Source organism: Pelobates fuscus, chromosome 6, assembly GCF_036172605.1.
Source record: "Pelobates fuscus isolate aPelFus1 chromosome 6, aPelFus1.pri, whole genome shotgun sequence".
NCBI lineage: Eukaryota > Metazoa > Chordata > Amphibia > Anura > Pelobatidae > Pelobates > Pelobates fuscus.
In genome coordinates this window covers 278,195,260-278,267,348 of record NC_086322.1, presented here as the reverse complement: position 1 = coordinate 278,267,348, position 72,089 = coordinate 278,195,260, and the positions used below count along the sequence as shown (strand labels likewise).

The following is a 72,089-nucleotide window of genomic DNA, read 5'->3' as shown; positions in this document are numbered from 1 at the left end:
CTTCGACGACTTCGACAACTTCGGTAACTTCGGTAACTTCAACAGCTTCGACAGCTTCGACAGCTTCGACAGCTTCGACTGTGTCCGAAGTGCCATATACAAAAGTACCAATCTGTCCCCAAAGTATTTAAAGGGCTAGGGACAGTATTATACAATCCCCATGCCCAAAAGTAGTTCCCAAAGGGTCAGTACATTATGGCAGCAGTCCATAAGCCCCAATTCAGTCCCTTAAAGGGCAATACCTCCCAGGGACCATAATCACTGGGCAGGAGGCTAGCAACCAGGCTTCTCCAGTTCTCAGTGGCAAGGTTGGTTCCACCACATTTCTCCCCTTTACCAACTAGACTAACAGGGTATCTGACCTCCTGCCGGTCAGTGCCCTGGTTAGTCCAGCAACCCACCCACAAAACAGGAACAGCAGTACAGCTCACCCACAATAACTGGTTACTACACCTGAGTAGAGGAGAACGTTGTCCATGCCCAGGTGCCTCACCACGGCTGTGCTGGGGGCTGGTAGACTGCCTTGGTGGGTTGCTGAGTGGCCAGAGACCAGCGGTACTCTGCCCGGATGCCAGCACTACCACGGGAGTAGTCGGGTTGAAGCCTGGTTGTTGGAGACCGACTGTCTCCCCTTTAAATACACCGCTCTGCTGCTGGAGACCGACTGTCTTCCCTTTAGTTACACAGCTCTGCTGCTGGAGACAGACTGTCTCCCCTTTGGTTAAACAGCCCTGTCGTGGGGGGGCAGGACCGACCGTCCCTACCCCCTGTGCTGGAAGTGCAGAGACCACTGTCTCATCTGCACAGGTGTGGGGCTTACAGTCTCCCCCTGGTACATTAAGCTGCCGCTGGGGAGAGGTGGTAACCAGCTCCTCTCCCATTAGAACACTCTGCCGCTGGGGAATGGAGACTGGGCTCTCTATTCCCTGTACATTAATGATCCGCTGCTGGGGAGAGGTGGTAACAATCTCCTCTCCCATACATACTTCCCATCTCTGCGGAGGGAGACCGACTGTCTCTCCTCCCAGCACAGAGTCCTGCTGTGGGGAAAAGGGGGCTGGGCTCTCCATTCCCTGCTGGATACTCTGCCGCTGGGAAATGGAGACTGGGCTCCCAATTCCCAACAAATCACACTGCCGCTGGGGAGGGAGGACGGCCCCTTCAGCTCCCTGTAACTTGGGCGCAGAGACCACGGTCCCATCTGCGCTGGTGTGGGGCTTACTGTCTCCCCTTGGTGTGCTAAGCTGCCGCTGGGGAGAGCGGGTAACAAACTCCTCTCCCTTACACACTTTCAGCCGCTGGGGAGCAGGGCTGACCCTCTGTACTCCCTGTAGGCAGGGCGCAGAGACCACGGTCCCATCTGCGCTGGTGAGGGGCTTACTGTCTCCCCTTGGTGAGCTGTGCTGCCGCTGGGGAGAGGGAATAACAAACTCCTCTCCCTTACACACCTTCAGCTGCTGGGGAGAGGGGATAACAGGCTTCTCTCCCTGCACCGTAGACTGCCGCTGGGGAGCAAGAACGGCACCTTCAGCTCCCTGTAACGCACACTGCCGCTGGGGATCTGGGCCGACTGCCCAGCATCCCTGTAGGGCCGGTAGAGAGACCGCAGTCCCATCTCCACCTGCCATCTGTGGGTCTTCCCAGGACCAATCCGTGAGGCCCCTCAACATTTGTGAGTAAGGGCCACCTGCTTCCCCACCTGGCAACTCTGGCTGCTGCTGGGGATCTGGGCCGGCTGCCCAGCATCCCGGTGGGCCCGGTGGAGAGACCTTGGTCCCATCTCTACCTGCCTGTTGTGGTTCCTCACAGGACCAGTCTATGAGGACCCCCACTTCGGGTTCCTCCCACCACCTCAGGGAAAGACGGCTAACCTCCTCGGATGCAGCCTCTACTCGGCTGCTGTAACGCTCCTGCTGCGGAGCATACTTCCTCTCTTTCGCCAGCCGGAATTCTCGGTCCAGCCTTGTGTTTCGCTCGGCCATGACCTGGTTCCAGATCACCCGGCGTGTCTCCATGGGTATATCATCCCCATACTCGGCCACTCGCTTCCTCACCTCGGCCAGCCAAGCATCTCCAGAGCCAGAACCTTCCATACTTGTCTGCTCCCAGGGGCGCTGCACGACTGCTAGCGTTGCCCTCAATTTGTAAATCCAAACAGTGTCTCTGAGCTGCTTTACCTCGCACTAGGACGCCATCCCACCGCTGCCACCAATGTAACGGATCACCTGGCACCCCGACTTGGTACCTCCGTTAATGGATGCTCCTAGCGCTTCCTGAGGACTCCAAGCACTCTGGCAGACACCACAATCACCGAATCCGAGAAACCTTTTAAATTCTCCCAAGCGTATGAATGCTGTAGACCATTGAATAGGAACCATATGAATAGGCTTGTACTCCTAGCAGTCAACTGGAACAGCATGCAATAAATCCTTCCCCCCAATAATGAGACGACACATCACTTTGAGGGTAAAACAGGAACTCTGGACTGGCTCATCCAGCCTGGCTTTTATTTCCATCTCACACATACAGGCCACACCCAGGGGGAGGCATAAAATAACCAATCCGAGATATGGTACAACCCACACATCCCCTCCCCTTAGCCTGAGAGATAATCCACTTAATATACAGTTTAAAACATAACTTTTACACAATATCGGTAACTTCAAAACCATACATCACATTCACATACAAATCACAGACTCAGCATACTTTAAACATAAACACTTCCAAAATTCAGGCAAATCCCTCCAGTGGATCAAAAGTTACACGGAAGTCCTTTTATGACCGACCGCAAGCACATTTTCTTGCCCAAAACAATTCCATAGATTTGGGCTGTGCGGTCGGTCAATTCCTGGCATAAAAACGGCTAAGTCCCATTCGAAGTGTGCCTGTACTTCGACTTTAGCAGTCAGTGTCCTTAAAGCGGTTGTCAGACCTTCAGCGTGTACTCTGCCAACCTCTGCCAGTCCACTTTGCCACTCATATCAGGTGTGACAATATCGTGCTTTTAAAAAGAAAAAAAGTTTTTCCACTGTAATAGATTGAATAGCAGTTAGTTGTCTGCCAGCTTCTGTGTCAGGCTCACAGTGGATACTGTGCCCACTTGCCCAGTGCCACCACTCATATCTGGTGTCACAATAGCTTAAGCTTGCATTTAAAAACAAAAAATTTTTTTCACTGTAATAGATTGAATAGCAGTTAGTTGTCTGCAAGCGTCTGGGTGTCAGGCCTTCAGCGTGTACTCTGCCAACCTCTGCCAGTCCACTTTGCCACTCATATCAGGTGTGACAATAGCGTGCTTTTAAAAAGAAAAAAGTTTTTTCACTGTAATAGATTGAATAGCAGTTAGTTGTCTGCCAGCTTCTGTGTCAGGCTCACAGTGGATACTGTGCCCACTTGCCCAGTGCCACCACTCATATCTGGTGTCACAATAGCTTAAGCTTGCATTTAAAAACAAACATTTTTTTTCACTGTAATAGATTGAATAGCAGTTAGTTGTCTGCAAGCGTCTGGGTGTCAGGCCTTCAGCGTGTACTCTGCCAACCTCTGCCAGTCCACTTTGCCACTCATATCAGGTGTGACAATAGCGTGCTTTTAAAAAGAAAAAAGTTTTTTCACTGTAATAGATTGAATAGCAGTTAGTTGTCTGCCAGCTTCTGTGTCAGGCTCACAGTGGATACTGTGCCCACTTGCCCAGTGCCACCACTCATATCTGGTGTCACAATAGCTTAAGCTTGACATTTAAAAACAAAAACATTTTTTCACTGTAATAGATTGAATAGCAGTTAGTTGTCTGCCAGCTTCTGTGTCAGGCTCACAGTGGATACTGTGCCCACTTGCCCAGTGCCACCACTCATATCTGGTGTCACAATAGCTTAAGCTTGCATTTAAAAACAAAAAAAAATGTTTTCACTGTAATAGATTGAATAGCAGTTAGTTGTCTGCAAGCGTCTGGGTGTCAGGCCTTCAGCGTGTTCTCTGCCAACCTCTGCCAGTCCACTTTGCCATTCATATCTGGTGTGACAATAGCGTGCCTTTAAAAAGAAAAAAAGTTTTTCACTGTAAGCTAATAGCAGTCAGTGTCCTTAAAGCGGGTGTGTCAGGCCTTCAGCGTGTACTCTGCCAACCTCTGCCAGTCCACTTTGCCACTCATATCTGGTGTGACAATAGCGTGCATTTAAAAACAAAAAACTTTTTTCACTGTTATAGATTGAATAGCAGTTACTTGTCTTCAAGCGGGTGTGTCAGGCCAACATCGTGTACTCTTCCAAACTCTGCCAGTACACATTGCCACTCATATTTGGTGTCACAATAGCGTGCATTTAAAACCAAAAAACTTTTTTCACTGTTATATATTGAATAGCAGTTAGTTGACTTCAAGCGGGTGTGTCAGGCCTACAGCATGTACTCTGCCAACCTCTGCCACTGCACAGTGCCACTCATATCTGGTCTCACAGTAGCTTGCACGCATAGTACCACTAATCCCAAAAAAAAATGACAGGCAGAGGCAGGCCACCCCGCAGGGGCCATCGTGGTCGTGGTGCTGTGATTCCCTTTGGCCCTAGAATAATGCCCAGTTTTCAGAGGCCACGTACCCTGAACTTGAAAAGTTCTGAGGACATAGTTGACTGGCTAACACAGGACACCCAATCTTCTACAGCTTCCGCTCGGAACCTTGACGCACCATACTCCTCCAGCTTAGCTTCGGGCACCTCTCAAGATACCACTCACCCGCCTGCCGCCACCACCAACACTAGCACCACAGCCGCTTCACTTGGTATGTCAGAGGAGTTATTCACACATCCGTTTGAAGAAATGAGTGATGCGCAACCATTATTGCCAGAGGATGTAGATAACAGGGATATGTCTCAGGCAGGCAGCATTACACACATGGACGTACGGAGTGATGATGATGATGTTGTACCCACTGCTGCTTCCTTTGCTGAGTTGTCAGATACAAGTGAAGCGGTTGATGATGATTTTAAAGGCACGCTATAGTCACACCAGATATGAGTGGCAAAGTGAACTTGCAGAGGTTGGCAGAGTACACGCTGAAGGCCTGACACCCAGACGCTTGCAGACAACTAACTGCTATTCAATCTATTACAGTGAAAAAAATGTTTTGTTTTTAAATGCAAGCTTAAGCTATTGTGACACCAGATATGAGTGGTGGCACTGGGCAAGTGGGCACAGTATCCACTGTGAGCCTGACACAGAAGCTGGCAGACAACTAACTGCTATTCAATCTATTACAGTGGAAAAACTTTTTTTTCCTTTTAAAGGCACGCTATTGTCACACCAGATATTAGTGGCAAGGTGCACTTGCAGAGGTTGGCAGAGTACACGCTGAAGGCCTGACACCCAGACGCTTGCAGACAACTAACTGCTATTCAATCTATTACAGTGAAAAACATTTTTTTATTTTTAAATGCAAGCTTAAGCTATTGTGACACCAGATATGAGTGGTGGCACTGGGCAAGTGGGCACAGTATCCACTGTGAGCCTGACACAGAAGCTGGCAGACAACTGACTGCTATTCAATCTATTACAGTGAAAACATTTTTTTTGTTTTTAAATGTCAAGCTTAAGCTATTGTGACACCAGATATGAGTGGTGGCACTGGGAAAGTGGGCACAGTATCCACTGTGAGCCTGACACAGAAGCTGGCAGACAACTGACTGCTATTCAATCTATTACAGTGAAAACATTTTTTTTGTTTTTAAATGTCAAGCTTAAGCTATTGTGACACCAGATATGAGTGGTGGCACTGGGCAAGTGGGCACAGTATCCACTGTGAGCCTGACACAGAAGCTGGCAGACAACTGACTGCTATTCAATCTATTACAGTGAAAACATTTTTTTTGTTTTTAAATGTCAAGCTTAAGCTATTGTGACACCAGATATGAGTGGTGGCACTGGGCAAGTGGGCACAGTATCCACTGTGAGCCTGACACAGAAGCTGGCAGACAACTAACTGCTATTCAATCTATTACAGTAAAAAACATTTTTTTGTTTTTAAATGTCAAGCTTAAGCTATTGTGACACCAGATATGAGTGGTGGCACTGGGCAAGTGGGCACAGTATCCACTGTGAGCCTGACACAGAAGCTGGCAGGCAGACAACTGCAATTAGATTACACAGGAAAAAAGCAGACTGATGTTCTAGCCCTAAAAAGGGCTTTTTGGGGTGCTGTTCTTACAGCAGAGATCAGATGAGTCCTTCAGGACTGTAGTGGAAACTGAATACCCTAGCCTCGCTATCAATTTCCCTATCTAATGAGCAGCAGCTACACTTTCCCTCCTCTATCTAAGAATGCAGCTTCAGAATGAATCTAAAATGGATGCTGTACAGGAGGTGGGAGTGTCTGGAAGGGAGGGTCTGCTGCTAATTTTCTGGAATGTGTCTGCTGACCGTGAGGCACAGGGTCAAAGTTTCCTCAATGATGACGAATAGGGGGCGGATCGAACCGTGCATGTGTTCGCCCGCCGTGGCGAACGCGAACACGCTATGTTCGCCGGGAACTACTAATTCTAAATGCAAAACATTGGTATATAGGGGAATATTCACTAAATGCCAAACATTGGTATATAGGGGAATATTCACTAAATGCCAAACATTGTTATATAGGGGAATATTCACTAAATGCTAAACATTGATATTTGGTGGAATGTTCACTAAATGCCAAACATTGTTACATAGGGGAATATTCACTAAATGCCAAACATTGTTATATAGGGGAATATTCACGAAATGCCAAACAAGTAGGTCCCCCCCTCATTATCTTTATGGCCCCCACCCGCCGCCCAGGGGTGGGGGCCGGGGGGGAGGACAGTAGGTCCCCCCCTTATTATCATTATGGCCCCCACCCGCCGCCCAGGGGTGGGGGCCAGAGAGGGGGAGGACAGTAGTTCCCCCCCTCATTATCTTTATGGCCCCCACCCGCCGCCCAAGGGTGGGGGCCGGAGAGGGGGAGGACAGTAGGTCCCCCCTCATTATCATTATGGCCCCCACCCGCCGCACAGGGGTGGGGGCCAGAGAGGGGGAGGACAGTAGTTCCCCCCCTCATTATCTTTATGGCCCCCACCCGCTGCCCAAGGGTGGGGGCCGGAGAGGGGGAGGACAGTAGGTCCCCCCTCATTATCATTATGGCCCCCACCCGCCGCACAGGGGTGGGGGACTGGGGGGAGGACAGTAGGTCCCCCCCCTCATTATCTTTATGGCCCCCACCCGCCGCACAGGGGTGGGGGCCGGGGGTGGGGGAAGGAGAGTAGGTCCCCCCCCCTTCAATCACTATTGTGGCCAGAAAGAGTCCCTTTGGGTTTTAAAATTCGCCTGCCTATTGAAGTCTATGGCTGTTCGCCCGGTTCGCGAACATTTGCGGAAATAGTGATGTCGCGAAAATTTTATGTTCGCGACATCACTAGATAGGACTGAAGCAAGGTCAGTATAGGATGAAAGAACCACTTTAAGGAACAGTCTGGGCACTATATTATCTCAATCGAGGAGTTTTGAAAATTAAAGTTATAAAAATGATTAATTTATAAATGGTTTTATATAAACCCCTGCCCCTGCCTGTGACTGAAGACCTCCCCATATTAGCCACCCCGATGTCAGCTGCATTCATGATTTGGAATCAAAGCCTCCACTGATCAATGCCAATTGCAGACAAGCTTGATAGCATTGATTATATGAGAAAGGGGGTTAGCCCAGTACACTCATCCAATCAGTGTTATTTAGGTTAGAAGAAATGATCACTGTCAACATGATTAAGCCATTGCAAAACAGTTTAGCCCCTGTAAGGTAAGATGAAGGCCAATGAGCTGTAATTGCCTCATCTCATTAAAGTGGTTATATAGTCTGGCATCCTCTTGCATGGTCCTTCCATTCAATATTGAAAGGATTAACACGAAACACAAACCACAGCAGCCCATCGTATCTGTGCTGCTATTGCTAAAATGGAAGCATTAGCCTGATCCACAATGGATAGCTGTGATTGGTTGTGAGTGTCAGGTGACCGCTTTCAGCCAGTCACATCGTCCATTGCTGGTATAAATTGGTATGACTGGTAGGGAACTGTGCAGTCTCTGCTTTAGGCACACCTCCAGTGGTGGTCAGACAGTGGAGTACCAAGGACCCTCTTTCAGAGTTACACTGCTCATAAATGGTTTAACATTTAATGGAAGGACAATGCCAAGGAACCTCATGCACTATAAACAATTCAATGAGATGAAATGGTGTTGGTTATAGCGCCTATAATGTCCTGTTCAGCAAGTCTGTATCTAATCTGTCCAAGTCTAACTTTAGTGGACAGGCCACTATTATATTGTCTTTCTTTAATATTTTATTTTTCTTTATATTTCGAATACAAATTACAAACATAGTTTAATAACACGCAGCCTCACAAGTGAATATGTTCATCTCACAGATTTTATGATTTGAAGAATTCGCACACCATTTATCTTTCTATTTTTCTGCTTTGTTTTGGTTTTACAGCGATATTCAATGGGAAGTCACAATATGATTTAATGCTATTTTTCCCACCCTGTATATATTTCATATATAAATTTATGGGACGTTATATAAATCTTCTTTTTTATAAAGTATTTTGCACAATAAGATATGTTATTTGAAACTCTATTCTTACATGTATTTTCGGAAAACTGTATTTTTATGAAAACCTTCGGGCTACTATCAGAGGGATTTTCACATGTCAAGTCTGGTTCCACCATGAAACGAGCACGCTTACATTGGTGACCTGTGGAATTTCTTATACTTAATAACGCAGTGGCAAACTCTAACACGTAGCACACTGCATTTAATATGGATTCCTTCCCTGTGGCTGCACACCTTTGACAACAAAACTAAACCAATCTGTAAAAGCCTTCGGGTCATGAACAAACACACGCAAACCTGATATGAAAAATGTCATAACCGAAGGCAAAATATGCATTCTTTGTTGTGCTTGAAAGACTGATTGCCAGGTCTTTTAGAGGAACTCTCTAAGTACAATAACCAATACAGCCCGGTATAGTTGTTATGGTGCCAGGAGAGTCCTGGATGGGTATAATAAGCATTGCCAATCCTGGACAGTGTCCGTTGGTTGAGAGTGCTCGGCTGACTCTCTCAATGAGTGTAGGTATTTCTTGATACTCTTCTGCAGCAAGATCCTGGCTGGGTACGTTATTTGGCTGTAGCAGTCCGGCGGGAACCAGGTAAATTGTCAAATTAAAATTCTAAAGACACCAGAAAACATTCTGATCAAGCTAGCCCATGGCAAAATTTTGCAGCAATTGGCAATTAAGTAACTTTAATAACACATCTCATGGAAACTCTGTATTGTCAAGACTCAACACCTATTCTTAACATTAGTCCATGTATTCAATAAAGAGTTCAACTATATTAACTCATTAAGAAAATAACTAACTGGGAATGCCACATATTATTAATTTAGTAATTATCAGGAATAAAGTAATGTCTCAAAGTGTGCCCATTTATTCTGCAGGTATTACCCACACAGATGCTAGTTACGTTGTTAAAAAAAGCATTTGGTATTTCAAAGGCCCGTCCTTTGCTTGATATGAAAATGATAAAAGGTATTGATTCCCAAAATGTCGGTATTGGTTGAATTACGTATGCGCATTCCTATATTGACCACTCCACACTCATAAAGCACTTCAGCTTGCCAAAAATGTTTATATGTATGGAGTATCCTATTTTAATCGCATATCATAGAAGTGCCTGCCTTTATGAAAAACTGGCACTTTTATAAGTCAATTAATAAACATCTCACCGGCGCGCACTCATCCACAGAGCTCATTGTACGTGGGGTCCAATGCAATCTGGCTGTCCTTTAAAAGCTATTTTAAATGATACTCACTGCTGCAATCTGACTTTAGGTTAAGGCCCCAGGGAGAGTGCGCAGCTTAGCGGACAGGGCACATGTATGAGTGTGGGATGGATAATGCATGATTGGCTATATGCTACATGTGGGAGTGTGAGATGTGAGGAAGTGGGTGGTGACAGATCAGACTGACCTCAGTGCCACTTAGGAGCCGGGCCAGAAAAAAGTTTCCCGCCCACCCTCCCTTTGCTGCTTTGGGCCCAGGGGGTTGTCACAGTGAGGCGGGGTTGTGTCCTTGCCAAATAAGGGATGGTTTGGTAGATTAAGTAAGTCGACCAGTGGGGAGCATTATGGTTGGGCCCCACCGAGTTGGTGTGGAGCCCTGAAAAGGAAGATGTTTTTATTATGCCGAGGGGGGAAGGTGAGAGCTTTGGGGAACTTAGATTGGCAAGGACGGTTTCTTTGGTTACTGTATGACTATATGCAAATTTTTTATGTTAATTTATGATATTTATTATTTCGTTATATGTTAAACGAGTTATACAGTATTTGGTTGTGTTAATAAATGCAGTGGCCTGTTTTCTCCAAGAAGTTGTCTGTCGTTATTTGAAGGGGTAAGTTATGGTTTTATGGGGGATGAAGGGAATGCTATCCAATGCCCACTACGTACATACAAGGCCCCAGGGAGAGTGCGCAGCTTAGCGGACGGGGCACATGTATGAGTGTGGGATGGACAATGCATGATTGGCTATATGCTACATGTGGGAGTGTGAGATGTGAGGAAGTGGGTGGTGACAGATCAGACTGACCTCAGTGCCACTTAGGAGCCGGGCCAGCAACAAGTTTCCCGCCCACCCTCCTTTTGCTGCTTTGGGCCCGGGGGGTTGTCACAGTGAGGCGGGGGTGTGTCCTTGCCAAATAAGGGATGGTTTGGTAGATTAGATAAAAAAGGGGGATAATGGCCGGGTCTCATCCTCCCCCTGTCTCTTATGGAGAACCTGGAGGAGGTACCAGGTTGGACGTGTCCCCACTGGGTTGTAAGTGGACCAGTGGAGAGCATTATGGTTGGGCCCCACTGAGTTGGTGGGGAGCCCTGAAAAGGAAGATGTTTTTATTATGCCGAGGGGGGGAGGTGAGAGCCTTGGGGAAGTTAGATTGGCAAGGACGGTTTCTTTGGTTACTGTATGACTATATGCAAATTGTTTATGTTAATTTATGATATTCATTATTTTGTTATATGTTAAAGGAGTTATACAGTATTTGGTTGTGTTAATAAATGCTGTGGCCTGTTTTCTCCAAGAAGTTGTCTGTCGTTATTTGAAGGGGTAAGTTATGGTTTTATGGGGGATGAAGGGAATGCTATCCAATGCCCAATACGTACATATATGTTTTCGTCAAGACAAAACATGCTCCTTTCTAAGTCTTAACTCCTACCAAGTGTTCATTAATTTCTAATTTTTATCTTACTGTCCCCCCTGAATGGAGAAAGAAGGAAAAATATAATTCCATGTCAGTAGAGGCGGCTCTAGACTTTATGAAGCCTTAGGCGAAACTCAAATATGAGGCCCCACTAACAAAAAAGTGAAAAAAATAGTTGCAATACATGCACACTGTCACATATACACATTGATGCACAGGTTACCTGTGTATGTGCCTGAGAGTGTGTCTGACAGAGAGTATCCTTGTGTGTGTGAATGTATGTCTCTGTGAGCATGTTTGCGTTTTGTCTGGGACCGTATGTGTATGGGGTAGCTGCTTGAAGTGTGTTGTGTGTATGGGGGTCTACCAAAGCTATGTTTCCTGACTGTGTGTATGATAATTGTCTTTAGCTGGTGACTGTGACAAGGTGAGTAAAGGGGTACCAGTGGCAGGGAGAGTGTGACAGGACGAAGGGGGTATATGGGACAGGGTGAGGGGGGGGGGATTGTGAGAGAGAATGAGGGACAGGGAGTATGACATGGTTTGATGAGGGAGTGTGACAGGGCGAGTGGAGGTAAGTGTGTCAGGGCAATTGTGGCATGGTAGGAGGGACGAGTGTGAATGGATTAAGGGGGTTAATGTGACATGTGAGTGTGGCAGAGTGAGGGCAGGTGAGTTTGGAGGGGGTAAGATTAACAGAATGAGGAGTGGTTAATGTGAGTGTGGATTCATGAAGAGGCTGACAGTTTGGGAGGGTGATGACAGTGTAGTGAGGGGTGACAATGTGTGGGGAGGTGACAGTGTGAGGGGATGCTGATAGTGTGTCTGGGGAGGCTGTGTGTGAGGGGGGTGATGGTGTGAGGGAGGGAGGGTGATGGTTAGAGGGAGAGGAGGGTGATGGTAAGAGGGAGTATAAGGGGGCAGGGGTTTAGTATAAAGGGCGGCAGAAGCTTAGTAAAAAGGGGGCAGTGTTTTTGTAGAAAGTGGGCGGGGGTTTTGTGGAAGGGTTTTGTAGTAGGCGGAACAGGGGCAGGGGTTTTGCTGAAGGGGGGGCGCCATATGTTGTGCTCGCATAGGGCATCTGATCACTTAAGGCCGGCCCTGATGGGGAGAAGGGGGTGATGTGAGCGAGAGGGGCTGATGGTGTGAGGGGGTGATGGTGAGAGGGAGGGGGTTGATGGTGAGAGGGGGTGATGTTGAGATGTAGTAGGGGTGATGGTTAGAGGGCAGTGATGGTGTGGGGGTGATGGTTAGAGGGATAGGGGGTGATGGTGAGAGGGAGGGGTGTTAATGAGAGGAGGGTGATGATGAGAGGGAAAGGGGGGTGTGATGGTGAGAGGGAGGGGGGAGATGGTGAGATGCAGGGGGGGAGATGGTGAGAGGAGGGGGTGATGGTGAGAGGGAGAGGGGGTGATGGTGTGGGGGTAATGGTGAGAGGGAGAGGGTGGTGATAATGAGAGTGGGGTGATGGTGAGACGGAGGGGAGGAGATGGTGAGAGGAGGGGGGTGATGGTGAGAGGGAGAGGGGGGTGATGGTGTGAGGGGTAATGGTGAGAGGGAGAGGGTGGTGATAATGAGAGTGGGGTGATGGTGAGAGGGGGGTGATGGTGAGAGGGAGGGGGTGATGTGAGAGGGGGTGATGTGAGAGGGAGGGGGGGTGATGTGAGAGGGGTTGATGGTGAGAGGGATGGAGGTGATGTGTGAGGAGGGGTGATGGTGAGAGGGAGGGGGTGATGTGAGAGGGAGGGGGGGTGATGTGAGAGGGGTTGATGGTGAGAGGGAGTGGGGTGATGTGTGAGGGGGGGGTGATGGTGAGAGGGAAGGGGGCGATGTGTGAGGGAGGGAGGATGATGTGAGAGGGAGGGGGTGATGGGTGATGGTGAGAGGGGGGTGATGGGGGAGACTAAATACAGGTGATACTCGAAAAATTAGAATATCGTGCAAAAGATTATTTATTTCAGTAATGCAACATAAAAGGGGAAACTAATATATGAGATAGACACATTACATGCAAAGCAGGATAGTTGAAGCCGTGATTTGTCATAAGTGTGATGATTACGGCTTACAGCTCATGAAAACCCCAAATCCACAATCTCAGTAAATTAGAATATTGTGAAAAGGTGCAATATTCTAGGCTCACAGTGTCTCACTCTAATCAGATAAGGAAGCCATAACACCTGCAAAGGGTTTCTGAGCCTTTAAATGGTCTCTCAGTCTGGTTCAGTAGGAATCAAAATCATGGGGAAGACTGCTGACCTGACAGTTGTGCAGAAAACCATAAATGACACCCTCCATAAGAAGGGAAAGCCTCAAAAGGTAATTTCAAAGGATGTTGGATGTTTCCAAAGTCCTGTATCAAAACACATTAATAGAAAGTTATGTGGAAGGGGAAAATGTGGAAGAAAAACGTGCACAAGCAGCAGGGATGACCGCAGCCTGGAGAGGATTGTCAGGAAAAGGCCATTCAAAAGTGTTGGGGACTTTCACAAGGAGTGGACTGAGGCTGGAGTCAGTGCATCAAGAGCCACCACACACAGACGGATCCTGGACATGGGCTTCAGATGTCATATTCCTCTTGTCAAGCCGCTCCTGAACAACAAACAATGTCAGAAGCTTCTTACATGGGCTAAATAAAGGCAGACCTGGTATGTTGCTCAGTGGTCCAAAGTTCTCTTTTCTGATGAGAGAAACTTTTGCATCTCATTTGGAAACCAAGGAAGAATGAAGAGACACACACTGCAAGATGCTTGAAGTCCAGTGTGAATTTTCCACAGTCTTTGTTGATTTGGGGAGCCATGTCATCTGCTGGTGTTGATCCACTGTGCTTCATTAAGTCCAGGGTCAACGCAGCCATCTACCAGGAGATTTTGGAGCACTTCATGCTTCCTTCCGCAGACGAGCTTTATGGGGATGCTGACTTCATTTTCCAGCAGGACTTGGCACCTGTCCACACTGCCAAAAGCACCAAAGCCTGGTTCAATGTGTGGGATTACTGTGCTTGACTGGCCAGCAAACTCGCCTGACCTGAACCCCATAGAGAATCTATAGGGCATTGCCAAGAGAAAGATGAGAGACATGAGATCGAACAATGCAGAAGAGCTGAAGGCCGCTATTGAAGCATCCAGGTCTTCCATAACACCTCAGCTGTGCCACAGGCTGATAGCTTCCATGCCACGCCGCATTGAGGCACTAATTGCTGCAAAAGGGGCCCAAACAAACAAATAGTCCATATGCACGCTTATACTTTTCAGAGGTCCAAAATTGTTCTATGTACACTCCTTGTTTTATTGATTGTAATATTCTAATTTACTGAGATTGTGGATTTGGGGTTTTCATGAGCTGTAAGCATAATCATCGCACTTATGACAAATCACGGCTTGAACTATTTTGCTTTGTATGTAATGCGTCTATCTCATATATTAGTTTCTCCTTTTACGTTGCATTACTGAAATAAATACATTTTTGCACGATATTCTAATTTTTCGAGTATCACCTGGACCTTCATTTATTCCCTGGTTGTCCGGTGGGCTCCCTGGTAGTCCGGTGGCCATTACATCCGGTCTCCCGAGATCCAGTCAGAGCGCTGCTGCGGTAACCCGTGGCAATGTTCTAATTGGCCAGTTGTCGCGAGACACATGGTCTGCAATCGGTGTCTGTGATTGCTGGCCGGACAGACAGGAGGGGCCTCGCACCCGGCAGCATACTGAGCAAGCCGCTGGGCCCCCTCGTAGTATCGAGTCATTGGTCACTGGCCGAGGACCCGACACAGTCTGCCCTAAGGCGGTTTAGGCGGCCACGAGGCCCCAGCCAGCACGGGCCTTAGGTGGTCTCCTAAACCACCTTATTAGAGAGCCGCCTCTGCATGTCAGACCCCAAGATAGATTACATGGTCATAAGTGGAAACATAAAGAACCTGAACAATGAAAATAAATCTTGCTTTCTTCTAAATTTCGCATTGTTCTGTGAATAGGGACTTAGTAAGGGTTTACATATGGGAACGGAAGTGTTTCTTTCAAGAGACACCTAATGCATTAAGAGCGTAACATTTTATTGGGCTAGCAGAATTGCTAACAAAATGTCTATATTTAAAAATATATAATTGTATTTGTTTTCACTTTTTTTACTTTTACCTTGTGTCAACTCATTAGCATGTGTATGCTGATGATTGATTGACAGGCAAGTTCTGGGACAACCTCCTAAAGGCAGTTCTCCTGATTACCTTGACAGCAACTACAGCCCATGTGCAGCACTTTGGTGTTAATGTTTTACGCTGAACGCAAAAATACAAACGTCTCCTGTTTTGCCACAGCAATTTAGAAATGTTAAATTTTGACATATGCCAGAACATCGGCGGACCACATCATTTTGATGGGAAGGTGTGCCCTGTTTTGGGAAGTGCTAATGCAAGGTTTGCTAGTGCAAGGTTTGCAAAAGCAAGGAGGGAATCAGAGCTAGACTAGCACCTATTGAAATAAATCATCGCAGCCACAATGACACTAGAGGTAAATATTTGTGCAACGTTATATAGTTCACCTGTATGATACATTAGATATCACAGTGCTTAATCCAATGAAATATATTCACATGAACTTGTCATGACAAGTTAAACTTTAACTGTAAAGTAAAGACTCAACACAAATGCACATATGAAAACTGAATGAAAATAATTAAACAACTGATTGCCTGCAAGATTATTCCTAATATTTAAAAGAATATATGATTTTGGTAAATTACCGCTGCTAAAATAACGGTTATATAGATGATTGATGTGGACATATCTCATAATGTTTTTTGTAGGTTGACTCAAAAATTCTGGTCCAAGGTTCTGGTTGAACTTGATAGATGAACTTAAATATAATTAATTATCACTGTTATTAATATTATTAGCATTAGCGTTAAACATATACACATTCTTTCTAAATTTAGAGTTATTTTTGTTTCTAACGAGGAAAGCTTAAATGATAATTAATGTGTGATCTTAATTAGGACCATCCGTGAATATAACACAGGAAGGACTTGTCAACAAATCTATTCAATTATACACATTTTAAAGGCAATCAATTGTGCGTTGGTACATTTTATATAAAGACTTGATATGAGATTTATTCTACAAGTTCTCCAAATTTATTTCACTTTAAAGTTTATTGTCAGAAGATAATGGGGAGAGGTTAAGGTCTTTCAAGATAACTGTTGATACTGGTTCACGTTCTCATGTTTCAGATATTTTTTGCAGATGCTATAGTTATTTTTTTTTTTTTTAGAAATGCTACTGAAGCAGATAGAAACAAGAGATGTATTTAACCTGGAGCTAAATAAGCACGCTCTTAAATAATCATCTGCTGTCTAGATATTTTTTACATGAAGATTTGAGAAATTGTTCTTTGACGTGGCTTTATGATTAGGGGGTGGGAAGCTTTTCAAAATAGTTGACCTCTATTGGAAAGTAACACCCTCCATTGCCTGTATAAAAGAGGGTTCAGACGATAACTTACACTGCAGTATCTGTTTCTTTGGCCAATCTGTGCATTAACATCTTTTGCTCTTGATACCATTTTTATTTCACAATGAGTTACAGTTTCAGTCAGAGCAGTTCACGAGGCAGTGCTGTCTCCTCCCGACTTACGGATGGAATCTACAGAGCTGCCAGTATCAGTGGGGGATACGGGGGAGCAGGTGGATATAGCGGATTTGGTGGTTCTGCCATGTCTGTTTCCAGTGCTAGGCTATCATCTGCAGGTGGGTCAGGATATGGCTTCAGCTCTGGATATGGTAGCAAGGCATCATTTGGTGGAGGAGGAGATTTTGGCTCGGGAGCATCTTTTGGCTCGGGAGCATCTTTTGGCTCGGGAGCATCTTTTGGCTCCAGTTTTGGTGCCGGTGGTGGAGATGGTTTACTGTCTGGCAATGAAAAGTACACCATGCAGAATCTAAATGATCGCCTTGCCAGTTATCTGGATAAAGTACGGGCCTTGGAGCAATCCAACAACGACTTGGAGATCAAAATTCGTGAATGGTACTCAAAGCAAACTTCATCCACCGTTCGTGAGCAGAGCTTTAGCGGCCAGTACACAGCTATTGATGAGATACGAGATAAGGTAAGGAACTCAGAAGACAATGCACAATTACACAGCAGTACCACAAGACAAACCTATACTACTATCTACCTGTACCTATCTTTTCTTAAATTCTGAACTCTGCATTGTATGGTAAAATGCTTCTTCTTTAAAGGGGCATTCTAGGTATCATGACCACTACAGCATACCAGTCATCTGTTTAAACCATTTATACATTGTTTGTCACTTACCTATGTCACTCACCTTTCCGGTGAGTTCTGATAAAGCAACAGTTTATTATCAAACCAATTTATACCATGTTTAAGCAGTACTCATTGACTGAAAGTGTCAACCTATGCCCGAGACTTCTGGTACTTTAACCACTACAATATACTGTAGTGAGTATGATTCCTAGAATGTCTCATTTATTGATGATTGAATTGGTTTGCAAAGGAAATATCGTTGTTTTGGTATTGTTCTATATGTTTATTTCATTCTACTGGTCTGCAATGACTCAAATATATGCATTGGGAATTTTAGGAATCTTGCAACTTTTTTTAAAGGGACAAAAAAACAAATGGGGTCTCATTTGGAAGGATCATGTTGACAATTTTATTCTTTAAAAAAAAAAAAATAATAACTATGATGTTTTAAATGATTTGGGAAAAAGTTTTATGATATACAATCAACCAATGTAAAGCAATTTGAGAATCATGCATGGAACAAAATTATAGTGTCCAGGATAAAAAACATAATAGTGACTATTTAGGTGACCAGCCCCCCTCTCTATGAAGTAAAAATATATTTAAACTGTTCCCCTTCATTGTGCCAATTTCACCACTGCTGGCCCTGCCATTGTTGAGATCATCAATCATCAATCAGGTGGTTCGTCTATAGCGTTTAGTGTCATAGGTGATTGTGGAACCTGTTTAAATGGAAACTGTCACTACCCAGGATTTTTGTTATTATGTTTACTTATTACCTATAATATCTAATTTTGTGGTGTGAAAAACACCCCTAAATTTATCAATTCTTATCTATTTAGCCCGCATCTGGGTGTCACCATCTTGGCTCCCTGTCAATCAATGCTACAAGCTCTGTCCTTTGCACCTGGCAGTCAACATAGAAAACGCATGCAGATAATAAGATAAATTAAACAATGTTTCTATTCCTCCTCCTCATTTGCAATGTGTGCCCTGTGTCTGGACTATACCAGATTGTGATGTAAGTTTACTAAATATTTAACTAAATTTGAAACATAATAGAGCGTCACATAAAAATAAAATGTTAAAGGAACACTGCAGATACCAACACAGCTTTAATTCATTCGAGCTTTTGGCCATTTAATATACTTTTTTTTTAGCATACTCAAATCATTATAGTTTTTGCATAAAAAAAAATGCTGCACCATAAGACTGCCTCTTTAGCCACACCCCCTCACTTCAGGAGAAGACTTCCTTATCAAATGTATGTACACAGATACACTGACAGTACAGAATGATCTGAACTACCAAACAATCTGCATTTGAAGGAGAGGACATCTAGGGAGGCATGTAGTGAGGGTATCACTACCTGTTTATAGTTTCTCTAACTGTCTGCAGCCAGGGTGTAAATTAAAAGCAGCTCACTCAGTGCTATTAGGGCTGAGCTGTTTACATACGTTTGATAAAAAAAAAAAAAATTTCAGTCATGAACGGGCGTGGCTAAGGAGGTAGGTTTACAGGGCAGTTTTCTGCAAAACATTTATTTTTTTGTGCAAAAACTATATAGATTAGAGTTTGCAAAAAATACAGCATATTAACGAGGCTGAAATCTATCTAATGCATTACAGTTGTATCGGTACACGTTGCGTCCCTTTAACAAGAGCTATAGGTTATTTTCAATGTTTTTGAATGCAATAGTTTGCAAAACAATGCCAGTTTCCCCTTAATGCATTGACACACTAAAGGATAAATTATCTCAAGAGAAAATCTGAGCAGTGTGTTGTGATATGAGGCAGCTACCCACAATCCTCTATATACTATTGGCATGGTGGGGTAATTGCCCCCCCCCCCCCCCCCCCGCAGGCCTCTTATGGTACAGACAATATGAAACAATTACACGTTATTATATTCTTATCTGTTATATATAAAAATCTACTATATAATGTATTGCATGGACATTTGAATGTTGGCTACCTACGCACACATTACATATTCAGTGCAAACGTATTTACATTACTAAGGTAATTGCTGTCTGTTTAACTAATGCTCATCATGAATCTTTACTTCTTCCTAGATCTTTGCCGCCAATATTAATAACTCCAAAATTATTCTGGAGATTGACAATGCTCGGCTTGCAGCTGATGACTTCAGAATGAAGTGAGTATAAAATATTTTTCTTGAGGAACATGACTGTTCCTGGTTTGCTGATTAATTCATTCTTTTGCACTTAGTGAAATCATACGCAATAGTTAAAAGGACACTAAAATCATCAGAACTACAGCTTAATGTAGTAGTTCTGGTGTCTGTCACTGTAGGCTTTTCAATGTAAACACTACCTTTTCAGAGCGGTGTGGCATGGGAGAAAATTTAGGTTTCAAAACTTTTCAAAGTAATCTGAGGTGGGCCGGAGAGCTAAATAGTTAGCTTAACGCTATTTATTGCTGACGCTATACTGTCTTAGTAATGATTTACATTATTAGAACTCCTGTGTGCATTAAAAAAAAGCAAGTTTACTTACCTGTTAGTAAATACTGATGATCTCAGCAAATCCAATGCTTCCCCATAGGTAAACATTGGAGAGCTAGTACGCTTGCATGGTAAATCACCACTCTGTACCAATGCATCTCTATGGGAAGCATTCAGCATCCTCTTGTAATACGTGGAGATGCTGAACATTGGTCCTGTAATATTTGCAGGACCAAACCCAGGAAGTCGCTCTAGTGGCTGTTGGGAAAAACCCAACTAAAACCTCTGCTCAAGACTTATATATCTGGAACTAAATAATCCTTCTTGGAGGTTATTAGAATCCAAATGTGCAAATCAGTGCTACCTAGGCTACCAAAACAAGATTTATATACGAATGAAATAATAACAAACATTCAAGTGGGGATATATGTGCTCTAAAAGCTGTAAGAGAATCCATATAGATTTTCAGGTAATTATAGTTACCATGTGTGATAACATTAAGTAAGGCACTTTTGAAGAGATAACCAGAAATGCTGAATTTGGGTGTAAGAGGAAAAGGGCAAATTTACTGTATTACTTTATTAATTTAAGTTAATAATCGTAAATTTTAAAAAAAAAAACTAATTGAGCAACGCAACAGTTGTTCATGTCTTGTGCTGATGATTGGAGTGTTGAAATGGCTTACATGTGCATCTGTATTAACACATTTCAACTAAACACAGGTATGAGAACGAGTTGTCCCTGCGCCAGAGTGTTGACAATGACATTAATGGCCTCAAACACGTTCTGGATGAGTTGACAATGACCAGATCTGACCTGGAACTCCATATTGAAGGTCTGAAGGAAGAGCTGGTTTATGTTAAGAAGAACCAAGAAGAGGTATGAATCTATGGAGAAGACAGTTTATAGTTTTTTTTAAAGAATATCTAATTTCTAAATCTTACCAAGATCCTTAAATTAGCCTAGTAGAAATGCTCCTATATATTTTGTGTTAAAATTAGCTAAAATATGGACTTAACCAAAGTTGCATTTCAACTAGAAAGTTGGTTATCCTCAAGCTTGTTCAAACTTTAATATCTAATTTATCCATTTATTTCTTCACATCTATAGGAAGTCAGCGAGAAGAAGCAGCATGCTGCTGGTGTCGTGAACGTTGAGTTGGATGCTGCTCCTGGAGTTGACCTGCTGAAGACACTCAATGATCTCAGAGAGCAATATGAACATATTGCCGAGAAAAACAGAAGAGAAGCTGAAGCTTGGTTCACCAGCCAGGTAAGACCTTGCCTTAAGGCGGTGAAACTTGACTATGTTTTAAATTTGTAAAAAAATAAATAAATGTTTGACATTGTCTTTTTACAAAACGCATGTTCTGACACACATGTGGAACTTTTATTGCTTTTTTGAAATTTCAGGTTCAAGCCTTGCAGACTGAAGTTGCCACCAACACCCAACAAGTACAGAGCAGCAAGAGTGAAACAACAGAGCTAAGACGCTCAATGCAAAGCTTGGAAATGGAATTGCAGTCTCTACTAACTACTGTACGTAAACGTAAAGGGTCTTTATTTAATAAACATCGGTTTGAATTATAGACTTAACATGCAGGCATACAATTCTGCATGCAATCATGTTAAAAACCTATGGGAGATATGATTTTTTTCCAATCAACACTTCGAAAATAGTTCCGTGGATGAGATTACATTTGCTAAAAAGTGTTCATCCCCAAGATGTCAAGTCTTCTATTCATCCTAAAGGGGCATTTTATCAATAATTAAATGTATGCCAACCCGGTGTACTGGGAACAGTCACAGTGTTGCTTGATGCACAACAGAAACATATAGAATCTTTTTGACAGTGGGATCATCCATGATAGATCCCACTGTCTCCCAGAATCCTCCATAGACCCCCACTTTGTACTTTTGCATATCAGCTTAAGCACAATATTGATGAAGGGTCCTCTCAGATAAAGCAAGGTGATGTTGAAAGGAGCTGAAGACTTGAATGAAAAAGATTGTGCAGGTGTAAAGGAGAAAAACGTTTAGGTAAGTATCTCTACATTCCTCTCTCTCCACTTCTGACTGATTTACAGTAAAAACTTATGGGTAATGAGTTAGTGATAATGGCAGTTATGGTCATTTTGGCTCACCGGCTACATGTTTTATTAAAGAGGCAAAAATGGGAAATATTCAATAGTATATTACATGTTAGTGGAAACAGTCCTTCAGATTTCCAGATATTTAATTAATATAAAAAATCTTAAACAAACCACTTTTCTAGATATATTCCATTTCACTCATATTCCATTTCACCATTTTTTTTTACATGTAGAAAGCCAGTCTGGAAGCCAATATTAGTGAAACCGAAGGACGTTATTCTGCAGAACTCTACCAAATACAAATTATCATCAGTGGACTTGAGGTTCAGCTCGGTGAGCTCCGCTCAGATATAGAGCGTCAGAACCAGGAGTACAAAACTCTGCAAGATATCAAAAACCGTCTGGAACAGGAGATTGCAACATATCATCAGCTTTTGGATGGAGAAGGTGGCAAGTAAGTCCCAAGCTGTTAGAAATATGGTCGATATCTCGATATAAAATAGATTCTAATTTATTAATGTACATTTAAAAGTTCTCGTTCTGAAAGTTCCTTCAAGATCTTCTGGACAGTTTGTGTCAAATCACATTCAAGTAGATTAATAAAAAAATGTATAACCCTGCCCCTCTGTTGTCACCTGGATAATAACCCATTGAACTTTAGATGCTTATGATAGAATAAGAGCACTTTGTTAATTAATCCACTCCAGTGCTCTCAACCTATTACTGACAACCATAGCTGAACCAGTTAACACGGAAAAAATTGCTTCTGCATTAGATTAACAGCAGCAAAGGGTTCAGGCAGAAGAGACCAGTTATGAGCTGTTGCGGTTATGGTGTGTACAAGCCCCTTTAAACTGTTCACACAGTCACGATTCCATTTAATTTTCACAGTATTCGATAGGGTTAAGGCCAGGGCATGATACTATTCCAGTTTTTCAGACAAATCAGGTTTTAAACTATTCACTAGGGTTGCCATCAGACATTTTGGGCCATTTTACAAAATTACAGGTTTGCCCCCCCCCCCCCCTCCTGCACCCACCAGTTACACTCTTCCCAAGCTTGAGAAACACACATTCCCACACATGCATACACAAATGCACATTGCCAGGAACAAACAGATATAGATATGCATCTCAGACAGACACACACAAGCTTTGCCATACACAAACATATATCTGCTGACCTACACATAGATATGCACTGCCATGCACTCTACATTCAGACCTTATTAGCAGACACAAAGGTACATTCAATCCAGGTACAACTTCTCACTGACATATACACACCCTGTCCCAGACACATACCTATTGCCACATACTCATTCTCCAACACATAGACATATCCAGACACTTAGAGATATTTACATATATATGCTAGACTGGGGTGCCTCCCAAGGGTCTAGCGGTTCCCAGCAGCTCTTTCTCGACTCTGCAATTTTCCTGTATGCTGGGAGGAAGTGCTCTGATGTCACATTCGCCCAGCCCTGCTTTGGAGTGAAGGTGGGTGAATTGTTAAAGGGACACTATGTACTTTTTTAATCAATGGGGAGCTACTGATTGGCTTAGAACATCAGCTGACAACTCTAGCCACTCAGAAGCATCCCTGCCTGGTGGCACTCCATGCTTCCTGTGACTGAGATTCAGAAGCCGGTTGTCACCCAGGGGGAACAGGAGATCAGTGATAAAGACATTTTATGGGGTGATATAATTTAGGAAAAGTTTAAATCCTTAAAATATGAGTGCACGTGGGCTCTCCTGTCATCATAACAACTTCATTTAGACTAAGTTTTTATGAGATCCCTTCAAGTAAGTAGCCTGCTCTACAGAATATTTTCAATGCAGTCCAGTTGGGGAGATATTTTTATTTCCCCAACTAGTCCCTTGTGGGCCTGCTGGCCTTAGCAAGTCTCTTACCCGAGTAATGCCTGTATACCCCATCATGGGTGCTCTGTTAATCAGAATCAGGGCTGTACAATACCACAGGCTGTCAGACATATAAGAATGTAAGACATACTTGCTATGAAGGTTTCAAAGAAAATACGCTTGAGCCAGCATGCTGAATTAAATCACATATTGTTTAACTATAGAAGTTTTTGCTCATGAAAGATATTGTCCTTTTATGTAAAAGTGCAATGCTTGTATATTTTTCTAAAAATAATTATTATCCAATGTGAGGGAACAGTGGTGTTTCTAGAGATTTGGATGGAGTTTAAGTTAGGATGATAAACTATATTTTCATTTTTTTTTTACCTAAAGAATTGCTGTTGGTGGAGGTGGAGGTGGAGGAGCCGGAGGAAGTTCATCAAGCTCATCAAGTTCATCAACCTCAACAACCTATAAATCGGGTAAGTGATGCAAACTACTACAGAGGAAACATTCACCTCTCCATAGGAAAAAAAAAGAACCCATTACAACATCAATGACATAATCTAGAGAATTGAAAGTTATAAAAGTGGAACATGGAGTGGTTGGAACTTGAGGGAGCCACCTCCACCTGAAGTTCACCCTAGAGAAACATGGACTATCAGTCTAACATCTATGTTCTCCTCCATATTGGCCTGTCCCCCAGGGTTGCTCACATACAAATCACTCTTGATGTGCTCTGTATGGGGATGAAGGCCCTTAGTTTTGGGGGCTTTTTTGAGCTGCATGAGAAAGGCTAATGATTTATTGTGCTTTGTTAATTAACGGGTCTCAAATCAAGACTGCCCAAGCAAATTCAGGACAGTTGGGTTGGGCAACAAATAAAACTGAAAAGCTTCTGTTAATTAAATTTCAAGCTATATTAGCAGTGACTTACACACTGGGTGAGGTACTTTTCAGTATATTTTACTCTGCCTACACGTATATTGTACTAATAGTATAACCTACCTACTGTTTATTATATGCAGGTATTCTTTGATCACTGTTACAAGCATTTTGGGTGGCAAAATACAAAGCCTATCCATGTAAAACTAAAGTGCATTTTTAATTAGCTCCACTGGCTTGCTGTAGTTAGATATGCGACGTTGCCCGAGATAAATGATATATGTGATGAGGCATAGGGTAAATAACTATATAAAATGTTTTTACACAAATATGGAATTGGAATTTTCTTTATAGAAAATGTATTTGCAAGGGTGGTCTCATTAGACGAGCGATAAACAACGTGCAGCACTCCAGATGTTGTGAACTACATCTCCCATAATGCTCTTGCGGCCATGATGCTGGCAAAGCATCTGGGGAGATGTAGTCTGAGGGGCAGAACATTGCCTACCCCTGCATTAGAACATGCTGAATTAAAAAAAACGTGAGCGTATGATTTAAAGCAAACAGGAACATTGGAATGTTGGAATACTGTGGCCCAGTACATTTTAGTCGTTTTTTGAGTTACTTCCGTAGTTCTTTCAGCACATCACCAGAGATCAGTCATCTAGAAATGTTGTACGTTATTGTCTTTTACCTTTTGCTTTTGAAATAGATCCCCTGTTTGAGATATTTGTGATTAAAGTGGGATGCTAGAGGGGACCTGTCTCTTGATTACATGTACACCATTAAACAAAAGATTGATAACCATCATAACTTGTGTTAACCTTCTTCATAAAACGCTCAGTTTTCTTTTAAAATCATATTAACGATTTAGCAAATTACATTGTTATCCAGTTCAGACCAGGCAGAAAGAAGTCAAACATTGCAAATGAAGAGGAGGCATTTTTTTCCAAATCTCACAAAAACATTTCTGTTAAATGATCACTATAGGGTTAGGAACAAAAACATGTATTCCTGACCCTATAGTGAAAACCCACCATTTAAGTGGCTTGCCCCCTCCCCCACCCCCCCTCCCTCCCTTAGCCTCCTCAGAATCGGTTAAAACTCACCTTATTTCCAGCTCTTCACAGGTCCGCCGGCGCTGGCCCCGTCCCCTTGGTGACACTGATTTGGCCAATTAGCACCTCCTCATAGAGATGCATTGAATCAATGCATCTCTATGAGGAAAATTCAGCATCCCCATGCAGAGCGTGGGGACGCTGAACGGCATTCTGCTTACTGTGCAGCCCTGAGCCAGGAAGCCCCTCCAGTGACCATCTAAGGAGTGGCCACTTGGAGGTGTCCCTAGGGGCAATGTAAGCACTGCCTTTTTTTCTGAAAAGGCAGTGCTTACATGAAAAAAGCTAATATAGTCACCAGAACAACTACATTAAGCTGTAGTTGTTCTAGTGACTATAGTGTCCCTTTAAATATAGAGTATAAGTAATTAAAAAAAAACTGGGGTGACAATTTGCATTTAAGAGCCAACCAAAATGTGATTTGCATTTATTCTTTATATACCCATCTCTCCCTGAATAATTGTGTACACTAACCATCAACAGCTGGAGAGCACTAGACAAAAATAAATATTTACGTTCCAGAATGAGAATCCATTTAACGTACAGAAGTTCAAACAGAATAGACATAATTGAGCAGTATAATAATTCCACAACTTCACTTTCTTTCTCAGGATCTTCTGTCACGACCACCACCAAAGTCCAAGCCATCATAAAAGAAGAAATTGGAGGGAAAGTGATTTCATCCACATCCCTGAAGAGATATTAACGAATTACTGTCAACAAAATATCTATTTCCAAACGTATTGCTGAGGAATGTCTGTTAAAAAAAAGATCCAGAAAAACGAATAATAATAAAAAATAATAATAATGTTCAGGAATATAAGTTTGTGGAAGTTGCTTTTAGGGTGGGAAAAGTGCTCCATGATTTGTTACAGAATACTGACAGCCTACTTCCTGGACCCACTGTATGCAAAATGCTTGAAAAGCCTCTTAAGTGTGAAAACTAACATTCTGACCTACTGGTTACTACTTTAATGTGTTTTGGTCTCACTAATTTGCTGCATTTTCCTGCATGCTTAAATCTTTATAGTTTTTGTATTTTAAAAAAAAAAAGTGTTGAAGAATGCTGCACCATAAGACGGCCTCTTTAGCCACATCCCCTCACTCTAGAAAAATACTTCCTTATCAAATGTATGTACACAGCTACACTGACAGTACTGAATAATCTGAGTTACAAAGCAAATTGCATTATAAGGAAAGGATACCCAGCAAGACATAGTAAAAATATTGCTACCTGTTTATAGTTTTTCTGAATGTCTGCATTCAGGTTGTGAATTAAAAGCAAGTCACTCAGTATTGTTTGGGCTGAGACTGTGTGCCTGCTTTTGATAAGGACGTTTTTCTTGCACGTGGGGGCGTGTCAAAGAAAGCTGATTTATGGTGCAGAATTCTGCAAAACATTTATTTATTTTTGTGTGCAAAAACTATAAAGGTTTGAGCATGCAAAAAACATTTTATATTAATGAGGCCAACATTGATCAGATGCATTACAGTTGTACTGGTGCCCAAAGTGTCCCTATAATATTAGCATTTCTACCATAAATTAGACATAAATTAGATTATCTACACATCATGTGCTCACATTTAACACTAATGCAACTTTACATGCTGAATTATGTGTTATGTTCCTCAGTTATTAAATAAAATGTGTTTATGAGTCATGCAAAGAAAAATATGTATTTTTTTATTTTACAATATTTTACTTAACCCCTTAAGACACATGACATGTGTGACATGTCATGATTCCCTTTTATTCCAGAAGTTTGGTCCTTAAGGGGTTAAACTGTTTGTGCATCTCAACCCACAGAAAATAAGGGGAAGAAAAGCATGAAGCATGTCTAAAATCAATCTTTTATAGTTGTTAAAAAATATATACATTAAAACAATATTTTAACAATTTCATAGATGTTAAAAAGTCCAGTAATGTTAGCTTTTTCGAGGTGCACAGTAGAGGGTATCGAAACCCTATGAAACGTGTCCCAACCACTTGGCCAAGACTAAACATGATAGTGTAGCACTCTAAGTCTCTAGCTCTGGGGCTCAATGGTGAGGTGTAACACTTAACTCTTCCCCCACATAATGTCGCAACACTCTGTGATCAAGGGTACTATACTAGGATATTACACTAATGAAAAGAAAGCAGAGAAAATATATCAGTTCAATGGAAACGCAGGTCATTTAATTCTTATTGACTGATTTCTTAAAGAAAGATGAGCATTAAGGAGGAAAATAAAAAAAAGAAATAGCTAAAAAAAAAAAAAAAATCCAGACATTTTTCTTTTTATGATTTTTACATTTGAGATTGTTTTTATTTTTGTCACTCACAATTTCAATAGCTTTTTTTTTTTTTTACAACCCGTAACTATAGTAGTCATATATAGTACTGCAGTTATCTATAGTAAACAGGTATTATGAAATCTGCTGACGATAATAATATATCCCACATGGACGAATGTGACCGGCTGCCTATAACTAGTGCAAATTTTGATGTTCAGGACATCCTGAGGTAATGCTCATCATAGTTAGCTCTTTGATCACCTCACTTTTAACCTTTGATCACTAGTTTTTCAACTAGCATAAGACATATAATTTGATTAATTATATTGCTGTGTAATCTCCTTCTGTAACTTCATGAATGTAAATGGGGTGGTATATGCATAAATGAGTTCATGATGGATCTTTCATTTGACTCCTCTCTGTGTACTATCCTCAGATTTAAGACTTATCAACAACGTTAAAGGGAAACTCCAGTGCCAGGAAAACAATATGTTTCCATGGCACTGCAGGCCCCCTCTCCCTCCTACCACCCATCACTGGTAGCTGAAGGGGTGAAAAGCCCTTCAGGTCACTTACCTGAGACAGAACCCACCGCCGCTCCTCCCAGTTATTACATCAGCCAGTGGGTGAGATGCACATTAGAGCTCTCCATAGGAAAGCATTGAAAATGCTTTTCAATGCTTTCCTATGGGGAATTGAGCGACGCTGGAGGTCCTCACACAGCGTGAGGACGTCCAGCGACGCTCTAGCACAGGTTTCCTGTGCTATGGACAAGGAAGTGCCCTCTAGTGGCTGTCTAGTAGACAGCCACTAGAGATAGAGTTAACCCTGCAAGGTAATTATTGCAGTTTATAAAAAACTGTAATAATTACACTTGCAGGGTTAAGAGTAGTGGGAGTTGGCACCCAGACCACTCCAATGGGCAGAAGTGGTCTGGGTGCCTACAGTGTCCCTTTAAGGAAACCTTTTATGAGTCCTTAGCATTTCTAGAATAGTATGTGCTCCTTCTATGTCCATTGTTAGACAACAAGAAAAAACTCCAGGCAATAACATTTTCATTGTTCCTTGGTAAGAGTACACACTTACTGCCTTTTCTTCTTATGTGCCCCAGAGTAAATACATAGAATAGAATCTTGGCTAAACTTTATTTCAGGGATAGGAAAGGATGGATGGGTCAATGGAGACATTATAAGCAAACTTGATCCAACACAACAGGTACGGACAATTTATATTATCTGCGAGAAAGGAACAGCTTCAGGAATAGGCAAAAGTTATATTATTATTATTTTATTATTTACATAGCGCCATCAGATTCCGTAGCACTGTTAATACGTTATATCAATAGACAAGGGACATAAATGTGATAAAGCTATAATGGAGGAGACTATATTTAAAAGAAGAAAAACGACCACAACAAGTGGACATAAAAATTAAATTAGAGGGGCAAAGGTTAAAAAAAAAATACCAGGAAGTATTACTTTACTGAGAGGGTATTGGATGCAAGGAATAACCTTCCAGCTGAAGTGGTAGAGGTTAACACAGTGAGGGAGTTTAAGCATTTGTTGAATAGGCATAATTCTATCCTATACTTAAGATAGGGCCAGGGGCTAATGAAAGTATTTAGAAAATTGGGCAGACTAGATGAGCCGAATGGTTCTTATGTGCTGTCACATTCTATGTTTCTAGGTTTCTATATACATAGTTAAAACAGGCATGATCAGCAAATACAGACTGGTTTAAGAACACGTACTGGTTCTAATATTACAGCCTAGGTCAAGATAAACCATGTTAATGCCTTAAGGACAAAAGATGAACATTTTCTGTCATGCAGGTCGTTTATTTCTGAAGCTGTGTCCTTAAGGCATTGACAGTAAATGTGATTCAGACATGTTCAGGCAATATTCATATAATCATGCCTGCTCAGCTTCTTAGGTAAGTGACAAATACCAACGGGGTTCTGCACATAATTTTATTAACAATTTCCTTGCCTCGGTACACCTCCAGTCAACGAACAATCTCTGGTCTTTGAAATGCAGGAAAGATTTATTCCTTATGATATCACACAAAAAAGGTCAACATTTCAGGAAAGTCAGTTAGGGACTTAAACGTTAATCTTTTTTTAGATAGGAGACACCAGATAGCAGGAATTAGCTGAACTGCAACATGCCGAATTCCAAAAGAAACTTCTCAAAGTACCTTGCGATATATAGGGACAACGAATGGATCACAACTCCTCTTATGAGTTATTTAAGGCCCTATCGATTTAATATTTCGGATAAAATATTAAAATTAGTTATAATTTTCAAAATAGTGTAATATTTTGATATATCTTACATATTATACATGTTTTTCATATTTGGAAAAAAAAAACATTTTTGAAAACGTTTTAAAACATTAATTTATATGAAAAGCTTATCTACAATTATTACATTGAGGCCTGTATCTGTGATTTGTGCATGTATTCTAGACAACGAAAGGGTAAGGGTAAAACAAAATAATGGTGACTGCATTAATGAATTAAAAAATATTTGTTGGAACCCTAAAAGAGTGTTTTGGGAGAAAACAATTTAGATATATATATATATATTTTATAATTCTTTATTTTATTTAGGCATGTGATTTATACGGTACAGCAAATGATGAAGGTAGTATAACAAGAAAACACAGCATAAGAGCACAGCATAGACCAACCTCTTGTTTTTTTTTTTTTGGTAGTAACAGATAAACAGGCTAAGTATATTTGTCAGCTTTTAAGTAAGAACATGCTTTGTTAACAGGCTGATGAATATGTCAGTAGAGAATTGGGAGAAAATCAGAGAAATCAGGGTGTACTCACTGACAAAGTGAAGGCCCCCCAGAAGGTTGTTAGAGAGTAAGACCCCTAATAGAGATCAGAACCCCATATTATTAGAATTAGTTAAGAAATATTAGACTTAAAAATACTAAAACTTTTTAGAAGTAGTAAACTTAAAATAAGAACATAAACTAGAAATCATCAGCCAAAATATGGGTATCTGGACATAGGTGTGTAGGGTAGCAAGAGTCACAGTCCCTTTTCAGCCTATGCCCCTTTGGGGTAGTTCATCACTCTGCCGTGGTGGAGAGGTCTGCAGGTAGAGGACCCAAGATGGAAGTCAAGATGTCATGTGGCTATGGAGTAGTAAATTGTAAAGTCACTGCATCTTTCCCTCGGCTCCGTTTCCAGTGTGTGACCTTGAGGAGTGTGGGTGGCCAAGACGGAAGCGGTCACGGGTTGCAGCCTAACCGCAAGCTTTACACCGAGAGAGTTAAAGGTATGCTTCAGCTGCTTCTGCCACAGCTCCGGGTAGATTTATCTTGCGAGGAGGGAAATTCAGCGGCCTCCCTGGAGCAGGTTGCTTGATGCACTGCTTCAGCCATGTTATAGAAAACTCCAGGTTGATGTCACAGGAGGATGGCACTGTGGGACTGCAGAGTCGCAGTAGTGGTAGGGGCCTTGGGGCTCATCCCCAACGGCCTAGAAGGAGGGGGGTGGGGGACAGGGCCAGGTTCACATAGTGTCAGGAGTCTAGCTTGGTACAGTTGGGCAGGATAGCAGGGTAGTGACCGTCAACTCTTCTCACCTTCCCGAGGAGCCCTCATCTGGGTAGATGAAGGATGACCCTCCAAGGGACTAAAACACTGCGTGCAAGCCTCTCCTCTGAGCCAGTACTCCTTGTGTACAAGATCCCAGCTTCTAGTTGCCAGGTGCGTGCAAGTTCAGCTTAATAGGTTGAAAAATCAAGCTTGCTGGAGCTGCTCTTTCATGCGACTGTTTAGCATGACAGTCTGGTCCCACCACCTCCACACCCACACAATTTAGACATTTTAAATGTTCCCTACAGCAGGGGTGCACAAAAAAATTAGATCTCCAGGTATTTTAAAAATGCATTTTCCATGATGCTGTGCCGTTGTAAATGCTTGCCAAGCATTGGGATTTGAGATTCTCGACCATTTGGAGATCTACCTTTAAGGCACTCCAGTGTGTCCTAGAGGGCTAGTGTTTCCATACAGAAAGTGCAAGGTGGTCAACAGTTACAATGCATTAAGGATACATCATTATAAAAAAAAAAGTACTAGACACATATGTGGGGAATAGGGAATGGTATGGACCAGGAAAAATTACTGAGGTGTTTTTGGAAGTTCCATAACAGCCACAACGATGGTGTCAAAACATGCATGTTCATATACTCTACCAATCCTTTTTCTTTTGGATACAAACCATTTGTTATGATGCTAATACAGATATTTAAAATAAATTCCAAATGTGTTGCTAGTTAGAAAATATTTTTGGTTACGTAATCTCGTAAGCACTATATCTCCCATTTGAAATTTGAGTTGAATGCTTAATGATATGCATATGGCATTATACGTATCAATGAGCTATATAATACAGAATAATCTTTTTGGACAAGTGTATAAAATTGTTTACAATAGGTTTACAATAGGATATGTCACACAGGGAGTGGTAAATAACACCTCTCTCACAAAATGCATTCAAACAAAATATATCCCATTGTTAAAGGTGACTTTAGGATAAAATATTAAAATTAGTTATAATTTTCAAAATAGTGTAATATTTTGATATATCTTACATATTATACATGTTTTTCATATTTGGAAAAAAAAAACATTTTTGAAAACGTTTTAAAACATTAATTTATATGAAAAGCTTATCTACAATTATTACATTGAGGCCTGTATCTGTGATTTGTGCATGTATTCTAGACAACGAAAGGGTAAGGGTAAAACAAAATAATGGTGACTGCATTAATGAATTAAAAAATATTTGTTGGAACCCTAAAAGAGTGTTTTGGGAGAAAACAATTTAGATATATATATATATATTTTATAATTCTTTATTTTATTGAGGCATGTGATTTATACGGTACAGCAAATGATGAAGGTAGTATAACAAGAAAACACAGCATAAGAGCACAGCATAGACCAACCTCTTGTTTTTTTTTTTTGGTAGTAACAGATAAACAGGCTAAGTATATTTGTCAGCTTTTAAGTAAGAACATGCTTTGTTAACAGGCTGATGAATATGTCAGTAGAGAATTGGGAGAAAATCAGAGAAATCAGGGTGTACTCACTGACAAAGTGAAGGCCCCCCAGAAGGTTGTTAGAGAGTAAGACCCCTAATAGAGATCAGAACCCCATATTATTAGAATTACTTAAGAAATATTAGACTTAAAAATACTAAAACTTTTTAGAAGTAGTAAACTTAAAATAAGAACATAAACTAGAAATCATCAGCCAAAATATGAGTATCTGGACATAGGTGTGTAGGGTAGCAAGAGTCACAGTCCCTTTTCAGCCTATGCCCCTTTGGGGTAGTTCATCACTCTGCCGTGGTGGAGAGGTCTGCAGGTAGAGGACCCAAGATGGAAGTCAAGATGTCATGTGGCTATGGAGTAGTAAATTGTAAAGTCACTGCATCTTTCCCTCGGCTCCGTTTCCAGTGTGTGACCTTGAGGAGTGTGGGTGGCCAAGACGGAAGCGGTCACGGGTTGCAGCCTAACCGCAAGCTTTACACCGAGAGAGTTAAAGGTATGCTTCAGCTGCTTCTGCCACAGCTCCGGGTAGATTTATCTTGCGAGGAGGGAAATTCAGCGGCCTCCCTGGAGCAGGTTGCTTGATGCACTGCTTCAGCCATGTTATAGAAAACTCCAGGTTGATGTCACAGGAGGATGGCACTGTGGGACTGCAGAGTCGCAGTAGTGGTAGGGGCCTTGGGGCTCATCCCCAACGGCCTAGAAGGAGGGGGGTGGGGGACAGGGCCAGGTTCACATAGTGTCAGGAGTCTAGCTTGGTACAGTTGGGCAGGATAGCAGGGTAGTGACCGTCAACTCTTCTCACCTTCCCGAGGAGCCCTCATCTGGGTAGATGAAGGATGACCCTCCAAGGGACTAAAACACTGCGTGCAAGCCTCTCCTCTGAGCCAGTACTCCTTGTGTACAAGATCCCAGCTTCTAGTTGCCAGGTGCGTGCAAGTTCAGCTTAATAGGTTGAAAAATCAAGCTTGCTGGAGCTGCTCTTTCATGCGACTGTTTAGCATGACAGTCTGGTCCCACCACCTCCACACCCACACAATTTAGACATTTTAAATGTTCCCTACAGCAGGGGTGCACAAAAAAATTAGATCTCCAGGTATTTTAAAAATGCATTTTCCATGATGCTGTGCCGTTGTAAATGCTTGCCAAGCATTGGGATTTGAGATTCTCGACCATTTGGAGATCTACCTTTAAGGCACTCCAGTGTGTCCTAGAGGGCTAGTGTTTCCATACAGAAAGTGCAAGGTGGTCAACAGTTACAATGCATTAAGGATACATCATTATAAAAAAAAAAGTACTAGACACATATGTGGGGAATAGGGAATGGTATGGACCAGGAAAAATTACTGAGGTGTTTTTGGAAGTTCCATAACAGCCACAACGATGGTGTCAAAACATGCATGTTCATATACTCTACCAATCCTTTTTCTTTTGGATACAAACCATTTGTTATGATGCTAATACAGATATTTAAAATAAATTCCAAATGTGTTGCTAGTTAGAAAATATTTTTGGTTACGTAATCTCGTAAGCACTATATCTCCCATTTGAAATTTGAGTTGAATGCTTAATGATATGCATATGGCATTATACGTATCAATGAGCTATATAATACAGAATAATCTTTTTGGACAAGTGTATAAAATTGTTTACAATAGGTTTACAATAGGATATGTCACACAGGGAGTGGTAAATAACACCTCTCTCACAAAATGCATTCAAACAAAATATATCCCATTGTTAAAGGTGACTTTGATGAATCTAACAAAAGTACAACTCAGACGCCTGTAAAATACATATAAAATCTTTTTGCTGCCTGTAACACCCACAACCATTCTTATAAATGAAGGTGAGTTTTCATTTTCAAGGAAAACTTAAAATTTGCGAAGTAATAAGTCAGTCAGTCATACAATATTTTTACATCTGTATTTCTGGATTACACTTTGCCTTCACAATGCGACACAGCCTTAACAATGTGTTCCCTTCTGCTGGATCTCCTGTAGGAAGTTGGTGTGTTGGTGTCCACTCCCCAATGTTATCTACGCATTGCTCCTCAGCCTACTCTGGAGGCTTCAGTGGTTCATTAACCACTCATGGTGGGTCAAGAAGAGTTCCACAAACCACTTCTGGACAAAGATTTGGAAGTGTGTTTGGTGATTACAGCCATGAAGTGGGCCTTTCTGGTTGGAAAAATGATGTAGGGTTCCATATAAATGCAAAGGAAACAATGCAGCTCCTCAATGATCGATTGGCTTCTTACTTGGAGGAGGTGTCATGCCTGGAAGAGGAAAACAGAGATTTGGAGAGAAAAATAAAAGCCTGGTATGAAAAGCATACTCCACAAGCTGCACCTGACTACGGCAAGTACTTCAGCACTATTGATGAACTCCAAACAAAGGTACAACATGGGCAAAAGAATAAAAGCGGTCACTTGTAGATGATGAGATAATTTGTAAAAGCCTGTTATGTGATGATAGTCAAATTACATACAATTATTGAATTATGGAAATGTTTTGAAGATAAAACAACCTAATGCAACCTATATCTATACCTACTGTTTAAATGGTGTAGATTATTTGGTTTAAAGAAATATGGGTATACACAATATATTGCATTCCTTAATTCCGGGTAACCAAGAACAACTGTCAGACATCTGTGCATGTGAAAGAAGACTATTATGTCCAATGGGTTCCAATTTAAAACATGGTCTCTTTGGCATATTGCCCTTGTGTAGACATTATGGGCAAAGCATGTAGCACTCATAAATATAACATTACATTTAACACATATGAATTAAATAGGATGTCTTTATTGGCTAAATTAAACATGAATACACATATGTATCCCACTGCATTTTCAATTAGCCATATTTTTATTGTTAGGGCATTGTTTTATTATAAATGTTTCCTTTAATCTTGAAATCTATGTATCGCACTGCATCAAGAAAACATCTAAGTGTAGGCAACCTTCGGAACTCCAGATTTCGTGGACTACATCTCCCTTGATCCAGAGAATGTAGTAACTAATTAATAGGCTATAGAAATTTTTATATAACATGTTTATTGACATTTAATTTTCTCATCTTTCTCAGATTGCTGATGCTAACATTGAAAATCCCAGTCTTGTTTTGCTGATAGACAATGCCCGTCTGGCAGGAGAAGATTTGCAAATCAAGTAAGGACAAATGGAGACAAATTAAGTGAGAAGAGGTAGTAGGAGCTACAGTATAGTCAAGTAATTAATTTCTGGTAAATTATTTTGGATACCATATAGCTGGTTATAAAAGTCAAAATTCCATTTCAATCAGGTACTAACTGTTTGCAATCTATTTGTTACGTGTGTACCACAAGTACTGTCTGTGACAGTGGTTTCCAATCCAGTTCTCGGGGTTTACTGGTAATGCTGGTTTTAGACATTTCCCAATTCTATACGTGCATTGAACACTAATTTTGGAACAACTAGTGTGGTGAATTTTTAGAAAAGAAAAACCATAGAGTGAAAATGTGATCTAGTTTTTATAATTATTTGTAATATGTCTACAATATATTTTCACTTGTCCTATTTTTGATACATAAGATACAATATGGAGTTGAGCCAACGCAACACTGTGGACGCAGATGTAAGCAGTCTACGCAGGGGTCTTGATGTTTTTACTTTGGAAAAATGTGACCTGGAACGTCACTTTGAAGACCTCAAGGAGGAAATATTACATTTGAAGAAGAATCACGAAGAGGTAATGTGTTGAGCAAACTAAAACAAAGACCAGAAAATAATAAAATGTATAGCACTGATGTAAGTACAATATCATAGAACTGTCACGGCTTACCTTTGTTGGGAGTCCTTCAGGCAGAGATTTATGCTCACCCTTGCAAACAAACACAGACCAGGGTGACCGGATAAGAAGCCACTTGGCCTGTGAGTTTGTGCACGGGGGCTGCTCACGATAACCAGGTCGAAGTACAGACAAGGACAAGAGCAGGAGAATCGTCGTGGGTAAGCCAGAGGTCAGAGGATGCCAGAATACAGGATCAACAAGAACAAAGCCAAGGTCAGAAGCCGAAAACGAACAGGACAACAGGAACTCGAAATAACAGGAACCAAACAAGGAAACTAGAGTCAATGAACTGACACTGCCTTCTGGGAGAGGCAGTGTTATATACCTGGCTAACGGCCATCAGCTTCAGGTGTGCTGAGAATATTGGAGCAGCCACAGATAACAGCCAGCCCCCAGTGCTGGATACAAGGCAAGATCGGACTATAGGCAATTCTTGAACTGTAAGGTGGCTCTGAGGCGAAAGAACAGGCCCAGGACTGCAATTTACCCAGGTTCAAATCCCTTGTTGGGCACTTCTGGGGCGACCTCGTCTTGCATTCTGGATGTCGCGGTGAGAACTGTGACAAGAACAGAGGGTCTGTGTGACATTGCTCTACATAGACCAGACTTTTTTGTGTCTATTTATTTTATTGATTTTCAATAAGGATTTGATACAGAAAATGTATACAGTAATAGGCATACAAAATTGGTATATAAACATGAGGCAAGTATGCTGAGGTGCATCTTCCATATTCTAAATGAAAAGACTCGGTAGAAATATTTTATCAACAGGTTTAACAATATCTAATAGAGAACCATAAAGATCACAGATATGTCTGGCCGGACAACATGGTAACTAAATAGTAGAACTTACAATGATAATGTTTTAGAGCTGAGGTCAAGTCTAATTAAGGGCCCCATCACACCCTCTCATCTCTTTTCCTTTCCCCCTCTAAAGCAGATTTATCATTAGGATTCAAATTTCCCAACCTTAACTTGAGGCTAGAAGAACCCTACATTTATTTGTTCATTATGTTCATTCATTCACAATCATTTTGCTTTCATATGTAAAACAGAAACATTGATACTTCTCATAAATAATGCAACCTGTGCTGCCCTTATATCAGTATCATCTATCTTCTCACACTCTCCACATCCCACAAGATCTGAAGGACAGCATGGCCATATATTTTTATATCGTTCTGATGGAACTGGGCGCCCAACCACGTTTCCTTACCATATCTCCTCTAGAAACCCCCAGACTCCTATGCTTTGTTGTAGTGAATTTATCTAATATCTGCCACCTCATCCTTTTCCAATCTATGTTTTATTCTTGGCAATGTTATAAGCAGTGTAATTAGATCATTTGACGCAATATTCTATAGGTCTATCTAGGCTGTAAGATGGAAAAAGTGAAAGAGTTATAGTAAATTTTAAAAACTTTTTTAAGTGCCTGTTTTCCTAATGCTATATTGTCCCTTTCCCCCTCGTGTCCCTTACCCGCCCCCAGCGAACAAAGGGTTAAAAGCCCAGACTTCAGTGCCCTTGGCGCTCTATCGATCTCCTCCTCCAGGAACACCACAATGATGAAGAAATCTAATGTGCATGCACGTTAAAGCTTCCCCATTGGAAAGCATTGGATTCATGCTTTTCAATTGTGATTTTGAGGATGCTTGATGCTTGAAGAAACGATACAAAGCATTACAATGCCCAATACGATTTCACAGAGTTAACTTCCACGAAAATCCAAGTACCTCTAGTGGCTATCTGAAAGACAACCCCTAGAGGTTGTTTTATCCCTGTATTGTAAAAATTGTAATTTCACTTAAATGGTAATGTTTTACATTGCAAGGTTAAGGAGACAGGGACACTTTACCCAGGCCACTTCAATGAGTTGAAGTGTTTTGGGTGCCTATAGTGTCCCATTTTGTGATTAAATATGTTTATTGTCAGTGCTGCGTGTGCTTTAGCTGTGACACCATTTCATAGAAACATAGAAACATAGAATGTGACGGCAGATAAGAACCATTCGGCCCATCTAGTATGCCCAATTTTTACAATATTTTAATTAGTCCCTGGCCTTATCTTATAGTTAGGACAGCCTTATGCCTATCCCACTCATGCTTAAACTCCTTTACTGTGTTAATCTCTACCACTTCAGCTGGAAGGCTATCCCATGCATCCACTACCCTCTCAGTAAAGTAATACTTCCTGATATTACTTGTTGTGGTAGTTTTTCTTCTTTTAAATATGGTCTCCTCCTTTACTGTGTTGATTCTCTTTATGTATTTAAATTTTTTCTATCATATCCCCCCTATCTCGTCTTTCCTCCAAGCTATACATGTTAAGTTCCTTTAACCTTTCCTTGTAAGTTTTATCCTGCAATCCATGAACCAGTTTAGTAGCCCTTCTCTGAACTCTCTCTAAAGTATCAATATCCTTCTGATACAGTCTCCAGTACTGTGTACAATACTCCAAGTGAAGTCTCACCAGTGTTCTGTACAATGGCATGAGCACTTCCCTCTTTCTACTGCTAATACCTCTCCCTATACAACCAAGCATTTGGCTAGCATTTCCTGCTGCTCTATTACATTGCCTGCCTACCTTTATGTCATCAAAAATAATCACCCCTAAATTCCTTTCCTCAGATGTTGAGGTTAGGACTCTATCAAATATTCTGTACCTTGGGATTTTACGTCCAAGATGCATTATCTTGCACTTATCTACATTAAATGTCAGTTGCCACAACTCTGACCATTTTTCTAGTTTACCAAAATCAGTTGCCATTTGGCTTATCCCTCCTGGAACATCAACCCTGTTACATATCTTCGTATCATCAGCAAAAAGAAATACCCCACCATCAAGACCTTCTGCAATATCAATAATAAAAACATTAAAGAGAATGGGTCCAAGTACAGATCCCTGAGGTACCCCACTGGTGACAAGCCTATGCTTCGAATATACTCCATTGACTACAACCCTCTGTTGCCTGTCACTCAGCCACTGCCTTACCCATTCAACAATATTGGAATCCAAACTCAAAGATTGTAGTTTATTGATAAGCCTTCTATGTGCAACAGTGTCAAAAGCCTTACTGAAATCTAGGTAAGCAATGTCTACTGCACCACCCTGATCTATAATTTTAGTTACCCAATCAAAAAAATCAATAAGATTAGTTTGGCATGATCTCCCTGAAGTAAACCCATGTTGTCTCTGGTCTTGAAATCCATGTGTTTTTAGATGTTCAACAATCCTATCCTTTAACATGGTTTCCATCACTTTCCCCACTACTGAAGTAAGGCTTACTGGCCTATAGTTGCCCGACTCCTCCCTATTACCTTTCTTGTGAATGGGCACAACATTCGCTAACTTCCAATCTTCTGGGACTACTCCTGTTATCAATGATTGGTTAAATAAATCTGTTAATGGTTTTGCTAGTACACCACTAAGCTCTTTTAATAGCTTTGGGTGTATTCCATCAGGTCCCATTGACTTATTTGTCTTTACTTTTGACAGTTGAAATAGAACCTCTTCCTCTGTAAACTCACGTGTAATAAATTACTCATTTATCCTTTTTCTTAACTGAGGTCCCTTTCCTTCATTTTCATCTGTAAATACCGAACAAAAATATTCATTGAGGCAGTCACCTAGACCTTTATCCTCATCTACATACCTTCCTTCTTTTGTTTTTAATCTAACTAATCCTTGTTTTACTTTTCTTTTCTCATTTATGTATCTAAAAAAAGTTTTGTCCCCCTTTTTTTACTGACTGTGCTATTTTCTCTTCTGTGTGGGATTTGGAAGCTCTTATAACTTGCTTAGCCTCTTTCTGCCTAATCTTATAGGTCATTCTGTCTTCCTCACTCTGGTTTTTTTTATAATTACTAAATGCTAACTTTTTGTTTTTTACTATTTTGGCCACATCTGCGGAGTACCACAGTGGTTTCTTGAATTTTTTGCTTTTACCGACAAGCCTAATGCAATTTTCTGTTGCCTTCAGTAGTGCAACTTTTAAATAATCCCATTTCTTTTGGACTCCATATAAATTGCTTCAGTCTGATAATGACTCCTTTACACATATTCTAATTTTAGAAAAGTCTGTTTTTCTAAAGTCTAAAACTTTTGTTTTTGTGTGGTGTGACTCAGTCACTGTTCTTATATTAAACCACACTGACTGATGATCACTGGATCCTAAACTTTCACCTACAGTAATATCTGATACCAAATCTCCATTTGTTAACACTAAATCTAGTATGGCCTCTTTACGAGTTGGCTCCTCAACGACTTGTTTTAGAGACAATCCCAGTAGGGAGTTTAGAATATGTGTGCTCCTGGCACAAGTAGCTATTTTTGTTTTCCAATTCACATCAGGAAGATTAAAGTCACCCATGATGATAACTTCCCCATTCATTGTCATTTTAGCTATTTCTTCAACTAGTAGATTATCTAACTCTTCAATTTGTCCTGGGGGCCTATAAATCACACCTACACGAGTTACTGTGTGATTACCAAATTCTAACGTAACCCAAACGGACTCTATGTTCGCCTCACTAACCTTTATAAGGCTAGATTTTATGCTATCCTTTACATACAGGGCCACCCCTCCCCCTTTCTTGCCTTCCCTGTCTTTTCTATATAAAGAGTACCCTGGTATTGCTATGTCCCAGTCATTTTTCTCATTATACCATGTCTCAGTAACAGCGACTAAATCTACACTATCAGTTGCCATTATTGCCACAAGTTCATGGATCTTATTCCCTAAACTGCGAGCATTTGTAGACATGACTCTAAGCTTATCATTTTTTAACACACTTGCTACAGGCACCTTCTGTCCTTGTAATCTAATTTTCTAATTTTAGAAAACATCACTTTTTGCCTACATATTTATCTTGATACAATTCATCTTCTGGAGGATAAATTCTTCATTGGAACTATGTAAACAAAATCTCTCACACCGTCTATCAACAGCACACTCTTCTAAATGAAAATCAACAACACCTGGAGATGCCAAGGATTGAACCCAGGGCCTCATACATGCAAAACATGCGCTCTACCACTGAGCTACATCCCCATTACATTACACCACCCTGATCTATTTCAGCAGTAAAACAAGTCCTAACCATCAGGAAGGATTTTAGAATGGGGGTGGGGGGTGGGGCAAATATGTATTTATTTATTTTGTAAAAATACCACAACATTTAGTACAATCACATGTAATTAAATAAGCCAAAAACTGTAAAGTATAAATATGTTGTTTTTGGTATTTGGGGGTTTCCTCCTACATTGGATTATTATCTGATGTTTTGGTTTGATTTTTGTAGGAAGTGACTCGCCTTCGTGCTCAGCTCGGTGCCAGAGTTAATGTGGAAGTCAATGCTGCGCCTGCAGTTAACCTCAACAAAGTTTTAACAGAAATTCGAGAAGAGTATGAAAAGTTGATGGAACGGAATATAAATGATGTGGAGAACTGGTTTATCAGTCAGGTGTAGCCTATCTTTATTTTCTTTCTTTCTTTCTTTCTTTCTTTTTTTCTCATGACATGAAATAACCGCTTACTCTATTTTGTAAATCTCTTTTTTTTCTATCAGAGTGAAGAACTAGATAGTCAAGTGCTTCACAGAACTGAAAATTTAGAATCCATGAAAAGTGAGACCATTGAGTTGCGCCATACAGTGCAAACCCTAGAGATCGACCTACAAACCCAGCTTAGCACAGTATGTTTTAATGATTTCAGCAAAAGAAAAGCAATAATTTGTAACATCATCAGGTTCTGTGTCCATAACTCATTTCACAAAATCAAAACAATTTATTATTTTAAATTCCAAGAACTTTGAAGTTCAATGAAATTGAAATAACTTAAGGATGTAGGGCAGGGGTGGGCAACCAGATGCAGTGGCCTGCATCCCCCATAATGCTCTTGCACCCATAATGCTGGCAAGGCATCATGCGAGGTGTAGTCCAAAACATCTGGAGTGCCGAAGGTTGCCTATGCCTGATGTAGGGTATGGCGAACTTTGATAACATCTGGATAATCCATAAAACAAAGTAAATTTTATTTCAAATTTGAGGCAAACCAGAGGAAACAAATATGGGGTCAGTTTGGAATCTTAATGCTTAACATCTATGTGAAATTATGCATGGATTATATAGTATTGTATGCTTGAGCATGCAGGTGTCATGTATAAAACAGCTAAAACAGGTGCCGTAGTGCACTGACTTTGAGTATCTTCTAGTGGTTGATAATGCTGCAGTGTGTACTTCATCCAGTAGAAATTAAAAGATGTTAGTGCATAAACAGTGGCAAATTATTAATTTTTGGAACTGCAAAAATTTGTTTTGGCCAGCTCATTCAATGTTTTGGCCATATCCAAACCAATCAATCCATGTGGGATCTACCTGTTAATAAGACTCCACAGGTAAATCCTGGAAGAACCAATTAGTTCGTGTGTGGATTAAATTACTTACAATGATGACCATGTATCTCAGTAAGAGAATTACAACAGTAATGTAGAATAATTATGACAGCTTACTTAGAATTACAGAATTATGTATCATCACATCCCATATGATGCCTCTTTTGATAGTTCTTTGAATGGGCAGGACTAGAAGATGAATCCGTATCCACCAGAGATAGTAACAAAGTTAATGCCCAGAGGTCTGTCCAATGGCACACACCATTGGAATTAGATCAGTGGCTTCCCAGCACATCTTGCTGCATCCACGTCCACTTTTGACTTTACGCCAAATTAGAACCAACCTTTTGTCAGATAAAGAGAGTTGAGCAGATTTACAAGAAAGGATGTGGAGTTTCTTGGCCCCAATATGAACCAGGGTCATGGTGAACACCACCTTCTCTTTCTTCCACCTGTAATAAATTGACCTCCATTAGTATTTGCATTTACTATATGTCTTCATTAACAAAAATACACTCACACTAATTTTCTAAACATGGAAATAGTTTAATGTATCACAAAACAATTTATTTTGGCATTGAGGCTTTAATTATTATAATTTTTTTTAGAGATATTTCCTTTTACCCATAATTATTTACCCATTTCAACCTTAATATAATGCATATTTCTATATTCTATTTATATGAAGGATGGTAATAGGATTTGTAAACATGTTCATAACATGGAAGGCAAGATAGAATGAATTTGTTTTGCTCTGGTTTCTGGTTTTAGAATTGTGCCCTCCAGGACACTTTGACAGAGACAGAGACCATCTACAGATCCCAACTCTCCCAGTTACAAGGTTTTATTGACAGTATTGAAGACGAGCTTGGGCAGTTTAGATGGGACTTGGCACGTCAACATCATGAGTACAAGATTCTAATGGATGTCAAGACTCGTCTGGAGATGGAAATTGCCACTTATCAACGTCTTCTGGAAGGGGAAGACATTTAGTATGTATAGAACGACGTAACGCCACATAAATCTAATGTCATATTTTTATTGCCGATAATTGGTCATCAAAAAGGGCTCATATATTTTATATATTCTTTTTCTTTATTTAATGATGGCACTGTGATAGCCAAGTCATTATTATTGTAATGTGGGGAAGTACCATCATTGGCTAACTAGTTATAATGCCATTGCAAGCTTTCAAGACTACTTATGTCTCTTCTTCCGGCCTAATTATTAATCACTACAAAATTCTATCTTTGTCCTAACATGTATTAAATAAGAGATGGGCCAGTCTTCCATACATTATAAATTTAAAGGGGAAAAAAAAAGTAAAAATGTGTGACTTTCTGGGGGGAAAAATGTGAGCTAATGAATTGAATGTGTATTGCTAACTAAGTACCCAATTTAATATTGTTGGGTAAGATTTTTTTCAAATTATGGAACATTTTGGGCTAAACTTTAAAATGATTTACCATTATGTAATTTTGTGATATTTAGATTTTTTTTCTCTATAATTTTTATATTGTAATATTCTAAAAAAAAATATTTAATAACTTTAGCTTATCCAACAATACTAAATCGAGACCCAAGTGTGCATGCCTTGTATAAATGCATGCCATTACTATTATGTACATTCATTTAACAATATGCATACACGTGTACTCATACACAAGACACATTCTTTCACATATGCCATACAGACAGAAGGTATTTCCCTATAATGGGGTATACATATGATGAAAGTTGCATAGACCAGGTTGGACTTAAGACTTCCAAAACATATAATGCATCACTGGAGCCAATTCAACATTTTAAGAAATTTTGGCAATAAAAATATCACCTTCCCTAATAGTAAGCAGAGTTAAGGGGTTTGTTTGAAGTGTTTGTACTCTGATATTTTAAGCTGTTAGCGATTCTTTACATCCTTTGTTATAGCAAACCACTAAACATTTCTCTGGATGCCATTCTATTATAATTTAAGCGCACTCACCAGAATGAATAACACTTTATGTTTGAACAGACACAATATTCAGTATTGTGAACTTTAACCCTATGTATCTAAATATTTGTCTTTTCTTTCAGTGTTCCCTCATCCCATTACTCAGAAAACAAAGGTAAAAATGATATGAATAATTTGAAAACCTTATTGTAAACCTCAAGAAGATAAGGTAGACCGACTTGTAAATCCGTCAACTGTATGCAGAATTAAAAGTTTGCATTAGCCAGCATTTGTTTAGCAAGTAATACAATTGGCTAATCATCAGATGGTCTTTAAAACTGAGAGGTTGACAGTTGGTTATTCATTAAAAATGTTTAAAGTAAATATATGTATTGACCTGATAGGGTCAATGGATTTTTTCCCTCAGTGTAGAAAAACATGTCATCCTTTGTTATTAGACTCAACGTATTATTTCTCTAAATCGTACTTTGTATATTTCAGTTTATTAATCAATCCAGGAGTTTATGATTATGGCAGCAGTAAATGCTCTTGAGAATTTAGTTTGTTCCCCTTCCCCAACCCTGATAAGTTGCTTCGATCTTCTGATCTAAGCAAATTTTGGCCAAGTCAGGAAAGTGAGAAGATAAGATTGTATTTCAGAAGAAGAAGTAATTAGTTGTGTGCATGTTATTCTGAAGTCATTGAAAATTCTGAGAACACGTTTGTCCGTTGTAGGACAATATCTGACCTTTCACTAGGCACCATCATTGAAATAAAAATATAGCAGGCCTGAACATTTAATTATTAACTGTAGATATTACATATCTGGAATCTTTTTTGATATCTAATTAATTTCTGTTTTAGACTCTCGCAGTGGATTGAAAATATTTTCCATCACAGAAGAGTTTGAAAATGGTAAAATTGTGTCAACTTGCGAGCAAATCCACCATATTAAGAGATGATCTTAATTATGAAATCTGAACATTTTAAGTCTATAAAATAATATATTACTGTTATCTGATTATCTGATCCTCAATTTTGTAATTTAGGAAAATATATTTTTTTCACTTCGACTCACTCATTTGCTCACTATCATATATGGAAATTAAATTGCTGATATCTTTCACTATAATATTACAACTTGATGATAATATAAAGCTATACAGACCACACAAGAAGCAATTCTCACCCCACAAGCTTTCAGTACTTAATAACTTTGCAATTAGAGCTGTACCAGACATACCAGATAAACTATACATTTGCCTTTTAACACCTATACTAACACCTATACTAAGAGATATTAGTAAGGTGCTGCTGAAAAGATCAAAATATATAAATAATTCATAAAGGCACCATGATGTTGTATAAAACAAAGTATTGCATTCATTATACTATACTATAATTACTCTTTAGATTGTATGCATCATGTTTAGGTGCAAATAAGAACAACATATAATATTAAATGAATACTCCAAGCACCATAACCACTACAGTCAGATGTAATATGTATGGTGCCAATAGTGCCCTGGTGGTCTCCCAGAGTAAACGTAGGAATACTTTGCCAACATGCCTCAGGTCCACTGGGTGTTCTGCCACTGGGCTAAGTTGAGAAATGTAGGGTTGTGCCCACTGGCTGAGAGTGCTCAATTGACACACTCAGCCAATGAGCCTTCCCTGTATGGCAGAGCTTAATTCAGTGGAGCTGATGGAAGCCCCATGCATCTGGGTGATGAGCATCTGGGTATGTTGTAAAACATTCTTAAACAGTTTGACTGCTTACTCAGGGAGGACACTAGGTAATCCTGGTACCATAACTACTATAATATGCTGTAATGGTTGTGGTGTTTGGAGTATACCCAGGACCAGTGCAAGGATTTTGACTACACAGGGGAGAATGCATTTTGCCACCTCCACAGTTTCTCCGCAAAAAATGCATCTTCACCTGTGTCCCTTAATCCACCTTTTGAGTTTCTTACCCCCTTTATCTTATTTTTTCATTGTCTTTAGTGCATCATATCCCCTTTTGTCTTACACTCCCCTTTAGTATTCCTAATGCCCCCATTTCTTCCCTTTGTGTGTCTCTTACACCACCCTCTTTGTGTCTCTTACATCCCCACAGTCCTTTTGTGTGTCTCTTACTTCCCTCCAGCCCTTTTGTGTGTCTCTTACTCCCCTCCAGCCCATTTATGCCTCTTTGCTCTAGCCTCTTTGTATGTCTCTTTCTCCACCCTGCCTCTTTGTGTGTCTTTTTCTCCACCCAACCCTTTTGTGTGTTTCTTTCTTCCTCCAGATTCTTTGTGTGTCTCTGTCTACCCCAACCCTTTTGTTTGTCTCTTTCTATCCCAGCTCCTTTGTGTGTCTCTTTCTCCTCTTCCCCATCCCCTCTGTCTCTTTCACCCCAGCCCCTCTGTGTGTCACTTCGCCCAGCACCATGTCTCTTTCTCCCCACAGCTTCTCTGTGTCTCTTTGTCATACCCTAAACACCCTTTGGGTGTCAATCTTTCTGTGTGTCATTCTCCAGCCCCTTTGTGTTTCTTTCTCCCTTTCCCCATCCTCTCTATGTACCTCTTCCCCTAGCCCATTTTGTGTATTTATTTCTCCCTTTCCATATCCCCATGTCTCTTTCTCCCCTCAGCCCCATTTGTGTATCTCTTCCTCCCATCCCCTCTGTGTCTCTTTTCCCCCAGCCCCTCTATGTGTCACTTCCCCCAGCACCTTGTCTCTATCTCTCCACAGCCTCTCTGTGTCTCTTTGTCCCTGAAAAACCTCTGGGTGTGTCGCACCCCCAGGCCATGCGTGTCTCTTCTACCCCTTAACCAGCCCCTGGCTGTCTCTTTCTCCCCTTCCTCAGCCTCTCTGTGTCGTTTTGTACCCCGAGTCCATCTGTGTGTCTCTTTCTCTCTTCAGCCCCTTTGGTGTGTCTCTTCCCCCACTTCACAGTCCCGCTGTGTGTCTTTTTCTCCCAGCACCCCTTTTGTGTGTCTTTTGCTTCCCTCCAGCCCCTTTGTGTGTCTCTTACTCTCCTCCAGCTCATTTATGTATCTTTTACTCCAGCCCCTTCGTGTGTCTCTTTCTCCACCCAGCCTCTTTGTGCGCCTTTTTCTCCACCCAACCCTTTTGTGTGTTTCTGTCTTCCTCCAGATTATTTGTGTGTCTTTTTCTACCCCAACCCTTTTGTGTGTCTCTTTCTATCCCAGCTCCTTTGTGTGTCTCTTTCTCCTCTTCCCCATCCCCTCTGTCTCTTTTCCCCCCACCCCCTCTGTGTGTCACTTCTCCCAGCACCGTGTCTCTTTCTCCCCACAGCTTCTCTGTGTCTCTTTGTCATACCCTAAACACCCTTTGGGTGTCAGCCTTTCTGTGTGTCACTTCCCATCCTCCAGCCTCTTTGTGTTTCTTTCTCCCTTTCCCCATCCTCTCTGTGTACCTCTGCCCCCCTAGCCCCTTTTGTGTATGTATTTCTTCTTTCCCCATCCCCATGTCTCTTTCTCCCCTCAGTCCCTTTTGAGTATCTCTTCCTCCTATCCCCTCTTTGTCTCTTTCCCCCCAGCCCCTCTGTGAGTCACTTCCCCCAGCACCATGTCTCTATCTCTCCACAGCCTCTCTGTGTCTCTTTGTCCCTGTGTCACACCCCCATTCCATGCTTGTCTCTTCTACCCCTTACCCAGCCCCTGGCTGTGTCTTACTCCCCCTCCTCAACCTCTCTGTGTCCCTTTGTACCCCCAGCCCCTCTGTGTTTTTCTTTCTCTCTCCAGCCCCTTTTGTGTGTCTCTTCCCCCACTTCCCAGTCCCTCTGTGTGTCTCTTTCCCCCGGCACCTTGTCTCTTTCACCCTCAGCTTCTCTATGTCTATTTTTGTCCCCTGCAGACCCTCCATTCCATGTGTCTAGTTTTCTCCCCACCATGAGTCTCATTCCCTCAGCCCCACACGGATCTCATTCCTCCACTCCCCATGTGTCTCAGTCCCCCAGCCCCCCATGTGTCACAATTCCCCCATCCCTTCCATGTGTCTTATTCCCCTAGCCCCCAGAAGTGTCTAATTATCCCAGCCCCCATGTGTCTCATTCTCCCACCCCCTCATTTGCCTAATTCCCCAAGCCCCACATGTGTCTCATTCCCCCCACTCCCCATGTGTCTCAGTCCTCCAGCTCCCCATGTGTCTCATTCCCCCATCCCTTCCATGTGTCTCATTTCCTCACCCCCTCGTGTCTTATTCCTCCAGCCGCCGCCCATGTGTCTCATTCCACCAGCTTCCCATCCCCACATGTCACATTTCCTCTCTCCTCTGTGCGTATTACCCCCTTTGCACCTTCCCCCATGCATATCCTAACCTCCCTCCTGTGTAGAGTGAGTAAACCACGGACCGGGGTAGAGGAGCTTCAGGAACTTTTCCCCGTTCTGACAGGAAGCAGTTCGATGCCGCCTGCATGCATTTCCTGTCAGACCGGGGTAAAGGTTACTGAAACTCCTCTACCCCATCCTACAGCTCAGCCACGCACACAAGAGTGACTCGCTAGAGGGGAGCATTGTGCTGTGCGCTCCCCTCCTGCCGGTCAACAGGATCTTGCACCCTAATAAGACCAGATGACTATATGAGGTGTAAAGCCAACCTTTTCCCCACACATTTGTTCATGTGTATTTATATTCCATTCCCTCTCAGCTTATTTACCAGCCTCGGAAAGTATTTATTAATTCATAAATTTATTAATTAACAACCTTTAATTTCTTACACTCAACCATTTTCACAATGGATTCATATAACAGCCACTCATCAAAAAAGTAAACCACAAAAACCAACAAGATACAAAAACAATACATAATACAACTTATTACTGAGACTGTATGTAAATTGCACTCAAAAATGTAACTCAATGCATTAACAGATACCTGACAAACAAATTATTTTTTATTGATGTTGGTATGTTATGTGATCATAAATTGTAATTAATTTATTTTTCTAATTTGATTTGTTTATTTGTACAATAAAATGTTGTATATTTTTTTGTTTCTTCTTTAATTTATTAAATAAAAATGTCCTGTTTCAATTACATCTGTGTCCATCACTTATTGAGTAGATCCGGAGACGCTATAAATGAAGTGAAATATTAATAAGCATACACAGCTTTTCAAAAAGAGTGTGCATATAAGGAACATTTAATTTTTTTGTGTGTGTTTCGTTCTTATATAGGTTCAGCCGGATTCCCAGATTTTTTTTCGTAATATACAAACATTTATTTTTATTTGTTATATTTTACCTCATTTTTTAGGTTATAACTATAATGTACTTAGAAGTACATACTTAATAAATGAGACAATAAATATTACATTTCTGCCACAATAATAATAACCAACTGCGTACAAGCATATAGCCAATTTTTTATCTAATAATTTATATCCAGTTGGTCAAATCCAAATTAACATAAATACATAAAGGGAATCAACACAGTGAAGGAGGAGACCATATTTAAAAGAATAATAACTACCACAACAAGAGGACATAGTCCTAAATTAGAGGGGCAAAGGTTTAAAAATAATATCAGGAAGTATTACTTTACTGAGAGGGTTGTGGATGCATGGAATAGCCTTCCAGCTGAAGTGGTAGAGGTTAACACAGTAAAGAAGTTTAAGCATGCGTGGGATAGATATAAGGCTATCCTAACTAAACGATAAGGCCAGGGACTAATGAAAGTATTTAGAAAATTGGTCAGACTAGATGGGCCGAATGGTTCTTATCTGACGTCACATTCTATTTTTCTATGTATTGTAAGCATCTAAAAGGGGAACAGAGTGTACAATTTGGCTCTGCACTAGGAAGATGAATTAAAGGAACACTCCAGGCACCTTAACCACTAGAGCACACCAAACAATTTAAGGATGGGTTGACTTCTCACCTAGTGTTCACAAAGACTAGCTCGCTGTTTCCAACGCAGCAAGAATATCTCTTCACTGAGCTAAGCCTGCTGATATAGGGCTTACCTCAATGGCTAAGAGAAATCCGATAAACCTCTCAGTCAATGAGCTGGCTTAAGTTATGAGCTAGAAAATATTTAACATCTATAAAATGTTCAGAAACTCTTAATATCCAATGCTAAGCAAACTTACTGGTCAATTACTAAAACCCTCTTACTTAACAGTTTCCCTTAGCTGTGTGAGGTTGGCACCCCATGTTTTTAAAAGGTGAATACAAATTTACCGTTTGTCTGTGCTGCATGTTTACATTTTGTGCATCATTTGTTTGTGCTGCGTTTGTGCTGATTTGTACCGCAAATATGAACGTTTGTGCCGCTTTGGTTTCATATATAAGTTTGTTTAAAACCTGTCCACTTTTTACTCATGTTGTTACATATTTAATACAAATACACCACTCGTTTTAGGCCACGTGACCTCAATCTCCATCCACTTTGCACTTAATGTAATTAATCATAAATAAAAATACCCTGGGGGGCGGAGCCTGGCAGCCGCACGGAGTGGTCGCACACACTGAGAGCTCCGCACAAACAGGCTCCTAAACGAGAAATAAAAGCAATTCAGTGACTCAAAACCACGATCCCTCGACACTACAACACCGGGAGGCATTTCCAAATCGCAACCCAGTGGTGTGCCTGACCGTGACCGGTGGAAAACCCCGGAGGAGAGTCCGAGGCCTATAAGAGGCCTAACAGCAGCGCACGAGAGGGAGGAGGCCGATCCCTCAGACTGCGATAAAGCACTCACCCGGGAGGACCTTCCTGCACCTTCCCCCCCCCCCTAGCCAGTGGGGGTTATCCCGGCAATAGTGATATCCCGAACGGTTCGCTGGTGAATAGTTCCTGACGAACATAGCGTGTTCGCGTTCGCCACGGATGGCGAACATATGCGATGTTCGGTCCGCCCCCTATTCGTCATCTTTGAGTAAACTTTGACCCTGTACCTCACAGTCAGCAGACACATTCCAGCCAATCAGCAGCAGACCTTCCCCCAGACCCTCCCACCTCCTAGACAGCATACAATTTCGATTAATTCTGAAGCTGCATTCTTTCTTTATTTTATTTTTTGTGTGTTTATTATACATTATCCCCCATAGCCAGTAACCTGTGTTTATTATACATTATCCCCCCATAGCCAGTAACCTGTGTTTATTATACATTATCCCCCCATAGCCAGTAACCTGTGTTTATTATCATTATCCCCCCATAGCCAGTAACCTGTGTTTATTATACATTATCCCTCCCATAGCCAGTAACCTGTGCTTATTATACATTATCCCCATAACCAGTAACCTGTGTTTATTATACATTATCCTCCCATAGCCAGTAACCTGTGTTTATTATACATTATCCCTCCCATAGCCAGTAACCTGTGTTTATTATACATTATCCTCCCATAGCCAGTAACCTGTGTTTATTATACATTATCCCCCCATAGCCAGTAACCTGTGTTTATTATCATTATCCCCCCATAGCCAGTAACCTGTGTTTATTATACATTATCCCTCCCATAGCCAGTAACCTGTGCTTATTATACATTATCCCCATAACCAGTAACCTGTGTTTATTATACATTATCCTCCCATAGCCAATAACCTGTGTTTATTATACATTATCCCCCCATAGCCAGTAACCTGTGTTTATTATACATTACCCCCCATAGCCAGTAACCTGTGTTTATTATACATTATCCCCATAACCAGTAACCTGTGTTTATTATACATTATCCTCCCATAGCCAGTAACCTGTGTTTATTATACATTATCCCCCCATAGCCAGTAACCTGTGTTTATTATACATTACCCCCCATAGCCAGTAACCTGTGTTTATTATACATTATCCCTCCCATAGCCAGTAACCTGTGTTTATTATACATTATCCCTCCCATTACCAGTAACCTGTGTTTATTATACATTATCCCCCATAGTCATTTATCGTTGGACCTAGGCAGCATGATGTCTTAGGCCGGCCCAGAGAGTGAGTGAGTGAGTGAATAATATAATATATATGTTCAGAAACATATTAGTAATATATGTAAATTGGGTTCATGCAAAGAGGGTGAAAAGGTATTAAAGAAAAACACACTTATTGCATCAAATTTACAAAGCCAAACTTTGAAAAGCTTTCCTCAATCTATCAGTTGTAGACTGAGGATTTCCATCTGCCCAATCTTTTAATAGTATGCACTGGAGTGTCAGTGTTGAAGGAGACCGAAGCTGCCCCTATTCTAACTGAAAGACCCGAGACATGGATAGAACCCAATCTTAGGAGTAGTGTTCTGATGTAGAAGATGAATTTATCCGTAGTCAGAGGGATTCAGTGAGAGTAGTGGTGAAATCTGTGTGGCACGACTGAGTGTGGGTAAGTAAGAGTCAAGTATTTTAACTGGGCACTAGTTCTAGGTGGGATAAAGTGGTATAGCGGATGGATGAGTAGTTTGGTTCGTTTTAGAGGTTTGTAGAGAAAGTATATAGTGATTATGATTTTTAGCGATATCCAATATTTTTAAAGTGGTCTCAAACAAACATAAAATGCTATATAAAATTTGTGGGAATATCGAATAGTCGTGTACAGTAAATCAGAGAGGGCTCAGAATATCGAACCATCGATCGGTAACCTGGATGAAGTAGGTCTATCTGTAGGTCTAGGGTCTATCTGTTTTATTAAATACGCGGTAATATGCTTTTAATGGGATAGGACGTTAGGAAAGTTGTGTGATTGGGATAAGTGGTTGTGGCTGTATTAACCTTATCCTGGGACCAACCTGGCTCCTAAGCTTGAGCCGCGTGTGGCTGGATCACTCCTGCCTCCACACGAGCCGCATGCGGCTTGATCTCCTCTTCTGACTTAGTCGCGTGCACTGACCGCAGTGATCGATCACGTGGCCCGCCTGGCACTAGGAGCACGGCTCGAGTCACGAGCTCGCTCTTAAAGGGGCAGTGGGAGCCAAAAGTTGATTCAGGCTCCCATTGGCCCACATCATTCCAGCACCCCCACATGAACGTTTTGGGGGCACAATAGCTTGCATTTAAAAAAAACAAAAACTTTTTTGACTGTAATATAATAGCAGTCAGTTGCCTTCATACGTGTGCGTTTCAGGGCCTGCCAGGGCACAGTGTCACACCAGTGCAACTCCTATCTGGTGTAAAATGGGGATTTTTCGGTTGTGCAAATGGACTGTTTGCGGTTGTTTGCGGTGCGTTAAACGGGGAGTTTGGTCTGTCACTGTGAAGCGGGCGTAACCCTTACACTACCTGATCGATACAACATCATACCTGATGTTTTAAAGCACTTTATTCCAAACAATTTAGGAATGTTAGGTGATTTATGCCCTTTATGGATTAAAACCAGACTCTGCATCAACTATGTAATTTTCCATGGGAGTTTTGCCATGGATCCCCCTCCGGCATGCCACAGTCCAGGTGTTAATCCCCTTGAAACAACTTTTCCATCACTATTGTGGCCAGAAAGAGTCCCTGTGGGTTTTAAAATTTGCCTGCCTATTAAAGTCTATGGCGGTTCGCCGGGTTCGCCCGTTCGCGAACATTTGGAGAAGTTCGCGTTCGCCATTCGCGAACGGAAAATGTTATGTTCGCAACATCACTACCCGGCAAATATCAGCGGTGTCACACTAGCTAAGCTCCTACTAGCATGCACTCGGGTTTACCCACCCGTGAAGACCAAGATGGCGGACGCTTTGTGCAACCCACTGCCTCAAACTAAGCGACTGACCCTGCAGGAGAAGCTTGAAGCTCTACTTTCCTGTGGTAACCTCAAATTGGGCACCTATGGTTGGAGGGTGGGTGATCAGCCCAAAATGAGTCTGGTCGGACACACTCCCCTGTAAGTAGCCATTTGTCTAACTTTCAGTTTGGCTACTCTGGTCTTAAATTTGATATTCAAACTGGGATTTTCAGATCAACAGTAGGTCTACATTATGCAACAAAACATGCCTTTTGCTATTTTAGATTACTCAGGGACCTTACCATTATTATATAACCTTACCTTATCATACCTTTATTATATTTGTACATAAAATGTGTAACCAACTATAATGGAAACATTATATCTGTGAACTGATGTCCTTTCTTAACCTGGGAGAAGAAGGTATTCTTAATTGTAACTTAGAGTTCCTAAAAATACAAAAGAAGACAAATCTTACAAAATCTTAAACTAACTGAAGAGATAAAGAAGTACACTAATCAACCTTAACATTTAAACCACTGACAGTGATTAACATTGATTATATTGTTATGATGGCACATGTCAATGGGTGGGATATATTTGAGGCAGCAAGTGAGCAGTCAGTTCTTGAATTCAATGTTGGAAGCAGGAAATATGGGCAAGCGAAAAGAGTGACTTTGACAAGGGTCAAATAGTGATTGCTGGACAACTGGGTCAGCGCATTTCCATAAATGCAAGTCTTATGTGGTGCTCCCAGTTTGCAGTGGTTAGTACCTACCAAACATGGCGCAAAGAAGAACAACCTTTTAACTGGCATTATGGTCATAGGTGCCCAAGACTCATTGATGCACATGGGGAGCGAAGGCTTGCCTATCTGGTCTGATCACACAGAAAAGCTACCGTAGCTCAAACTGATGAAAAACTTAGTGCCGGTAATGTAGAAAGGTGTCAGAACACATAGTGGATATTAGATTGCTGTGAGACCAGTTAGAGTGTCCATGATGACCCCTGTCCACAGCCAAAATCACCTTCAATCGGGATGTGAGCATTAGAACTGGACCATGAAGCAATCGAAGAAGGTTGCCTGGTCTGATGAATCATGTTTCCTTTTAGATCAGGTGGATAGCAGGACACATGTGCATTGTTTATCCAAGAAAGAGATGGCAGCAGGATGCACTATAGAAAGAAGGCAGGCCAGCAGTGACAGTGTTATGCTCTGGGCAATGTTCTGCTAATAATGTCTAGGTGCCAGATACCACAGGACACATTTAGAGGTCTTGTTGAGTCCATGTCTGTTTTGACCTACCTGACATCAGGCAGGTAGTTTTAAGGTTGTGGTTGATCAGTGTATTGTGGTCTGTTATGGTTAGAATACTTGGTCTTCAACCTATATAGTGTGGAATATAGAAAGGTGCAGTTATTATGAGTGGTGGTGTCCATTTGACACCAACACAATGTTAAAGGCTGCCGCTCAGTAGGTGCCGGTTAGGAATTCCCAAAGCTCTCTGAAAGGGGGGCTCTGCCAAGTTATTGGCATTGTTTGATGACTCATTGCCTACCCTACCTCCTCTCAAATTAGCGCTCTGCTGTACAGTCAAGGGAGCCATGCAGTACTCAATGGAACTTGTACCGAACAGCAGTCCCGATCCTATTCTACCTAGAGTTCCAGATTGTTGGCAGTGGTTCTTGCTGATACTTGGGGTTGTTTTAGTCATGCCTGCAATGTTTTAGGGGATGGTATCAGAGCATTCTGCTGTGTTGGAAGTGCTGGTACAGGAGTCGAAACAAATATGGGTGATCGTGAGTTCTTTTGGGGTAGTTTACTAGAGTCCTTGTCGGTTGTTAGTGTGATCGAACCAGGCTCTGTCACAATGTGAGACCAGTTGTTTAGATTGACTAGACAACTTACTTGGATAAAAACAGACTACCAAGGCCACAATCTCAGCATTCCGTCTTCTCCTGCAGTGGAATCTGGATAGATCTATAGAGCAAAACAGAGACATACAGTAGGGCTTTACTCTATAGCAGGGCTGGGCTAATGGTAGATCCCTATATTTTGTAGAACTTCTGTGTTGCTCTCCGAGTCATTAGAATGGCAAAGCATCATGGAAGTTAAAATCTGGCTATCTACTGTAAGACAACCCCTACTCTACAGGACCATCTGCCTTCTCCTGCTGGAGAAGTCTGGATGCTGTGTTGGCATCCAGGAGATCCAGGTAAGCTATTAAACCATGCTAACATAGTTTGACACCTTACCATGGGATAGCACCAGGGAATTTCTGGAAACAGGACAACTACAGTGGGCAGTAGGGAGTATGGTACTTTTAGTGTACCACTAAGGATGATAACCTGTCTAAGCTGTTTCAAGAGTTGTTACATCTGGTGTGATGTAATTGTTAAGTTTGTTTTTTATCCCCGATTCAAGGGTGTCAGGGTACCTGTGGTCTCTACCTCCGAAAGAGGTAGAGACTTAGCTGTTCCTCCATGCAGAAGGTCTGATGGCTCCCTTCCCCGCGGTCTATCCGGTCATGCTAGGCCGGCCGCGAGGGAGTGACTGCCTTTTACAGCATCTAGGCAGGAAGTAGTCATCAGGACACTCCCCTGGAACGACCTGTCAGTCAATTGCTGCAGGACCAATCAGGACGCCTCGGAGGCGTGGTTACTGCTCTGAACAGGGTATTTAACAGAGCTTCTTTCATTAGCTCATTGCCCTGTCGTGGTTCTAGCTTGTTCTAGTCACTCAGTGCTTGTGTATTCTATTATCCCTTTTGGTTTTGACCCGGCTTGTTTACCTTACTCTGCTTATCTCTGTTACCCTTGATTCGGCTTGTCTCTCGCTTACCTGTCTTCTGTTACCCTCGACCTCGGCTTGTCTTTGACCATTCTATACTGTACTACTTACGTTAGTCCGGCCATTCTAAGGTCCGGTATACGTATCTGGCTACTGTTTGTACTCTGCGTGTTGGATCCCTGTCCCGATCCTGACATTACGACAGGGCCAATGGATCCTGCAAGTACAAACAGTCAGCTGGCTGCTCCTGATCCTAGGTTTGAAGCCATGGATCACAGAATGGATCAGATGGCGCTTGCGCTACAGGCTCTATTAGCTTGTGCCAATAACCCACCAGAGGAGATACGTAATACCCCTGTTTCTCCTGTCGGTTCAGGTCTAGAGGTAGCCACAGTGGGTGCTTCTTCTCACATTACCCCCCCAGTACGCTATGGTGGGGCTCCTGAGAAGTGTCGTGGTTTTTTAAACCAAATTAGTATCCACTTTGAATTGCAACCTCGCTCTTATCCTACAGATAGGGCAAAAGTAGGATTTATTATCACCCTACTCATTGAGAAAGCTCTGAGATGGGCCAACCCACTATGGGAGAACGATAATCCATTAGTTTATAACTATAACGCATTTGTAGCTGCTTTTAGAAGAACATTTGACCCTCCAGGTAGAAAGGTTAATGCAGCCAGATTACTGTTGCGCCTGAGACAGGAGAACCAAACACTGGTGGATTATGCACTAGAGTTCAGGTCTCTGGCGGCAGAAATCAAGTGGAATGAGCAGGCGTATATGGATGTATTTTTGAATGGCCTATCTGATGTAATCCTTGATGAGGTTGCTACCAGAGAACTCCCTGAGAATTTAGAGGATTTAATTTCGTTCATCTCTCGTATAGATGAACGTCTAAGAGAGAGACAGAACACTCGAGAGAGGAACCAGAGACCTTCTTTTAGGTTAGCTCCCGCTGTTCCAAGTCCTGACTCCACGATATCTTTGCTTACTGAACCTATGCAGAAAGGGTATACCCGCCTCTCTGAGGAGGAAAGACAGCACAGGAGAAGAGAGGGTTTGTGTATGTATTGTGGAGCAAAGGGTCATTTACTCTCGAACTGTTCTAACCGCCCGGGAAACGCTCGCACCTAAGTCTCTCTAGAGGACAGGCCTTGGGTGTTTCTATTTTGTCCTCTACTCCTGATTATAAAGATCACAGGCTTCTGCTACCAGTTTCCTTAACTTGGGGGAAGGAAGTAGTAAGGGCTATGGCATTGATAGATTCCGGTGCTGCTGAGAATTTTATCGACCAAGCCTTTGCTAGTAAGAACAATTTCCCATCCCAGCTAAGGGAGACACCTTTGGCCGTTGAGGCCATAGATGGTAGACCACTACTAGACCCTGTTATCTTTCGTGAAACCATACCCATTAGTTTAAATGTTGGTATCCTACACGTGGAGAATTTATCTCTTCTGCTCATTTCGTCTCCTTCCGTTCCCATAGTTCTGGGGTACCCATGGTTGAAAAAACATAACCCTATTATCGATTGGGAGTTAGGAGAGATACTCTCGTGGGGCCAGGGCTGCCAGGATCGGTGTTTGTGCAAGGTTTCTCCATTAGCTAATATTAACATACCGGAGAATCCTACTCAGTCCACAGAAAGACAAATACCAGACCTTTACCTAGACTTAAGGGCAGTGTTTGACAAGAAGAATGCCGATTCTTTGCCTCCACACAGGTCATTTGACTGTAAGATTAAGCTTCTACCCGGCACTATGCCTCCGAGGGGCCATGTATATCCTTTGTCTGTTCAGGAAAACTCGGTTCTAGAGGAGTATATTCGGGAGAATTTAGAAAAGGGATTCATCAGGAGGTCTTCTTCTCCGGCCGGGGCTGGGTTCTTTTTCATTAAGAAGAAGGATGGCACGCTGAGACCTTGTATCGATTACCGAGGCTTGAATAAAATAACTGTCAGAAATGCCTATCCTATCCCACTGATTACCGAGTTATTTGATCGTCTTAAGGGCTCCAAAATCTTCACCAAGTTAGATCTCAGAGGGGCTTACAATTTGGTGAGAATCCAGCAAGGTCACGAGTGGATGACGGCATTCAATACCCGGTATGGTCATTACGAATACACTGTTATGCCATTTGGACTATGCAATGCTCCTGCAGTATTTCAAGATTTGATTAATGAGGTACTTAGGGAGTTTCAGCATGATTGTGTTATCGTTTACCTGGACGACATACTAATACACTCTAAGGAGATTGAGACTCACCATAGACAGGTCAGAAAGGTATTACACAAGCTGCTGCAACATGGTCTATATTGCAAATTGGAGAAGTGCAGTTTTGATCAGTCTCAGGTAGACTTTCTTGGATACGTGATTTCTGGGGAAGGTTTTAAAATGGATCCTGTAAAACTTCAATCTATTTTAGACTGGCCCTTGCCCAAAGGACTCAAGGCTATCCAAAGGTTTATTGGTTTTTCCAACTACTATAGGCGCTTCATTAAAGGATACTCCTCTATCATTGCGCCTATTACCAATATGACCAAACAAGGGGCTGATACTAAGTTCTGGTCTAAGGAGGCTCTGGGTGCTTTCAAGACTCTCAAGGAACTTTTTGCCTCGGCTCCCATTCTAGTCCATCCTGATACGACTCTGCCTTTCTTGCTCGAGGTCGATGCCTCTGAGACAGCAGTTGGGGCTGTTCTGTCTCAAAGGTTAGGGGTGGATAAACCGTTACACAGTTGTGGTTTCTTCTCTAAGAAATTTTCTGGGCCTGAGAGCAGATATGACATCGGGGAAAGGGAACTGTTAGCAGTCATTAAAGCCTTAAAGGAGTGGAGACATTTGTTGGAGGGGACCCTACACCCTATTACGATTTTGATGGACCACAAAAACTTGTCCTATATTGGGGAGGCTAAGCGCTTATCCTCTAGACAAGCTCGTTGGTCCTTATTCCTGACTCACTTCAATTATGTACTGACTTACAGACCTGGTTCTAAAAACTCTAAAGCCGATGCATTATCTCGCCAATATGAACCTTCTACTGTACCTGAACCAGTTCTTTCTTCTATAGTTCCGAAATGCAATATCATTGCTAATACGAATCTCAGGATTCATTCTCCATTATTGGCCGAGATCATTAAGTTGCAACATCTAGCACCTAAACAGACTCCTGCGGGCCGTCATTCCGTTCCTCCTGCTCTTCAACTGGAACTTTTACAGTGTTTACATAATAGCAAGATGGCGGGACATCCTGGTATTCGCAAGACTTACGCGTTGATCTCTAAGGACTTCTGGTGGCCTGCTTTACGGAGGGATATTGAGGAGTTCATCGCTGCATGTGAAGTTTGTACTAAAACCAAACAACCCCATACGCTTCCATGTGGATTCCTGCAACCCTTGGAGGTTCCAGAAAGACCATGGTCCTGTTTGGCCATGGACTTTATTGTCGATCTACCTATCTCTAAAAGACAGACTGTTATCCTCACCGTGGTTGACAGGTTTACTAAGATGGCACACTTCATTCCCCTGCCTAAACTCCCGTCTTCTCCCGAATTGGCAGAGATATTCGCTAAGGAGATTTTTCGCCTACATGGGATACCCTCTCAAATTGTATCGGACAGAGGATCCCAATTTGTTTCCCGCTTTTGGAGGTCCTTCTGCTCTCAACTTGGTATTAAATTAAACTTTTCTTCTGCCCATCATCCTCAGTCTAACGGAGCTGCTGAACGTACCAACCAGAAAATTGAACAATATTTACGATGCTTTGTTTCTGAACACCAGGATGATTGGGTCGGTTTGATTCCTTGGGCGGAGTTTGCACACAACAATCTCGTTTGCGATTCTACTCATTCAAGCCCCTTCTTCATGAATTATGGTTTTCATCCGTCTATTCTTCCTTCGGATTCTCCTTCCCAGGGGGTACCGTCGGTTGATGTTCATGTTGCCAATTTGAGGAAGTTGTGGGATCAAACTCGACAAATCCTTGTACACAACTCTATGTTGGTCAAGAAACACTCTGATAAACGTAGAAGGGCGGCTCCGGTCTTTGTTCCTGGTGATAGGGTATGGCTGAGCACGAGGAACATCAGTTTAAAAGTGCCCTCCATGAAGTTCGCTCCTCGTTATATTGGACCCTACAGGGTGCTGACCCGTATCAATCCAGTTGCGTATCGTTTAGCTCTTCCTAATACCTTACGCATCCCGAACTCGTTTCACGTTTCATTGCTGAAACCACTCATATGTAACAGATTTTCCTCCACAATAGCCCCTCCTCGCTCCGTTCAGGTGGAGGGTCAGGAGGAGTATGAGGTTAACTCTATTATTGATTCTCGAATCTCCCGGGGGAGAGTACAATATCTATTTGATTGGAAGGGATATGGTCCTGAGGAGAGGAGTTGGGTACCTCAAGAGGATGTTCATGCTCCCCGTCTCCGCAGGGCGTATCACTCTCGCTTCCCATCTCGTCCCGGTTCATTCCGCCCGGTGGGCGTATCTGAGAGGGTACTGTCAGGGTACCTGTGGTCTCTACCTCCGAAAGAGGTAGAGACTTAGCTGTTCCTCCATGCAGAAGGTCTGATGGCTCCCTTCCCCGCGGTCTATCCGGTCATGCTAGGCCGGCCGCGAGGGAGTGACTGCCTTTTACAGCATCTAGGCAGGAAGTAGTCATCAGGACACTCCCCTGGAACGACCTGTCAGTCAATTGCTGCAGGACCAATCAGGACGCCTCGGAGGCGTGGTTACTGCTCTGAACAGGGTATTTAACAGAGCTTCTTTCATTAGCTCATTGCCCTGTCGTGGTTCTAGCTTGTTCTAGTCACTCAGTGCTTGTGTATTCTATTATCCCTTTTGGTTTTGACCCGGCTTGTTTACCTTACTCTGCTTATCTCTGTTACCCTTGATTCGGCTTGTCTCTCGCTTACCTGTCTTCTGTTACCCTCGACCTCGGCTTGTCTTTGACCATTCTATACTGTACTACTTACGTTAGTCCGGCCATTCTAAGGTCCGGTATACGTATCTGGCTACTGTTTGTACTCTGCGTGTTGGATCCCTGTCCCGATCCTGACAAAGGGCTTATAAATACGTCAGTGGTCTGACTAATTATTTTTATTTGACTACTACAATTGAATGAATATACCATGTATTATTCATTTGGATGCTTGAGTGGAGAGTCCACTTTTCACATTTTCTGTGAAATATTTGATGAGAGCCAACTAACTCATGTTTTGCATGATGACTCACTGGACCTCCGTATTTATTTTATGGTCTTTCAACTCTGCAATTGGCCGTGACTGATTTTGTTTCCAAATTAAAATAAGCGGATATTACACACTGTGACTCTTCTCAACTCCAAAATATGTGAATGACTCTCTTTAATAGCATCAAGGTGTGCTACATATGAAATGTCCCCTTAAATAGTGCTTTGATCTATAGTAAATAGTGTTTACCTATAAAACTATAAACTTACTTGACATTTGTGAGACACCAAAACACTGTACATTTTTATTTGCTCTTAGACAATGATATAAACTCAGGTGTTACATTAATTTCCTATGAGTATTTTGATTACTTCAACAATGTAACTTCACGTATATACCTTCTAACAAACTATTGTCAGACTAGTTCATATTATTTTCCTTTTTGTAACTTTTTTATGCAATGTTGCCATGAGAAATATTATTGTTGTGGTTTGGTTAAAGGGTGAAGATTCATTCTCTGATTGAGTTACCAGGATTATCGATTTGGAATGATGCTGGTTTTTAACAAGGCTGTCAGGGTAGTAAATTATTGAGTGGTTAATATTATGTGGTCTACTTTAAATAATATGTATTTGTTTTATGTCGTTATATATTATTTTTCTTATGAATATGTGTATTTATCGATGTTTTAAATTGTAAATGGTTTGAAGCAATACTCCTAATCCCTAAATCACTTCAACTTGCTGAAGTGTTCTAGAGGTCAACAGAGCGTCCCCTCTTTCACACTTAATAAAATGGTATTGACACTTTATAAAGGTGCTAAGCTGCACTCTTCCGGCCAGGAGAGAGTTCTTCTTCATTGGTCTGTGCCCTAGCACAGAGCATAAGGCAACACTTAGTTAAGTAGTGGATTGAAGGTTTCTCTGTGTGGCGATTTCCGTGCATGCACCCTGCCTCCCAATACTTCTCTACGAGAAGCATTTGATTGGAAAGGAGATCATCAGAGTTAGTTAGAGCTAAGTTAACTCTTTATTTTTAAATGAAAAAGCATAGAAAAGGGGTAACTTGAGAGTTATTTATTTATAGTGTTGGAGTGTTCATTCAAAGTATAGTGGTGGTTTTTTTTCCTACAAAGTATTGTGTTGGAGTGTTCCTTTAAAGTATAGTGTTGGAGTTTTCCTTCAAAGTATAGTGTTGGAGTGTTCTTTCAAAGCATAGTGGTAGAGATTTCCTTCAAACTATAGTGTTGGAGTTTTCCTTCAAAGTATATAGTTGGAGTGTTCCTTTAATGTATAGTGTTGGAGTTTTCCTTCAAAGTATAGTGGTGGGTTTTTTCCCTACAAAGTATTGTGTTGGAGTGTTCCTTTAAAGTATAGTGTTGGAGTTTTCCTTCAAAGTATAGTGTTGGAGTGTTCCTTCAAAGTATAGTGTTAGACTTTTCCTTCAAAGCATAGTGGTAGAGTTTTCCTTCAAACTATAGTGTTGGAGTTTTCCTTCAAAGTATATAGTTGGAGTGTTCCTTTAATGTATAGTGTTGGAGTTTTCCTTCAAAGTATAGTGGTGTTTTTTTTCCTTCAAAGTATTGTTTTGGAGTGTTCCTTCAAAGTATTGTGTTGGAGTTTTCCTTCAAAGTATAGTGTTGGAGTTTTCCTTCAAAGTCCAGGTATTAAAACCCACAGCCTTAGCCCACTCAAACCAATTGTCGTCTTTTTTGTGTTGTGTCTCTTATTATTAAGGATGCTGAATACTCTGCATATGTAATCATGTAAATCTGTTAACGGGAATTATCATTGATTTACTTTAATAGAGGGCTTGACAATGCTGTTTATTTCTTGTTGCAACAGTGCAGGCATCGTAAAACATTATTCTTTCTGAATGTAATTTATGCTTACAGGGCACTCTACCCACCATAAGCACTACAGTTCACTGCAGGTTTTTTTTTTTTTTTAAATTCTTTATTTTTGCGTGCACAAGACTTATACATGGTGCAATATATGCATCGTTTGAGAGGGTAACAGGCTTTAACATTGGGTAAATAATGCATTTGATAAGTTTTAGCACAATTTTTTGTTTGTTTAGTATAACATGCGTAAGATGCTAGGTAGAGGTTGGGGTCGTATAGGGGTTTAGTCGTGCAATTCGTCTGCGGGTGCGGTACCTAGGTCATGGGTCAGTGTCGGAGGCGTGACCCTATAAGTGTTAGAAAGTAGTTGCGTGGAGGTGCGTAGTGGTGCTAGGGCCCGTGTGGGTGCACTGGGTGTCGTTTTGTCGGTCAGGTAGTCTGGTGAGTGGTACAGGTGCTCATTTCTACTTTCTGAAGTGGCCTGGTCGTCTAGTTCCACTGAGAGGTGGTGGCCCTAACCTAGAGTCTGTCGGGGGGGGGGGGGGTAGGTTTTGGCTTAGGCTATGGCTTGTGGTCTGGCAATGAGGCATCGCGCCAGCGTCCTCACCGGCTATCTCCTCTAACTTGCGGTAAACGGGTAGTAACGTAAACTTCAGCATTGTATTGCGGGGAAGGTGGGGAGAATACAGGTTGCGTTAGGCAAGGCATATGGGTATTGCCGTTGAGCGGGCATGGGTAAGAGACCTCTCTCCCCCTGTCCGTCAGGTGGCTTGCGTGTCCATTCTCTGCCCTCTTGGCACAAACGTTTCCGAGACATCTGGATTCCAGACGTGGGGAGTGCCTGGGTTGGGCAAGTTTTGTAGGCCCAATTTTGCAAGCAGTGTAGGAGCCTCAGTCCCTGAGGTGAGTTTATGGGTGGTCCCCTGGTGGGTGATGAGCAAGGAGCGAGGGCTTCCCCATCTATATGGTATCCCCGCTGTGCGTAGGTGGCCGGTTAGTTCTGTGAGCGACTTTCTCCACTGGAGGGTGGCCTTGGATAAGTCCTGATAAAAAGTCAGTTGGGCTTCCTCGAAGTCAAGCGGGGTCTTACCCCTGATTGCGCTCATGATGTGCCCCTTGTCTTGGGGTAGGATGCAACGGACGATGACGTCTCCGGCTAGCGTTGCTGCGGCTCTGGGAGGCGTGGGTAGGCGGTAAATCCCTGCAAAGGCGAGTTTCTTTGTTACTGCAGTGGGGAGTAATGATTGTGTGAGTCGCCTCACGGAATGCGGTAGATCCTCTTTGCTCACTGATGCCGGGATGCCTCTAATTTTGATGTGGTTGCGACGTTTTTTTATCCTCCTGCGCCGCCACTTGTATTGATAAGTGTTGCTGGTCGTGTTGTAGTTGGTGGAGCGAGTCTTGTAGCGTAGAGATTTCTCCCTGTATTGTTTTGACTTGGTTTTCAGTGGTTGTCACTTTTTCTGTGATATGTTGCATGCTAATTTTGAGCGCAGTTAGGTCTGCTGCCAGCAGGCGTTGTATATCCTGCAGCATAGTTTGCATCTACTGCAGGTCATGCTTGGTGGCTGGGTCTGCTGTTCCCTGTGGGGGTATGGGTTTAGTGGTTGTGATCTGTATGGGCTGTAGGGTTCTCTGAGTGTCCCCCTGAGTGGTTTGTGCAGGTGAGGTGTCTGCCTGTGGGGGGTCTGAGCCCTGATCGGGCGCCATTTTGGCTGGTTTGTTTCTGGAGCAGTGCCCCTATATCTGGTAGTGTGCTGTGGCAGTACCTTGGTGTGGTCTTTGTGATCTGCGCCCCATCTCCTCATGGGATTGGTCGGGTGTCAGGATTCGAACCTGGGTCCTTGGCAGCTCTGGTGCTTTGGCTTACCTCTGAGCCATCTCTCCGCTTCTGTTTCCTGTATCTAGCCCTGTCTAGTATTTAGTACTGAAGCTGGACATTTGTTGGAACTTCTCCTGTCACTCAAGTTACACCTGAGCCTGATGTCTCGTTAGCCAGGTATATAACACTGCCTCTCCCAGAAGGCAGTGTCAGTTCCTTGACTCTGGTGATCATCCTGCTGTTTCCTGTTCTCCAGTTTGTTATTGACCTCTGGCTTGGTACACCGATTATCCTGACTTCTGGCTTCCTTTGACCCTTGGCTTCCCACGACTATTCTCCTGGTTTATTGTTCCTGTACCGTGTTTTGGATTTACCCTGCACAGCCCCCGTGCACCGAGGTCAGGTGAATTCTTGCCTGATCACCTTGGCCTGTGTTTTCTTGCAAGGGTGAGCATACTTCTCTGCTTGCCGGACTCCCACACCCAGGTAAGCCCTGACATAAGGAACTGACCTTTATGGAGTCCGCAGAGATGTGCTCACCCCTGCTCCAGCAAGTGTCTAGCCTGGCCCAGACTGTTTTGGAGCTACAGCGAGAATTTTTTTTTCTTAAAGGGACAGTACGCCCAGCCCTGGAACCTGTTTTTCCTGAACCATTTACAGTTATGCCGGAGAGATTTGATGGCAACCAAGCTTCCTTCCTATGCTTTAAAGTGGATTGTGAATTGGTGTTTTCCCTGAAGCCTCGGACTTATGCCAATGATTTCATAAAGGTCCGAGCAGCTATAAACCTGCTGTCTGGAAAGATGAAACAATGGGCACACGATATGTTGCTGTCTCAGAATCCTGTCCTTGCGGGATGGGATGCTTTCATGTCTGCCATGGAAGCACACTGCAAGACTCCTAGCAAGACCGCTGTGCCTAAGCCACCACCACGTCCCAGAGGATCCCAGATTCCCAGAAACGAAGGGAACCTGTACCTATACGACAACCCCGTGTTGCCTCATTATGCTCCTGATCCTATGAAGGCCCCAGAGCAATCCTGCCTTCCTCTCGACCCAGACGAACCTATGGAGATTGGATATATCGGGACTAGGTTGACCCTAACGGAAAGAGATTGTAGGAGAGCCCATGGCTTGTGCCTATATTGTGGAGAAAGAGGGCATTTCATTTCTTTCTGCCCAATTCGTCCACCCAAGCAAAGACCCCTTCTATTGAGTGCCCTACGTACCCATCCAGTCGTCTCAGAAACTTCGTCTAGACGCTGCCAAGGTTTTTGCCAGTCATGTCCCCGTTATGTGACACAGAAGGGTACGCAAACTATGCTGTATAACTTACCCAGTGCTCTTGAGAAATCTGAACCTCCGCCGGTAGAAACTTTTGTTAAAGCTGGTATTATCATCCCTTCTTGTCAACCTAAAGAGGAGTTACTTACCGTCTGTAATGGTGACGTACAGAAGGAAAAAGGTTCGGAAAAGAAGACTCCTGGGATCAAGTTACCTGCCACTTGCATTGTATCCATTGCCAACCCTAACCTCTCTCCAGTAGTACCTGAAAATGCTAATTGTTCGGGGAAGAACGATCCTCCTCCTGGCTGTACCTATGCCTCTAATGGGACTCTAGTCCGGAAGGAGCACTTGCAAACATTTGAGAAGGCCCTTATAGCTATGTCCTCCGATCCTGCTGGCAAAACCAAAAACAAGAAGTCAAAGAAGTGACCCCCTGGGCCGTACTTGTTTTTGCCTTTCTTGTTTTTTTTTCTCGCCTGGAGGCGTCTTTGAGGAGGGGGTAATGTCAGGATTCGAACCTGGGTCCTTGGCAGCTCTGGTGCTTTGGCTTACCTCTGAGCCATCTCTCCGCTTCTGTTTCCTGTATCTAGCCCTGTCTAGTATTTAGTACTGAAGCTGGACATTTGTTGGAACTTCTCCTGTCACTCAAGTTACACCTGAGCCTGATGTCTCGTTAGCCAGGTATATAACACTGCCTCTCCCAGAAGGCAGTGTCAGTTCCTTGACTCTGGTGATCATCCTGCTGTTTCCTGTTCTCCAGTTTGTTATTGACCTCTGGCTTGGTACACCGATTATCCTGACTTCTGGCTTCCTTTGACCCTTGGCTTCCCACGACTATTCTCCTGGTTTATTGTTCCTGTACCGCGTTTTGGATTTACCCTGCACAGCCCCCGTGCACCGACTCACAGGTCAGGTGAATTCTTGCCTGATCACCTTGGCCTGTGTTTTCTTGCAAGGGTGAGCATACTTCTCTGCCTGCCGGACTCCCACACCCAGGTAAGCCCTGACATCGGGGTCCTGTAGATGATCGTTGCTTGGGTCTCCCAGGCTCTCTCCGCCCCACAAGTACTCCAGGCCGCGGTAGTTTGGCGTGTAGTAGGCCCGGATTTTCGTTTTGGGCTTTGCCTGCCTCGGATTGTACCTAAATGGCATCGGGCGATGCAGAATGATCTCCCCCGGGCAATGCAAGTATTTATTTGCGTGGATGGCATGTAGTTTCGGTGATGTTTGACGGATTCAGTTTGAGTCGCAGAGAGCTGCTAGAAATGGCGTCCGTCTCACTCCGCCGGTAAGCCCCGCCCCCTCTCACTGCAGTTTTTATGGTGCAAAAGTTCAAAGAGTCTATGGTCTCCATTCCCTGATTTTGTATTTATACACAATAAAAGAGAGTCCAGAAATAACCTCGGAATCCAGCCAGACTCGCTTTAAAAAGCCACAATGTAAATATATATCACGATGCACAAAACATATTTGAAACAGTGGACATTGGAGCCCATCATCTTAAGCAGGGGTAATCAATCCCAGCGTGAACTAATTCAGCAGAATCACAAGTTAGACGCCAGTTAACACCCAAAATCATGTAGGACGCAGATGCTGTCCATGGTAAAATAAACATAACGTTTATTGAAATAGTCTAAAATAATGAAAGCTTAAAGGGATACTATAGTGCCAGGAATACAAAGCTGTATTCCTGGCCCTATTGCTCCCCCTGATCCCCCTCCCCATCCTCCACACGCCCCACCAAAAGAATTGTAAGGAGTGTCTAAAACTATAATGCATTAGTAAGTTTACAAAGCCAAGGTTCCCACTTCAAAGAAAATGTTAACACAATCATTCTGTTTAGAAATGTCACTCAGCTCAACACTATGGAAAAAAAAGAAACAGAAATATGATTATATTTGACAAGTAAAGCACGCCCTACAAAAATCACTTGTAGGTAGAACCCAATACTAACGTGAGAATGTGTTATGTACTTGTGACATTTCTCATCTACAGTTCTGGCCACCTGGTAAGTTTTATTTAAATTATTTATTCCTTGGATGCGTAAACGCCTAACAGTGATATGTTGTGATCTGACAAACTGCAAAATTAAGGCCATGGCATCCCATGTCAAATCAAAAATATTTGGAAAACTCAAGTACAATAACAATAAAACACAGAGGGGCTGGAGAAGGGGACAATAACACACAGAGGGTGGGTAAGGGGACAATAACACAGAGAAGGGAAGGGGCAATAATACACAGAGCCGCTGGGGAAGGGGACAATAACAAAGAGAAGGGAAGGGGGCTGGAGAAGGGGACAATAACAAACAGAGGGGCTGGGGAAGAGGACAATAACACAGAGAAGGGAAGGGGACAATAACACACAGAGGGGCTGGGGAAGGGGACAATAACACACAGAGAGGCTGGTGAAGGTGACAATAACAAACAGAGGGGCTGGGGAAGAGGACAATAACACAGAGAAGGGAAGGGGACAATAACACACAGAGGGGCTGGAGAAGGGGACAATAACACGCAGAGGGGTGGGAAGGGGACAATAACACAGAGAAGGGAAGGGGCAATAACACACAGAGCTGCTGGGGAAGGGGACAATAACACAGAGAAGGGAAGGGGGCAATAACACACAGAGGGGCTAGGGAAGGGGACAATAACACACACAGAGGCTGGTGAAGGGGCAATGACACAGAGGGGAAGGGGACAATAACACACACAGAGGCTGGTAAAGGAGCAATGACACAGAGGGGAAGGGGACAATAACACACAGAGGGGCTGGAGAAGGGGACAATAACAAACAGAGGGTCTAGTTAAGGGAAAAAAAACACACAGAGGGGCTGCAGAAGAGGACACTAACACGCAGAGGGGCTGGAGAAGGGGACAACAACACACACAGACGAGCTGGGGAAGGGGACAATAGCACACAGAGTTGATTGAGAAGGGGACACTAACACAGAAACAGAAATATGATTATATTTGACAAGTAAAGCACGCCCTACAAAAATCACTTGTAGGTAGAACCCAATACTAACGTGAGAATGTGTTATGTACTTGTGACATTTCTCATCTACAGTTCTGGCCACCTGGTAAGTTTTATTTAAATTATTTATTCCTTGGATGCGTAAACGCCTAACAGTGATATGTTGTGATCTGACAAACTGCAAAATTTAGGCCATGGCATCCCATGTCAAATCAAAAATATTTGGAAAACTCAAGTACAATAACAATAAAACACAGAGGGGCTGGAGAAGGGGACAATAACACACATAGGGTGGGGAAGGGGACAATAACACAGAGAAGGGAAGGGGCAATAACACACAGAGGGGCTGGAGAAGGGGACAATAACAAACAGAGGGGCTGGGGAAGGGGACAATAACACAGAGAAGGGAAGGGGACAATAACACACATAGGGGCTGGAGAAGGGGACAATAACACGCAGAGGGTGGGGAAGGGGACAATAACACAGAGAAGGGAAGGGGGCAATAACACACAGAGCCGCTGGGGAAGGGGACAATAACAAAGAGAAGGGAAGGGGGCAATAACACACAGAGAGGCTGGTGAAGGGACAATGACACAGAGGGGAAGGGGACAATAAAACACGCAGAGGCTGGTAAAGGAGCAATGACACAGAGGGGAAGGGGACAATAACACACAGAGGGGCTGGAGAAGGGGACAATAACAAACAGAGGGTCTAGTTAAGGGAAAAAACACACAGAGGGGCTGCAGAAGAGGACACTAACATGCAGAGCGGCTGGAGAAGGGAACAACAACACACACAGACGGGCTGGGGAAGGGGACAATAGCACACAGAGTTGATTGAGAAGGGGACACTAACACAGAAACAGAAATAGGATTATATTTGACAAGTAAAGCACGCCCTAAAAAAATCACTTGTAGGTAGAACCCAATACTAAAGTGAGAATGTGTTATGTACTTGTGACATTTCTCATCTACAGTTCTGGTCACCTGGAAAGTTTTATTTAAATTATTTATTCCTTGGATGCGTAAACGCCTAACAGTGATATGTTGTGATCTGGCAAACTGCAAAATTTAGGCCATGGCATCC

At 42.2% G+C, this 72,089-nt stretch overlaps 2 protein-coding genes across 2 annotated transcripts; both read left to right on the top strand.

Moving 5' to 3' along the window:
• Positions 1-16,745: 16,745 nt before the first annotated feature.
• LOC134614948 (keratin, type I cytoskeletal 15-like) lies at positions 16,746-26,977 on the top strand. The gene is made up of 8 exons (XM_063459233.1): positions 16,746-17,355; positions 19,591-19,673; positions 20,705-20,861; positions 21,093-21,254; positions 21,395-21,520; positions 22,308-22,528; positions 24,330-24,418; positions 26,551-26,977. The coding sequence occupies exons 1-8, from the start codon at positions 16,825-16,827 to the stop codon at positions 26,643-26,645; spliced, it is 1,464 nt and encodes a 487-aa protein (XP_063315303.1). The 5' UTR covers positions 16,746-16,824; the 3' UTR covers positions 26,646-26,977.
• An 8,268-nt stretch (positions 26,978-35,245) lies between these two features.
• On the top strand, positions 35,246-46,413 carry LOC134566179 (keratin, type I cytoskeletal 19-like). Its single transcript, XM_063425882.1, has 8 exons — positions 35,246-35,689; positions 36,383-36,465; positions 36,868-37,024; positions 42,427-42,588; positions 42,694-42,819; positions 44,290-44,510; positions 45,595-45,626; positions 46,316-46,413. Exons 1-8 carry the CDS (start codon positions 35,246-35,248, stop codon positions 46,411-46,413), a joined length of 1,323 nt encoding a protein of 440 aa, XP_063281952.1.
• Positions 46,414-72,089: the final 25,676 nt, after the last annotated feature.

Bases quoted from the DNA above. Each gene is read 5' to 3' on its own strand.
- LOC134614948 (XM_063459233.1), top strand. From the start codon at position 16,825: ATGAGTTACAGTTTCAGTCAGAGCAGTTCACGAGGCAGTGCTGTCTCC. The intron at 20,862-21,092 runs GTATGAATCTAT...TCACATCTATAG, and splicing joins TTAAGAAGAACCAAGAAGAG to GAAGTCAGCGAGAAGAAGCA. The intron at 22,529-24,329 runs GTAAGTCCCAAG...TTTTACCTAAAG, and splicing joins TTGGATGGAGAAGGTGGCAA to AATTGCTGTTGGTGGAGGTG.
- LOC134566179 (XM_063425882.1), top strand. From the start codon at position 35,246: ATGCGACACAGCCTTAACAATGTGTTCCCTTCTGCTGGATCTCCTGTA. The intron at 36,466-36,867 runs GTAAGGACAAAT...TTGATACATAAG, and splicing joins GGAGAAGATTTGCAAATCAA to ATACAATATGGAGTTGAGCC. The intron at 42,820-44,289 runs GTATGTTTTAAT...TTCTGGTTTTAG, and splicing joins TACAAACCCAGCTTAGCACA to AATTGTGCCCTCCAGGACAC.